Below are 72,089 nucleotides of genomic sequence, written 5' to 3'. Positions count from 1 at the left end.
AAAAGTTGACCATTCTTATGTGAGACACCAATAATTAATGCCTATATCAATGGACCATTATAGATACGATTTTTTCTTATGAGATACTTAAATCGAATATGTCTCATTAGATCAATAAGTAATTTATTACATTCAAATCTAGTGTCCTGAACTTTTATGAATATAATATTTTCATTCAATGCATTATTCTTCTGTATCATGTACCAAAAATAAAATGACACAAGTCAACAATGATACATAATGTCAACATTGACATGAAAAAAAAAACCAAAATAATAATTTTAAACTCAAATTATTTTATATAAATAATAAATTAATATTATCCAATAATCAAATAAAAATATCAATATGATATTAACAGTGCCAAATCATCATGGAGTTTAAACCCAACTTGTGTTTCAAAATAATACATGTTGCATTTAAATAGATAGCAAAAAATTAAATTTTACTAAATTTATTCAACTATGCTTATCAAATTTAGGTGGAGAGTACATAAATTTTAAATATCATATAAGAAAAGTACATACCACCAATAACTTTTCAGCATGTTAAAATATTTTATCATAAAATAAAATAATAGAATTCATGTGAATAAAATATAATAATTATTTAATCATGCATAAATATTATACAATAAATATTTTATGCCATTTAAAAATTCCATAAAATTACAAATAAATGTGGCATAAAATTTGGAACTAACGAAATAAAAGGCATAAAATGGATATTAAATGAGTCCAAACAGATCAATTTTTTTATACTAACACTGTTCACTAACTTGTACTATTCTAATTTAGTACTGTTCACTGAGTTAGGTACTGTTCACACTAGATACTGTAGACACCCAATTTGGTCCAGGCCGGATCAATTTGGCCTGGTCCAAATGGGTAAGCCTATATTTTTTTTTCTTTTTCTCTTCATTTTATTTTTATTTTTTTAATTTATTTTTATTTTGTATTTTACATTTTTATTATTATTATTTTATATATGTATATATATTTTTTCTTTTCTTTTCTTTTATTATTATTTTTTTATCTTAGATTTATGTATTTATTAATATGTATATATCTTTATTATTATTTTTTTCTTCTTTTTTTTTCCTGTTAATATTTATGTAATTATTTGTTATTTAATTTTAATTTATCTGTTAATTTTTTTGATTTAGCTGATTTATTTTCGTTTGATTTTTTCTTTTATTTTTTTTATTTACCTGGCTGGAAATTGGATTGGGATTCAATCAGAAGAGTCCATGTTGGATTCAATGATTGAATCTCGATCCAAAGAGAAATTAGGATTGATCAGAAACTCCTGATCAATCCCTATAAAAGGGACCATCTGGAACAGAACAAAAGACACAGAAAACCAGTAAGCAAAAAGCTACTGATTTGAGAGAAAAGAGGTATATAAAAGAGTATAGAAGGCTAAGAAAAGGTTTAGAAGTGTTATGGGAGTTAGCAAAAATTTTTTAAAGATTTTTGGTGATTTTTTTTTTGGGAATTTCTGAAAAATTCTAGATTTCGGTTGAATTTTTCGACGAAAGTTACATTTTTCGACGATGATTCCGGCCAACTTTGAAGTTTTCGACGAGTTGCCCAGTTTTCGATGAAGGATCCAAAAATCGACCAACTTTTCGACAAACTTTCGAAAACTTCCGACGAAAAACCCAGATTCTGGTGAAATTTTCCAGAATTCGGTGAACATTCATCTGGAGTTCTTCGGCCGTTTAGAGAGAAGCGAGAGGAAAAAGGAAGAAAAGAGAGAGAGGGGAGGAGCTTTCTGTCGAAAAACAGAGGGAAGAGCCTTATATACCCTCCCAAAACGACGTCGTTTTTGTCTTAAGTGACCTAGAGGATCCGTGCATTTTGTCGAGATCCGACCCGACCCGAGCGTTGATCCGCTTCCTGACCCGCACATGTCTTTCTCCCTCCGAGCAGATAGCCGAGCTGAGGTCCTAAACCGCTTCTCCGAGCCGTTTTCTCTTCCTTGAGTCGAGCAGAGCCGAGCCGAGCCATACTCCGAGTCGCGCCAGGTTTTTTTTTTTATTTGTTTATTTATTTGTTTATTTATTTTTATTTATTTTTCTATTTATTAGATTAGTTTTATTTAATATTCTTTTATCTTTATTTTATTTTTGTTTTACTTTTCTTTATTTATTTTTTTTCTTTTCACTTTTATTTTGCTTTATTATTCTATTTTCTTTAAATAAAAATAAAAAAAATATTTTTGGGGAAAAGTTGAAAGTATCAATTTTCCTTAAAAATAAAATTTAAAAAAAAAAAATTTTTTGGGGAAAAGTTGAAAGTATCAATTTTCCTTGAAAATCAAAGTTTCAAAAAAAATATTTTTCAAGAAAAGTTGAAAGTATCAATTTTCCTTAAAAAATAAAATTTCAAAAAAAAGGATTTTTGAGGAAAAGTTGAAAGTATCAATTTTCCTTGAAAATCAAAGTTTTCTAAAAAAAATATATTTGAGGAAAAGTTGAAAGTATCAATTTTCCTTAAAAATAAATTTTCAAAAAATATTTTTGAGAAAAAATTGAAAGTATCAATTTTCCTTAAAAATAAAATTTCAAAAAAAGGGTTTTTGAGGAAAAGCTGAAAGTATCAATTTTCCTTGAAAATCAGAGTTTCCAAAAAATATTTTTTGGAAAAAGTTGAAAGTATCAATTTTATCAATTTTCTTTAAAAATAAATTTCCAAAAAAATATTTTTGAGGAAAAGTTGAAAGTATCAATTTTCCTTGAAAATAAAAGTTTCCAAAAAATATTTTTGGGGAAAAGATGAAAGTATCAATTTTCCCTGCACAAGAACAATCATCATTTCTTTCCTTTTGATTTTGATTTTGATTTTGATTTTTTCTTTAAATAATCCGACGACGGAGCCTCTGCAAGTGAAACAGTAGTTTTTCTTGCATACTTTTGAGGTGAAGAAATTTTCTCAATTTTCTACTAAAAGTATTAGAGTCAATTGAGAATAATTTCCAACAATTAATTACTTGGTAAAATTTTAAGGCTCATTGGATAACATAAATTTAAACTGGTACCATCTTTTGATGGGCGTTGTGAGGGTGCTATAACCTTCCTCACACGTAACCGAACTCTCGAACCCTGTTTTGGTTAGTAGACCTGAGCCTATTCTTTTAGGAACCCTTAAACTTATGTGTTCCCTGAAAGGACAAATTCCTTAGGTGGCCAATCGCACCTAGATAAAAAAGATTAGTGGCGACTCCTTAAGTCAATGTCTAGCGATAGATCCCCGGATCTAGACGTTATGACAGCTTGGCGACTCCACTGGGGACACTGAGAGTCAGGCCAGCAAATAATTTGTGTTATCCAAAAGCCTAATAAAATTGAACCTTGTTGTATACATGTGTTACTGTTCATTCATGTTTATTTACCTTGTTAATTATGTCATTCATATGCATGTGCATAACATGAGCTCTATACCTGAGCTCCGTCCCTCTAAGAGGGAGTAAAGTACCTATTGCTTTCGTGAGGTCTAATGCCTCCGCAGTGGCTAGTGAAATACTCCCACTCAAATTGAACCTTTTTCGCTTGTAGCCTGTAATGGGTGAGGATTAGGGTGCCTTACTAGTCTGTGATGGACAAGGACGTAAGGAACAATTTGAGGACCTTTAGACTTTGACCTTAAAATCGCATATAGTGAACCTTAAGAATGCCTAAACCTAGGATAGAGCCCTTTCTACCCAATGATAGATATACCCTAAAATTAAGACACAAAAAGGGTGTTTATCTAATCATTTTGATTGTTTAACTTTGTATATCATTTTCATTATCATATGTAACATTATGCATCAGCATCACTTTCATTTCATCCATGGAACTAACTATGTTATTTGTCTGATTGTATGCATCTGCATTATTTTCATGATCATGTTTTAACGTTTGCATCCATTTCATACTAGATTTTATTCAGGAAAATATGCATTTCATTCGTGCATCAAAGCATCATACATAAAGCATAGCATAACATTTCTAATCATAAGTATGGTACTCAAAGTCCAAGGATAGCTCCATTTAGTGAGAACCCTGCCCATCAATACAACACAATATCCAGAGCAAGACAAATGGAGCAGGAAAATTCTCATAGATTTGAAAAGATAGAAAAAATACAGGAGAAGATTGAAAGTGAGCTAAGCAAGATTCTGAAGGCTCTTAATAACATGAATAAAGGAAAATAAGTTGAAAAAAATACAAGCCAGCAAGTTCCCTCATTACAAGAAGTGGCTGACCCTTTGTACCCCCCCAAGTTTTGGCCCACCTCAAGCTCCGTCTGCTCAAGAGGTCCCGCCACAACACTTCGCATATCCAACATATCCTGGAATGCCATCAACTTTCATCCCAGGGCAGTATAATAGCTATGTAAATCCTGTCTTCATTGAAAAGGCAGCAGAACCAATTCCTGATCTAGATGATTTAAAAGAGAAGGAGAAAGAAAGGATAAGAGTGAAAGTTCAGAAAAGCTCCAAGATTAGCATGCTAGAGCAAAGGCTATGGGCTGTGGAAGGATTTAGCTTTTATGGGTCAGTTGATGTTGCTGGGCTCTGCCTAGTTCCTGATGTGGTTATTCCCCATAAGTTTAAAGTACCAAAATTTGAAAAATATGACGGTACAAAATACCCCAAAACCCATATCACTATGTATTACAGGAAGATGGCAGCTCATGCTCATGATGAAAAACTCTTGATGTATGTTTTCTAGGACAGTCTTACTGGCTCTGCGACCAGATGGTACGTTCAACTGGATAGAACTTGCATTCATTCTTAAAGCGATATGGCACATGACTTTATCGATCAATATCGAAATATCATCGATTTGGCCCTTGATCGTTTGTCTTTACAGAATCTGGAGAAAAAGAAAACGAGTCTTTTAAAGAGTATGCCCAAAGGTGAAGGGATGTTGCTTCTCAAGTACAACCTCTTCTGACTGAGAAAAAAATTACAGTGCTATTTGTTAGCACTTTAAAATCTCTCTATTATGAAAAGATGATAAGGAATGCAATAAAAAATTTTACTGATATGGTAATCTCGGGAGAAATCATTGAGAGTGCCATCAAGAATGGCAAGCTAGAAGAAAATGAAGCATCTAGCAAAAGAGTCTCGAAAAAAAAAACTGAAGCTCAGGCTGTGAGCTTTGATAGATAGCAACTTAGAGGTTATTCACCCTACCCACCACCAGAATATCTGCCATATCACCCCGCTGTAAATAACACTTCCTTTCATCCATACCAATCATTTACACAATCACCATACCCCCAAACATATCAAACCCCTCAAAGACCCCAAAATATCATGTACAGTCCTAACATTCAACCTACCTCAAAACCCCAAAATCGCCCAACTAACCTCATTAGTGGCTCGCGGGAGCAACGAACCACTCATGAGAAACCTATTTTTGACTCAATTCCAATGACTTATACGAAATTATATAAGGAGCTCTACAACAGTCATTTGATTGTTGCAAGTAAATTGGAACCCCTCAAGCCACCTTACCCCAAGTGGTATGATCCCACCGCCCACTGTGACTACCATTATGGGATTGCTGGTCACTCTACCGAAAATTGCACTACCTTGAAACACAAGGTACAACGATTGATCAAGGATGGGATGATTTGCTTTGATATTGAAGGAATGACTGCGTCGAATGTTAGTGGCAATCCTTTGTCGAATCATAATGTGAATGCTATAGGTGAAGAATAGGAGTGCCATGTGAAAAAAGAAGTGGCGGATATTAAGACACCTCTCAGCCAACTATTCGATGTTTTATGAAAAGCAGACATGATACAACTAGTAAGTCCACACAGCTATCATGGAACATATATAGCTGGTACTAGTTGTAAGTATCATAATGGGGCAATGGGCCATTCCATTAAGACCTGTGAGCAGTTTCACCATGAGGTGCAAAAACTCTTGGATTCATATTAGATTGAGGTCTATGAAGAAAAAAAAGACTTGAAGAATGTTGAGGTGCACATGACTGATAGGCCTGTAAAGCTGTTTTCAAAACCAGTGACAATTTAGTATGGGAACAAACCCAAGTCAGTCATAGACAAACTCTTCCCCAGGTCGGTAACTTTTAAAGTCTCAACTCTTTTTTCATATAAAGATGATAAAGCTGTACCTTGGAGATATGGCTGTGACACTGTAGTTCAGGGATAGAAAGAAAAGGTCTCCAAAGTCGATGCTTCTAATATTACTGGTATAGGAGGTATTACTCGAAGTGAGAGATGTTACACTCCAAAAATGTTAGAAAAAGCTAGAAGGGAGAAGGCTAAAGAAGGAGAAAGATGAAATAATCTTGAAACAGAACCTGAAGAAGATCAATTAAAGCCAGTATCAGAAAGAGAGGTTTGTGAATTCCTGAAGCTAGTAAAACATAGTGAGTATTCAGTTGTGGAACAGTTGAATAAAATGCCAGCTCGAATCTCATTATTATCACTGCTGCTGAACTCAAAGCCATACCGAAATGCCCTGTTGAAAGTGTTGAATCAAGCATACGTGGCACATAACGTATCTGTTGAATATGTGAACCACCTGGCTGGAAATCTAGTCATGCCAAATCACATTTCATTCAGTGATGATGAGATTCCTTTGGAAGGAAAAAGAAATGCCAAGGCTCTGCATATCACAGTTAAGTACAAGAGCCATATCATAGCTAAGATCCTTATCGATAATAGCTCTGCCATCAATGTCATACCTATGTCAACTTTGGCAAGGCTACCCATTGATTACTCTTACATGAAGGACAGTCAAATGATTGTGAGAGCCTTTGATGGGACCAGAAGAGAAGTCTTGGGGGATATTGAGATGCCCTTACAAATTGGGCCATGCATCTTCAATGTAAAATTTCAAGTGATGGATATTTCTCCATCCTACAGCTATCTGTTAGGAAGGCCATGGATTCACATGGTAGGAGCTGTGCCCTCTACTTTGCATCAGAAGATCAAGTTCAATGTGAAAGGTCAATTAGTAGTGGTAGTTAGGGAAGAAGATATGCTAGTAACCCAACCATCGAACACTCCATATGTAAAGGCTGTCGAAGAAGCATTGGAATGCTCCTATCGATCTTTTGAATTGGTCAATTCTATAGGAGAAAGATTTCAAAATAAACCTTTTTCAAAGATAGTGGTGAGCCAAGTCATCAATAAGGGCTGATATCCAAGACTTGGGCTAGGCAAAAATTTACAGAGAATTAAAGAACCTCCGACAATAATAGACAATAGTGACAAGGTAAGCCTAGGCTATGAGATGGCAGAGTGGGAAGTCAAAAGAAAGCCATCAAGAAAGATAGCAAGACTGATGTTTATCCCACACTTGTATGAAACCTTCAGACTTTGAGGATTCATGTACCCAGATACAAGAAAAAGTATGAAATATGATTTTACCCAGTTAACCATTAATGCTGTTGAAGATGAAGTGGGGATTAATCAAGAGGAATGGGTTCGCCTTTGTCCACCAAATTTTGAGCTCAATAATTAGAGTGCCCTCGAGATGCCTTCGACTTTTGATTTTGATGCAATGTAATTGTAACATCTCAATAGCTATTGCCCAAGGCATTGGGGTGATCTTTTTGTTTGGGCCATTCATCATTTATTATTTTTAATAAAAATTAAGAAGGATGCATTTTCATTCATTTCTTCTTGTGTCTTCATTATTTCCATCTTTTCAAGCACATTTTGCCAACATATCCCATTTCATTCAATTACAGGTCTTTAAATGAACATGAAGATAATCATGATAACAATCAAGAGGTTAGCTTTGAGAATTCAATTAACACTGATGAACTTGACAATGAAGAAAATTTTGAAGAATATATTATACCTCCGGACCTAATGAGGATGATTGAACAAGAAAATAAGTCAATTGAGTTTCATCAAAAGGTAGTGGACTTAGTGAATCTGAGAGATGAAGAGAATAAGAAAGAGGTCAGAATGGGCACTTCACTTTCATTAAGAGATAGGCAATGATTGGCAGACCTTCTTCGAGAATTTGTAGATATATTTGCTTAGTCTTACCAGGATATGCCAGGGTTAAGCACAGAGATAGTGGAGCATAGATTGCCCCTAAAGCTAGAATGTAAGCCAGTTCAGTAGAAACTAAGACGGATGAAGCTCGAAATGTTACTAAAGATTAAAGAAGAGGTGAAGAAACAATTTGATACAGGTTTTTTACAAGTGGCTAAGTATCTAGAATGGGTAGCCAATATAGTCCCAGTTCTTAAGAAAGATGAAAAAGTATGAATGTGTGTAGACTATTGGGACTTGAATAAAGCTAGCCCAAAGGATAACTTTCTTTTACCTCATATTGACACACTGATAGATAACACGGCTAAGCATTCGATTTTTTCCTTTATGGATGGTTTCTCGGGGTATAACCAGATAAAAATGGCTGCAGATGATACAAAAAAGATTACTTTTATGACCATGTGGGGAACCTTCTGCTATAAAGTCATACTTTTTGGGTTAAAGAATGTTGGGGTAACATATCAAAGGGCCATGGTAACACTCTTCTATGACATGATGCGCAAAGAGATCGAGGTGTATGTAGATGATATGATTGCAAAGTCTTGTGAGGATGAAGATCATGTCACTAGCCTCAGAAAGTTATTTGAGAGGTTGGGAAAATTTTAGCTCAAATTAAACCCAGCCAAGTGCACCTTTGGGGTAAAGTCAGGGAAGTTGTTAGGCTTTGTGGTCAGTGAAAGAGGAATTAAAGTCCATCCCGATAAGATATGGGCTATTCAAAATCTGTCACCTCCTAGCACACCAAAAGAAATTTGAGGTTTTCTGGGGAGATTGAACTACATTTCTCGGTTTATCTCTTAGCTTACTTACAAATGTGATCCCATATTTAAGTTTTTTCGTAAAGATAATCCTGGAAAATGGAATGAAGAATGTCAAGAGGCGTTTGATAAAATTAAGCAATATTTATCGAACCCTCCAGTATTGGTGTCACCTGTTCCAAGGAAACCTTTAATCTTATACTTAACCGTATGTGAAAATTCAATGGGATGTGTGCTGGGGCAGTAAGATGAGGCCAACCGAAAGGAAAAAGCTATTTCTATCTGAGTAAAAAGTTCACAGAATATGAATCCAAGTATTCTTTATTGGAGAAAATGTGTTGTGCATTAGCGTAGACTGCCAAAAGACTCAGACAGTATATGATCTATCATACTACATGGCTCATAGCGAAACTGGATCCAATTAAGTATATCTTCGAGAAACCTTCTTTATCTAGAAGAATCACTAGATGGCAAGTAATGCTCTCAGAATATTATATTATATACGTGAGCCAAAAAGCAATAAAATGGGGCACTATAGCAAAATTTCTTACAAATCGTGCTACTATAGAGTATGAGCCGATGGAGTTAAAATTCCCTGATGAAGACTTGATGACTATTTCTCAACCGGAGGAAAGGGAGCATGGAGAAAAATGTTAGAGAATGTATTTTGATGGAGCTGCTAATGCCTTGGGGATGGAATTGGGGCAATTTTGATTTTTTCAGAAGAACAATACTGTCCTGTAACAGCAAGATTAAATTTCAATTACACAAATAACATCGCTGAATATAAGGCATGTGTCATGGGCTTACAAGCTGCTATAGATAAAAGAGTGAAGGTATTAAAAGTGTTTAGAGACTCAGCTCTAGTTATATATCAGTTGAAAGGAGAATGGGAGACTAAAAATTCAAAACTCATCTCGTATCATAAGTATATTCTAGAGTTGATAAAATAATTTGAAGATATCCAATTTGATCACTTATCTTGAGAAGAGAATTTGATTGCTGATGCATTGGTTACTCTGGCTGTAATGATTCGAATCAATGATAATACGGACATTCAGCCCATCAAGTTATATGTTAAAGATATACCAGCTTATTGCTCTAATGTAGAGGGAGAAAAATATGGAAAGCCTTGGTATTATGACATCTTACAGTATATTAAAGATCAGCAATACCTAGTTCAAGCAACAGAAAATGATAAAAGGGTCATCCAAAGATTGGCTATGAGCTTTTTCTTGGATAAGGATGTCCTATACAAAATAAACAAGGATCAAGTAGTATTGAGGTGCGTAAATAAGACTGAAGTGAAAAAAATCATTGAAGAGGTGCATGATGGAATATGTGGGGCACATACCAGTGGACATATGATGGCGAGACAGATCACAAGAGTAGGATATTACTGGTTGATGATGAAAAATGATTGCATTGATTATGCTTGTAAATGCCATAAATGCCAGATATATGCTGATAAGATCCATGCTCCGCCATCTGCTTTACATGTTATGGCACCACCATGGCCATTTTCAATGTGGGGCATGGATGTCATTGGTCCAATCACCCTAAAAGCTTTTAATGGGCATAGATTCATTTTTGTGATGATAGATTACTTTACAAAATGGGTAAAGGCAGCATCATATGCAAATGTGACACGCTCTGTGGTTTGTAAGTTCATAAAAAAAGAAATCATCTGTAGATATAGACTTTCGGAGAGAATTATTTCAGACAATGCCAAGAATCTAAATAGTAAGATGTGCTCAATACAATATCAGACATCATAACTCGGTACCATACCGTCCGAAGATGAATGGGACAGTTGAGGCAGCCAATAAGAACATAAAGAGGATTTTGGAGAAAATGACTGAGACTTACAAAAATTGGCATGAGAAGTTACCATTTGCATTACATGCATATCGAACATCAGTTCGTACCTCTACTGGGGCAACCTCATTTTCTTTGGTTTATGAGATGGAAGTTGTACTACCAGTAAAAGTAGAGATCTCTTCTTTGAGAGTTTTAAAAGAAGTTGAGTTAGAAGAAGCCGAATAGATTCGAGAACGTTATGAACAGTTAAATTTTATAAAAGAAAAGAGATTGACTGCACTGTGCCATGGTCAGCTGTATCAAAGAAGAATGATGAGGGCTCATGATAAGAAAATTCAGCCTCGTTGCTTTCGAGAAGGAGAATTGGTCTTGAAAAGAATTCTCCCAATCCAACATGATAGTAGAGAAAAATGAACTCCGAATTGGGAAGGACCGTATGTGGTGAGACGGGCTTTTTCGGGTGGAGTGCTAATACTGACTGAGATGGATGGAAATGATTTATCCCATCTTATAAATTTTGATGCTGTGAAAAAATATTATGCTTAAAAACAATGAAAAAATGAAAATAAAAAATAAAAAATAAAAAAAATGATGAAAAAAATGAAAAAATGAAAAAATAAAAAAAGAAAAGTGAAAAAGGAGGACTCAAAGCGAAAACACTAAAAGGGCGATTTGAGTCATAGGAGGTTTGTCTAAGTTGAAAACCTGAAAAGGCAGCTTAGATAAGGAGAATGCAGCATTGAATTTAAAAGTTTGCTGATATGGAGGTTAGCAAATTCGAAAGAGTTCCAAGTTGTTAAATACATCAGAGGGTTGAGTTTTCAGAAAAAACTTTGAGATGTGTTATCATGATTATCTGATTGTTCATTTTGGGCTTTGTCCCCACACCTATCCGTGTAATTTTTTCTTGGCCAAAGCTTACCAACATTTTGCTAATAAGAGACATTCCATTTCATTCTTTATGTCTTTTTCTTATGACTGTTTCTCAACATTCAGATTCTTTTCTTCTTAATATCCCACCATTGAAGAAATGTGCAAATGCATTCTTACTTTTTGAGTTTGAAATAATGATAAATGAATGAATAACAACATGAAAGATTTTTACATTACATTGAATAAGTCAAAAGTGAAAAAGGCAGAATCGAGATGTTCAGCTCCTGATTAAGACATTGAATCTGGGAAGAGATTTTTTACAAGAAAAATATGAGTGGAAGAGACAATTAAGAGCTACACTGGTTCGATCTTAGAAGAGCAGTGTAATTGGATCTCTGAAGAATCAAAAGGCTTGATGCTAAAAAAAAAAGCTTGAGAAACTTGAGTACCATACATTAAATAGGAATTAATTGGCCAACATTTGCATAGCATGCATTGAAATTCATATGCATTGCATAGCATACACTACTTTCAGAAAAGTATAGTGTATAAATTCAAGAAGCAGGGTGTTTCAACATCCCACATAGAGAAGACAGATATGAAGATATTTTACAAATTTGAGAAGAAACTTGTCAGGTAAGTTCCTAATCCTTGAAATAGAATGTTCTTTTGGTATCAAGGTTGATTTATAAGACCTTTGGGCATAATCTCTTGAAATTCTTTCAAACACAACTTTCAACTCCTTTGGACATGTTTGTCAAAGAGTAATTTACTTTTTCAAAGTCTTGGTACCTCTGTTTAGAGGAGCAATTTACTTTCCAAAGTCGTGGTGCCTCTGTTTAAAGGAGCAATTTACCTTCCAAAGTCGTGGTGCTTCTGTTTAGAGGAGCAATTTACTTTCCAAAGTCATGGTGCCTCTATTTAGAGGAGCAATTTATCTTCCAAAGTCGTGGTGCCTCTGTTTAGAGGAGCAATTTATTTTTCTAAAGTCGTTGAGCCTCTGATTAGAGAAGCCATTTATGTTTCTCAAAGTCATTGAGCCTCTGTTTAGAGGAGCTTTGATTAAAAATAAAAAAAGAACAAAAAACAAAAAAAAAGTAAAAAGGTCGAGTTCAGATTTGATTGGGTGTCTACGTTTTTGCGTAATTTTTGTTTCACAGAAAATGTGCAAAGAGGGGCAGCTGTAGACACCCAATTTGGTCCAGGCTTTGATCAATTGGGCCTGGTCCAAATGGGTAAGTCTGTATTTTTTTTCTTTTTCTCTTCATTTTTTTTTTATTTTTTTAATTTATTTTTATTTTGTATTTTACATTTTTATTATTATTATTATTTTATATATGTATATATATTTTTTCTTTTCTTTTATTATTATTTTTTTATCTTAGATTTATGTATTTATTAATATGTATATATCTTTATTATTATTATTTTTTCTTTTTTTCCTGTTAATATTTATGTAATTATCTGTTATTTAATTTTAATTTATCTGTTAATTTTTTTGATTTAGCTGATTTATTTTTGTTTGATTTTTTCTTTTATTTTTTTTATTTATTTAGCTGGAAATTGGATTGGGATTCAATCAGAAGAGTCCATGTTGGATTCAATGATTGAAACCCGATCCAAAGAGGAATTGGGATTGATCAGAAACTCCTGATCAATCCTTATAAAATGAATCCTCTGGAACAAAACAAAAGACACAGAAAACCAGTGAGCAAAAAGCTACTGATTTGAGAGAAAAGAGGCATATAGAAGAGTATAGAAGGCTAAGAAAAGGTTTAGAAGTGTTCTGGGAGTTAGCAGAAATTTTTTGAAGATTTTTGGTGATTTTTTTTCTGGGAATTTTTGGAAAATTTCAGATTCCGATTGAATTTTCTGACGAAAGTTACATTTTTCGACGACGATTTTAGCCAACTTTGAAGTTTTCGACGAGCTACCTAGTTTCTAGCGAAGGATCCAGAAACCGACCAACTTTTCGACGAACTTCTGGTGAACTTTCGACGAAAAGTCCAGATTTCGATAAAATTTCCCAGAATCTAGTGAACATTGAACTGAAGTTCTTCGGTCGTTTAGAGAGAAGCGAGAGGAAAAAGGAAGAAAAGAGAGAGAGGGGAGGAGCTTTCTGCTGAAAAACAGAGGGAAGAGCCTTATATACCTTCCTAAAACGACGTCGTTTTTTTCTTAAGTGACCCAGAGGATCCGCACGTTTTGCGGAGATCCGATCCGACCCGAGCATCAACCCGTTTCCTGACCCGCTCGTGTCTTCCCCCCTCCGAGCCGATACCAAGTCGAGCCGAGGTCCTAAGCCACTTCTCAGAGTCATTTTCTCTTCCTTGAGCCCAGCCGAGCCGAGTCGTACTCCGAGCCGCGCCAGGTTTTTTTTTTATTTGTTTATTTATTTTTTTCTATTTATTAGATTAGTATTATTTAATATTCTTTTATCTTTATTTTATTTTTTTTTACTTTTTTTTAGTTATTTTTTTTTCTTTTCACTTTTATTTTGCTTTATTATTCTATTTTCTTTAAATAAAAATAAAAAAAAATATTTTTGGGGAAAAGTTGAAAGTATCAATTTTTCTTAAAAAATAAAATTTCAAAAAAAAGGATTTTTGAGGAAAAGTTGAAAGTATCAATTTTCCTTGAAAATCAAAGTTTCCAAAAAATATTTTTGGGGAAAAGTTGAAAGTATCAATTTTCCTTAAAAATAAATTTCCAAAAAAATATTTTTGGGAAAAAGTTAAAAGTATCAATTTTCCTTAAAAATAAATTTCCAAAAAATATTTTTGGGGAAAAGTTGAAAGTATCAATTTTCCTTGAAAATAAAAGTTTCCAAAAAATATTTTTGGGGAAAAGTTGAAAGTATCAATTTTTCCTGTACAATAACAATCATTATTTCCTTCCTTTTTATTTTGATTTTGATTTTGATTTTTTCTTTAAATAATCCGACGACGGAGCCTCTGCAAGTGAAACAGTAGTTTTTCTTGCATACTCTTGAGGTGAGAGAATTTTCTCAATTTTTTGCTAAAAGTATTAGAGTCAATTGAGAATAATTTCCAACAATTAAGTACTTGGTAAAATTTTAAGGCTCATTGGATAACACAAATTTAAGCTGGTACCATCTTTTGATGGGCGTTGTGAGGGTGCTATAACCTTCCTCACACGTAACCGAACTCCCGAACCCTGTTCTGGTTAGTAGACCTAAACCTATTCTTTTAGGGACTCTTAAACTTAAGTGTTCCCTGAAAGGACAGATTCCTTAGGTGGCCAATCGCACCTAGATAAAAAAGATTGGTGATGACTCCTTAAGTCAATGTCTAGCGATAGATCCCCGGATCAGACGTTATGATAGATACTGTTCATCTTCATCCTTTAGCCAGCTTAACTTGATCCAACTTGATCAAATTTGACCCGATGTGGGTGTATTTTGGTTTTTAAACCACTTTTGATGATTTGTTTTGCAATTTTGATAAAATTGAAGTTTCTAAAACTCAATTAATCCATTGTTTTATCAAACCCATGTGAAAAACCACATTGACAACATATTCAAGATCTAATTTCGATTAAAACGGATAAAATATCAAGATTTTAATTAAATCTTGAATTTTGTTCAAATCTTGACCTTGAATTTTAAATCTTGATTTCTCTCTTTAAAAAACGAGATACCAAAAATTCTTATATGGTTTTAATGTTTGTTTCAAGAGGAACGCAAGACTTAATCTAATTTCTAGAAAAATATCGAAACATGAAAATTCAACAAGCACAATATGAAGCCCAAAACAAGCATTCATGCGAAAATATAATTCAAAAACATAATTTTGGTTCCTAATCTCACATAAAGAGGCTTTGATACAATATATAAATATTAAATCTAAGATGTTTATGTGATAATTGAAACATCACAGTGAGACAAATTAATTGATTTACTTGTTTAGATAGCAGTAGTTGATAAACAGAAGAAACAATAGGTTTTTGGATAGATTTGGTCTTTCTTTTCACTTTTCTCTTACTAGTAGCTCTTAATGGATAGAAATCATTAATTAGAAGTGAAAAAAAGACCGTAGCTAATTTTATTAGAACTCTAAAAACTTCTCCATCAAAAGCTTACTAAGTCAAAGACCTATGCAACCATTAAATCACACTTACACAATAAGATACGCAAAGCCTACACATAAGTGATCACCATTAAATTATTTGGGCTATTATGCATATCTCATTTTAAGACTAAACTTATAAGCCGATTTTATTAAATTATAAAATTACCAATTAATTGTAGCCCACTTACTGAAAATTCTAACAAGAACTACTTTTTCCTTTTATTCTTATTTTTCCTACATGTTGTAACGATTTTGGGATCGCCAGATGTAAAAGAGTTTTAAAATCGAGGAAAACAAAAGAGAGTCAACACCAATCTTTGTTAAGGTGTGATTGGCCACCCAAAAATTTATCTTTTTAATAAAATATAAAAACGGGCTTAAAGTTTATCAAAAAGATAAATTTTGGTCTACGAAAAATCAGGTTAGGCCTGGGAATTGGTTACGTGTAGGGAAGGATTGGCACCCCCACAACGCCCATAAATTGGTACCATTTAATTACACGCTATTTTCGATGTTGGATGAAAATGGTTTTAATTTGAAATTTAACAATAATTCCCTTCATTTGGAAAAATAAAATTTTGCTAAAATTTTTATTTAGAAATATTAAGAAAATTTTTAAGTTAAAGAATTATCTTAAAATTCTCCAACATCTAGGCAAAATTTAAAATAACTCTTTTTGCTTAAGATTTAACTCAATAATCCTTAAAATGAAATAACAATCTTTATAGAAGATAAATGTTAGTGACTCTCCAACATCTAGGCAGAGTACCAAAAATTATTTCCTTCGGAATGTTATTTTTATTTTATTTTATAATATCATAATTTTTTTTAAAAAGGTATTATTCTTTTTTCTATTATAAAATATTTTATCACAAAGTAGTAAATAAAAATTAAAAACAGAATAGTGCAAATAATTACTGATAATAACATGCTAACGTATGTATGCCAATGAATATTATGTAGGATGAAATGCAATTTAAAAGTTAGATTCTTAAGTATAATGAGACCACCCTGACTCTCCAACATCTAGGCAGAGCTTAAGTGCGACTGTTTATATTTAAGATCCCAATTTACTATTATTCCCTTTTTATTATTAAACAATTATTAATCCCATTGTTAAAGCAAAAAAAAAAAAAAGGACTCATGAGAAAAACTTAATGGAATAAGATTTCTTTAAATACCCCATCATCTAGGCGGCATTCGAGAACAAATTACTCCACTTGAGATTTTCGCACGTATCCTTAAAGTTTCGAAAAGGTTTTGATTATAGGTTTAGGATTTTGGATTTTAGGGTTAGGGTTTCAAGTTTGGGGTTTTGATATAAGGGTTTGGATTTTAGGGATCTTGGATTTTGGGGTTTAGATTTAAAGGATTTTGGATTTTAGGGGTTTTAAAAAGCGCGAACATCTCTAAAAATCCTCAACATCTAGGCGGACTTTCGAAGCAAGTTCGATTTTAATGATTTTTGAAAATTAAAATATTTCTTATATATTTCTTTTTATGAAAATTTATTAATAATAATTTTCCAACATCTAGGCGAAATTATTTCTTTAGGAAAATATTTTTTTATTCCCTCCAACATCTAGACAGTGAAAATAATAATAATTATTCTATTATTATTATTATTTAAGTATTTTTAATATATATTTTTTAATTATTACTTTACTTTGTTGTCATTTTATTATTATTAAAACAATTAAAAAAACTTATCCTAACAAATTTAAAACTTATCATGCATAAATATATAAAGAAAATACTTAAAATAACAAACATAATAACATATAAAAAAAATTAGAAAATTTAAAAAAAAATTTTTTTTTACCAGAACCAGACCGATCAACGGTGGTTCGATTGGATCGAAAAAAGTTCGGTTCAGCGGTGGTTCGGCTAAGTTGGTTGAGGCACGGTTCAAGCCGATCCAAGGAGTGGTTTGGTCCAGTCTAATCAAACCGGTTCAGAGTCACTGAGAAGCCAGGTTAGCGGCTCAGTTGCGCAGACCCCGGGTTGGGTCCTGGTCAACGCGCAGATCCTCCTTGGCCTAAACGACGTCGTTTTGGGCGTTTATTGAAACGACGTCGTTTTGGCTATTAACAGTTTATATAAAAGTTAAAAAAAATTTTTCATTCATTTCCTTCGTTTCTAAAAAAAAAAGTTTTTCTTTTCTCTCCTTTTTTTTCTTTCTCCGGCCAAACACAGATGGCCGACCGACCGTTCCTCTGCCGTCGTCGTCACCGTTGCCGATGGTCAAAAAATTCCCAAAAAATACCAAAATGTTTCCATCGACCTCGTGAGTTCAGATTTAAGGTTCCCTTCACCAAAAAGAGTCCCCACTTCCCTATATCTGCTGGTGAAGTTTTGATCAAATTCTTTTTTTTTGTATTCTGATTTTTTTTTGAAACTGACTTCGTTTTTTTCTTTGTACAGGGGCTCTCGACGCTGGGTTCTCCCTGAGGGGAGGATTATTTGATTTTTTTGGTTTTTTTTTTATTTTTGGCAGAATCTCTCCCTCCTTCTTCGTGTATCCTTTTTGGTTTGGCTAGGAGCTTTATTTATAGAGCTCCGATCATGTGTGTTTGAGGGAAGGACATGATGCTCAGCATGGGGTGTAAGCAAGAGCCCCATGCCTCTTTTATTCGTTTCTGTCTTATTTGATGGTTTGTCAAAGGGATGAGTAATTAGAGGGGTGGAAGGTAGGGTATAGTGATCAGAAAGGTGGGGTGTAGGGTTTGGTGGCAGTGGTGCCGGGGAAGGCACCACTACCATCCTTGATTTTTTTGTTTTTTATTCTTTTCTTTGGTATTTTTTTGTTTTGTATTTTGTATTATTTTTGGTATTTTTTTTCTGTATTTTTATTTTTTAATATTATTATTTTTATTTTTTGAGACAAAATTGATGTCCACAGCTGCTCTTCTTTGCACATTACTGATAATCAGTAATAGGACAAAGATAAAGACAACAATTTTGTCTAGAATCCAAACATATTTTTTTTTACAGGTCAGGTCAAGTGATAAAGAAAACAACATCGTGTGTTGAAAAATAAAGAAACGATTAAGGCAACATCGAAAGTCGAATAATAAAGAAAGTGATTGGGACGACACTACGAGTCAAGGAATAACAAGATCAGGATTGAACTTGCATTGAATCACAAGTCAAAAATGAGGAGACTGGGATTAAACCATGAGTAAGAGAAATACTAAGGATCATGATTAAACCGTGAATCAGAGAATAAAAAGATCGAGATTAAATCACGAATAAAAAAATAACGTTAACTTGGATTGAATCATAAGTTAAAAAAAATAAGAAGATCGAGAATAAATCACGAGTCAAAGGTTAACAACAACAATCGAGATTAAACTATTATTTTAAATTAAAAAGATCGAGATTAAACCGTAAATCAGAGAATAAAGAGACCGGGATGAAATTGCGAGTCAAAAAATGATGTTAACTTGGATTGAATCGCAAGTTAAAAAATAAGAAGACCGAGAATAAACCACGAGTCATGGGTTAACAACGACAATCGAGATTAAACTGCGGTTTTAAACTAAAGAGATCAGGATTGAACCGCGAATCAGAGAATAAAAAGATCGGGATTAAACCACAAGTCAGAAGATAACAACAACAATCAAGATTAAACTGTGATTTTAAATTAAAGAGATCGGGGTTGAACCGCGAATCGAAGAATTAAAAAGATCGAAATAAAACCACGAGTAAGAAGATAACAACAACAATCGAGATTAAACTGTGATTTTAAATTAAAGAGATCGGGGTTGAACCGCGAATCAAAAAATTAAAAAGATTAGGATTAAACCATGAATCAGAAGATAACAACAACAATCGACATTAAACTATGATTTTAAATTAAAGAGATCGGGATTGAACCGTGAATCAAAGAGTAAAAAGATCGGGATTAAACCATGAGTCAAAAAATAACAACAATCGAGATTAAACTACGATTTTAAATTAAAAAGATCAAGATTGAATCGTGAATTGAAGAATAAAAAAATCGGGATTAAACCATGAGTCAAAGATTAAAGATAACTGGGATTGAACTGCAAGTCAAAGAAATAAAGTGACTAGGATTAAACCGTAAGTCAAAAAGCTATAAGAATGATCAGGATTAAACCACGAATCAAATATTAACAATGACCGGGACTGAACCGTAAGTCAAAAAAATAAAAGCGACTAGGATTAAACTATAAGTCGAAAAGCTATAAGAATGATCAAGATTAGACCACGAGTCAAAGATTAAAGATAACTGGGACTGAACCGCAAATCAAAGAAATAAAATCGACTAGGATTAAATCGTAAGTCGGAAGGCTATAAGAATGATCGGGATTAAACCATGAATCAAATATTAATGATGACCGGGACTGAACTGCAAGTCAGGGAAATAAAAATAACCATAACTGAGTTATAATTTGAGAAATAGGAGGTTGGGTACTCTATAAACTGACAGTTTGGTTTTAAGAATTATCTTGGAGGTAACACATTACCTTCAAGGCCATCATATTTGTTTCAAAAAAGAGGATTTCTTCCTGATGTTTCATAAAGAAACCTTTTATGCAACTTACCAAGAGGTCTGCGATGCATGTAATAATTGTGATGATTGAAAAGATAAAGATGCAACCAATGAATTATATCATGCATTTTCATCCAAGTTAATTCAACTTTTGGTTCAATTCTTTCAATCTTTAAAAGCCGCTTCCAATAGTCCTGCCCTTTTAAATCTTTCAATTTTCGATCAGAAATCTCTATCTCATGACGGACCCATCTGGCTTTTAGTTGTTCAAAAATCTTTTTTTTTTATTCTTTATCCCTCATCTCTTCTTTGTCTTCAGTAATCAATCGATTTTGTTTCATTTTTTCTGCCTCTATATTACTATTTTTGTCATCCTTATATTGCATTCTCTTTTCGAGCAATACATTGGTCTATTAAGAACTTTATCAATCAATATCTTAATTTTAAATGATAAATGCAATGATTTCAAGTTCAAAAATTGGGTGAGAAACAAAGTCAATAATGGGGTATTTTAGATTTAGAAAGATATCAATTCTCTAAATATCAATTTACTCAAAAGTATTTCAAGAATCAAATATCAATTCTCTAAATAATGAACATTTAGATGACCTCGGCCTATTCAGACCAAGTCTTTTCTAAAAACTCGTTTCATTTGCGATCTTGTCGCCTGTGATTTCATATGACCAATCCTTGTCCCACATCTATAACTAATGAGAACTCGTCCCCTAAAAGTCATCTCTTTTAATTCTGGTGACAATTCATCCATCCGGTGCCATTCTTTCATTTTCTAAAAAACTCTCTCCAAGCTCCACCTTCATTCAAGTCGCTTTTTTAGGTTTTTAACTCAAATGACCCCCTTTTAATTCAAACCGCCCTTTTCGGGTTTTCAATCTAAATCACTTTTTTTTTTATTTTTTTTAAGCAAAATATTTGTTGATAGTGTCTGAATTTATAAGATTTGGTAATTCACCTCCATCCATTTCTGTAAAGATCAGAGCTCTATCAGAAAAAGCCTTTTTTACCATATATGGACCTTTCCAATTGGGGGTCCATTTTCCTCTATTGTCATGCTGACATGGCAAAATCCTTTTCAAAACCAATTTACCCTTACGAAAGTATCGAGGTTGTATCTTTTTGTCATGTGCTCGTATGACTTTTCTTTGATACATTTGTCCATAATTTAGTGCTAAGAGCCTTTTCTTTTTAATAAGATTAAGTTGCTCAAAATGATCATGAACCCATTCTGCCTCATCCAATTTTATCTCCATCAACACCTTTAGAGAAAGAATTTCTACCTCAATCGGTAGTACAGCTTCCATCCCATACACTAGTGAAAACGGGGTAGCCTCTGTGGAGGTTCAGATTAATGTTTTATAGGTAAGCAAAGCAAAAGGTAACTTTTCATGCCAATCCTTATATGTTTTAGTCATTTTCCCCAATATTCTCTTGATGTTCTTATTTGCAGCTTCCACTGCACCATTCATTTTTGGACGATATGGTGCTGAATGATGATGCTTGATGTTGAATTGTGCATACAATTCTTTCATCATTTTATTGTTTAAATTGCTAGCATTATCTGAGATAATCCTTTTCGGGAGACCATATCGGCATATTATCTCTCTTTTTATAAATTTACATACCACTGATCGCGTAATACTAGCATACGAAGCTACTTCCACCCATTTTATAAAATAATCGATTACCACAAAGATAAATCGATGCCCATTTAAAGCTTTTGGGGTTATGGGTTCGATCACATCCATTCTCCACATAGAGAAAGGCCACGGCGGTGCTAAGACGTGTAGCGGGACTGGAGGGGAATGAATTTTATTTGTATAAATTTGGCATTTGTGGCACTTTTTAGCATAACTGATGCAATCATTTTCCATTGTAGACCAGTAGTAACCAGCTCTCATGATCTGTTTAGCCATCATATGCCCATTAGTATGTGTTTCACAAATTCCTTCGTGTACTTCTTCAAGTATCATTCTTGCTTCCACAGCATCGATGCACCTTAGCAAATTTTGATCTCGACTCTTTTTTTACAAGATTTCTCCATCAAGCACAAAACCTATTGCTAATCTTCGAATGATCCTCTTATCATTTTTGTAAGCCTGTTTTGGGTAGTTTTGACACTTGATATATTGTACAATGTCATAGTACCATAGTTGTCGATCTATCTCTTCTTCCATATTTGAATAGTAGGCTAGTGAATTTTTCATTTGTACTATAATAGGTTGAATTCTCATACTATTATTTAACCTGAACATTACTGCCAAAGTAGCGAAGGCATTAGTAATCTGTTTTCTTCTTGAGGAGCATGCTGAAATTGAATCTCTTTAAAATGTTTCCTCAAGCCAGTTATGTGCCTTTGGTATAACACTAGTTTCGAGTCCTTGGTCTCCCATTCACCTTTTAGTTGATAAATTACCAAGGTTGAATCCCCATATATTTTTAGTGTTTTAATTTTCTTTTCAATGGCCATCTGTAACCCCATGACACATGCCTCATATTCAGCGACATTGATTGTGCAATTAAAATCTAACCTTGCGATACATGGGTAATAATTTCCTTCTGGGAATATTAGCACTGCTCCAATGCCATGCCCCATTATATTGGATGCTCTATCAAAAAATATTTTCCATACTTCTTTTATAGGCTCTTTATCTTCATCCTGTAATATCACCATCAAATCTTCATCTGAAAACTCAAACTTCATTGGTTCGTAATCTTTCATAGTTCGATCAATAAGAAAATCAGCAATTGCACTCCCTTTTATGGATTTTTGCATTACATACACAATATCATATTCTGAGAGCATGACTTGCCATCTCGCTATCCTGCCTGACAAAGATGGTTTTTTGAAAATATACTTGAGGGGATCCAATTTCGATATTAACTATGTCAAATGATAGAGCATGTATTGCCTGAGTCTACGAGTAGTCTAAGCCAGGGCATAACATATTTTTTCTATTTGGGGGTACTTGGTCTCGTATTCTATAAACTTTTTACTCAAATAGTATATAGCATGCTCTTTTTTGCCAGTTTTATCTCTTTGCCCCAATACACATCCCATCAATTTATCTTGAACCGTTAGATATAAAATCAACGGTCTTCCTACAACTGGTGGAACCAACACTGGTGGGCTTATCAAATACTTTTTAATCTTTTCAAATGCATTTTGGCATTCTTCATCCCATTCACCAGGATTATTTTTACGAAGCAACTTGAAGATTGGATCACATTTTGAGGTAAGTTGGGATATGAAGTGAGAAATATAATTCAATCACCCCAAAAAGCCTCTCACCTCCTTTTACGTGCGTGGTGCTGACAATTCTTGAATGGCTCAAATTTTATCAAGGTCTACTTTTATACCTCTTTCACTGACTATAAACCCTAATAATTTTTCAAATTAACACCAAAGGTGTATTTGGCTGATTCAGCTTGAGTTGGTATCTCCGTAATCTTTCAAAAAGCTTTTTGAGATTAACAACATGATCTTCCCCTTTCTGAGATTTAGCTATCATATCATCAACATATACCTCTATCTTCTTATGCATCATATCATGAAAGAGAGTGACCATCACCCTTTGATATATGGCACCAGCATTCTTTAGCCCAAAAGGTATAACTTTATGGCAAAATGTGCCCTATATTGTCACAAATGTAGTTTTCTCCATATCTTCACGAGCCATTTTGATCTGATTGTAGCCAGAGAACCCGTTCATGAATGAAAAAATGAAGTGCTTAGTAGTGTTATCCATAAGGATATCAATATGTGGCAATGGAAAATTATCCTTTGGGCTAGCCTTATTTAAATCTCAATAATCCATACACATTCTAACTTTTCCATCTTTCTTGAGGACTGGGACTATATTTACCACCCATTCAAGGTACTTGGCTACTTCTAAGAAACCAGCGTCAAATTGCTTTTTTACTTCTTTTTTTATCTTCAGTAACATTTTTTACTTCATGCGTCTCAACTTCTGCTGTACTAGTCGGCATTCTAGTTTTAAAGGCAACCTATGCTCAACCACCTCTATGCTAAGTCCTGGCATATCTTGGTAAGACCATGCAAATACATCCATGTACTTTTGCAACAGATTCATCAACTTTTGCTTCTCAATCGGTGATAGTGAAGTACCGATCCTAACTTCTTTCTTATTGTCACCATCTCTCAAATTTAATGGGTCAGTTAATTCTTGGTGGGGTTTTATAATTTTATTTTCTTGTTCCATCCATTTCAATAGATCATGAGGTAAATCATAGTCTTCTGAATCAACATTGTTATCAAGCTCGCTAATGTGAGTCAAATTTTCAAAATCAAACTCGGTGTTATTGCCTTGGTTATCCATAATGTTCATTAATAGAAAACCTAAAAATGGGTATAATCACAAAGAAATATATATTGATCTTGGCAAGGGCAAAGAGAATGGTAATGAAAAAGGAAAAAAAAATGAAAACAGAAAACATGGTATAAGTGAAATGTATTACATTCATCATTTTATTAAGACAATGAAAATAAGCCCATACACTTAACCTCTGTATGCTCTTGGGCAGAAGCAATTGGAATTTTTGAGTTAAAAGATTCAAGGATAATAAAAATGGTACACCATTCTTCAAGTCTCCTAAAAAGGAAAAAAGATCTCTTCATCTTGTATGACTCATTCATCTGCTTTCACTTGAAATCATGAGAAAGCTTCCTCTAATCCTATTACCAGTCCCCTTTGGTCAACTTCTGTCGACCCAGGATAGATATGCCTGGCTGAACGAAAGGTTTCATATAAATAAGGGAACACCATTTTCCCATCAATCAAATTTTGCCCTTTGAGGCGTGCTATTCTCTTTTCTTTCTTCTCCAGCATTAAATTCTTTTTATCAGCAGCCATAGGCTTAGAGCCTAACCCTTATTTTTTTTTTATTTTCAATCGATTATGGTGCTCTTACGATTCCTTGTAGAGCTTTCCCTAAGCCTTGCCTGACTCACCAACCCTTGCCAGCAGTCTGCTTGATCATTATATTCATAGCTTTTGACAATTGAAGGATCAGTATCTTTGAACCTTCTCTTACATAAGTAGCATTTGCTACTTCAAAAGCTCTGAAAGAACATTCAATCATTTTTTTTGCTGCCTTAACGTATAGAGTTATTAAGGTTTTTGTTACCAATAAATCCTCCTCACCATCCACACAGACTTGTTTTCCTTTAATGACAAATTTTACCTTCTGATGTAAAGATGAAGGTATAACTCCGATCGTGCCAAGGTCTTCTAAGTAGATAACTATATGCAGGAGTTATGTTCATTACTTGAAATATGACATTGAAAGTACAAGGACTTATCTATAATGAGATTTTTATATCACCAATTACCTCACTTCGTGCCCTATCAAATGCTCTTACAATCATATGGCTATTTCACATGTGAGAAGGGTCCATTGGAAGCTTTGAAAATGTCATCAGAGGTATAACATTAATAGATGATCTATTGTCGATCAATACTTTGGCCATAGTGTGGGACTTGCACTTGACAGTAACATGTAAAGCCTTAACACTACCATGTTTTTTCGAAGGTATTTCATTATCATTGAAGGTGATGAAATTCGAAGCTATAATATTCCTAACCATGTGATCTATCTTGTCAACAGAAATGTTATGCTCAACATAAGCTTGGTTGAGTACTTTCAGCAAAGCATTCCTATGCAGCTCAAAATTCAGTAGTAGTGATAGTAAGGAAATACGAGTTGGCAGTTTATTTAGCTGGTCAATCACACTGTACTCACTATGTTTAATGATCTTTTAAAACTCACAAGCTTCTTTTTCTGACACCGATTTGTTCACTTGCACTTCTGAGCTTACCAGCAGTTAAAAATCTTGGCTTTCCCTTGTGTCTTCTTCTTCTATCTTGCCTTTCCTTTTCCTGGCCCTTTTTGACATTTTAAGAGTATAAATGCGACCACTTCGAGTCATTTTTCCTATTCTCGCTATGTTAGTAGTATCTTTCGTACTTGGATTATTCGAGGTCATATTAGGCCATCGCATCACCACATCATAATCGTATCTCCATGGGATTACTTTGTTGGTCTGATAAGGGAATGGACTAAGGACATAAATGGTCATTGATGTCCTAGAAGAGGAGATAGTTTTCTCAGTTAGGGGTTATGATTTCTTATCATAGTAGACAGTGAAAGGTTTGGGGATAAAAGGCTTGTCAAGACGCTCATCACCTACTGTATTCACACTATTTTCATCATATTCATCATAAAACTCAATGATAACCTCATCCATCAAGCTCTGTAATATTCGTTTAAAGTCCTCACAATTTTGGATCGAATGTCTAATTATTTTCCCATGATATTTACAAAAATGGTTAGGGTCTTCATGACTTTCGTTATCCAAAAATAATGGTTGAATCATGTCCATCTCATACAAATAGTCGTACACCCGTTTAAAAGGGGTCTTCACTTCATCCATGCATCTTTTGATCTTCACATATTTTTCCTTATCCATCATATTGATTTTCCCTTCGGTATGATCCGGTAAAGGGTTTTCACTGACACTTGGCTTGAATTTGGTATCAAAAGAAAAAAGCCCATCATTTATCAAACTTGCACCTTGTGTTTAAATGTCATGTAATTTTCAGTAGAGTGTCTCGTAACTCCGTAATGATAATCGCACTTGGTGTTAGGGTCATACCAACTTGGGTAAGGTGGTTTTAATGGTTTTACATAAGTAGGAACGACAAGGTGGCCTCTCATTAATTGAGGGTACAAATCGATGTATGACATGAGAATTGGGTCAAAATGAGGTCTTTCTCGATTGTTATTATTCTGTGAGTTTCTTTGATTGCTGTTTAGGTAGGTTGGTTGGGTAAATGGTCGAGCTGGAGGTGCAGAGGTGTAATTGGATGGTTAAGGGCTAAAACTTGGTCTGGGTAATGGTTGTTGGGGTGCTCGATAATCGTATGGTTGTTGAGAGATTTGGTTTGTGGTAGGGTAGTAAGGGGGATATGGATTATATGATACAAAAGATGGTGTGATGGATTTCTGTGAGTGACAGCATGTGTCTCCTGCTCTTTCTTCTTTAAAGTTGTTGTCTTCTTTTCAGACCCTTCAATTTTATCACTTTTGACAGCGTTCTCAATCATCTCTCATGAGATTACCATGTCATAGAAATGTTTTGTGGCATTCCTCACCAATCTGTCATAATACAAGGCTTTCAGTGTATTGATAAATAGCTCAATTATCTCTTTTTCAATCAGTGGTGGTTGGACCTGGGCCGCTGTATCTCTCTACCGATATGCGTATTCTTTGAATATTTTCGTTGATTTTTTCTCCATATTTTGTAATGATAGCCTATCAGGGGCTGTATCCAAGATATGCTTATACTGAGCAAGAAAAATTTTGGCCAAGTCTTTCCATGAACGGATCTTGCTCTGATCTAACTGCACGTACCATTTAACTGTTGAACCAGTCAAACTATCTTGAAAATAGTGTATCAATAGTTTATCGTTATGGGTATGACCCGTCATCTTTTTACAAAACATGGTAATATGAGCAGAAAGACACTTTGTTCCATCGTATTTCTTGAAATTTAGGGTCTTGAATTTTGGTGGGATAAACAAGTGAGGCACTAGGCTGAGTTCATTGACGTCAATAGCCCCATAAATGTCACTACCTTTAACTGCTTTGAGCCTCTCTTCAAGTTGGTCATACTTGTTTTGAATTTCTGAATTTATAACAGGTTCTAACATTTCGTGAAACTTCTCTTGTTCAACAAGGTCATCAAGATTTGGTACCATGATGGGATCAACTGGGATGGATCTCGAATTAGTATTCAAGTGGGTCGGTTGTTGACTTGCAGAATGATTGACATAGGGGCATGGCTGTGCACTTGGTGGTTGTATGTGTATACCCCGAGGAACTTGAACCTAAACTTGAGGCGGAGTGAATCCTGGAGGGTATAATGGCTCTTCCATATTAACCTCATATCCTGTCCTTGACGCACCTTTTTCCTTTCATTGAACCAAGCAACAGTTGTCTTAATTCAGCAATTTGTGCTTCGATGTTTTGTTGTATTTCCATCACTCTTTTTCGTATCTCTTTCTGTACCCTTTTGACCCTTTCAAATATGGTTGTATTCTCTTCTTCCATGTCTTGGGCTTGAAAATAAGTATTATATCCATGCAAGATTGTCTGACTTAGATTCTTCGACTTTGCTATCCTTGAAGCTTAGTTTATTAACCGTGAATTAAAATGTATGATATAATATCATTGCTTATTTACCTTTATTAAAATGCATGTATAGAATGAATGATATGCAAATTGTGGGTATTATTTTAGATCAATCGAAACAAAAAAAAACTTTCATTAACCATAGGTGCCTTTATACATCATCCAATCATTTTTGCGTTAAAACCATAAAAACATTTGATTTGAGCATATTGTTCCCTAGCTTCACACAAGAAATTCAGTAATCTCTGACCATGGCTTTGAGTTAGTACAATCTCTCATTCCAGTGCTTTCGCCTTTTCAACCATGTTGCTTGTTTTTTGAACAGCCTTGTAGATTTGAGCAGTCAGATGTTCGATATATTGTTGTCTCCCTAAACTTTCTATTCTCCACATCTCTCGAGCATCCACTTCCATGTTACAAGTATGGGCCCAATAATCATCTTTTTTTTACTATTCATTTAAAATTTTGTCTATGTGGCTCTGATTGTTGGTCAATTGAAGCTCTAGACTCATTAACTCATGTTCTAAAGCTTTCTTCTCATTTTGCAAATCAGAACTCCTATCAAGTTCCTTTCTTAGTTCGGCCCTTAGCTTTTCATTTTCTTTTTGGCATATTGTTACCTTTCTAGAGGCTTCTGAAAATCTTTCTTTCCATTCATGTTGTTCTTTAGTGAATGCAGAGATCACTTCCTTATTTTCTCGAGTTTTGTTTTTCCAATACTCCATCATCTCTCTTAATTCTTCCACATCTTTCTTAGATCCCTATAAAGGTCTACTGTTCAACCTTAATTTCTTATTTTTTTAATGTAGATTTTACAGATCTTCTTTTCAATACCTTTCATTCTTTGGTCAATTTCTGTACTGCATCATCTCTCATGATCAAATCATATCTCAGTTGGTTAACCTGATCCATCATAGCCATCTTTTCTTTCTCTAACCTTTTCTTTTCAATCTCAAACTCTCATTGAGCGATCTCAAAAGTTGATAATATCGATACTGAAATAGGAGCTGGTAACTTTTCTGAAACATCGACTGGTAGAGGCCTAATTTTGTTAACCCTTTTCATCTTTCAAGCAAGGTAACCTTCTGTAACATTATCTGTAAATTTAGCTAGACTCATTTGATTGACTTATTTCCATGCTTTGATGATTTCATGAACTTTTTTCACGTAACCGGGTGTCCCATAATCGAATTCAAGTGAAATGAGTCCATGAGTCATAGGGATAAACTATCGTGAGTCATATTGTCTTTGAACCATAAGAGGTGCATAACTCACTGCCCCCCATATTCCTAACAAGGGTACCCATGACTCATCTCCACAACTATACAAGATGGCCATCGGAAGCATCCATAGTGCCCTTCATGTTACATCATCGCTAGTGAGCTTCAAAAAGAATGCCAACCACTGACATTTTGTCCAATCTTTTCTTTATTATTTAGCCACAAACTCTTTGATAGGACTAAAATGAACGGAGAATGACCAAAATGATGTCATTTTTTCCCCTAAAAATGGCTTCTGAGCCAGATAAAAAGTAATTGAGCATACCCTATAAATCGTCCTTCACCGTTTTTTCGACAAAAATTAAGTGATCTATTAGTCTCTGCCAAAATAGTTGGTGAAGGATTTATTCCTTTATCTAATTACTTAAAAAAGTTAATCATTGATGCTTCTATATGTCCTAACACCTTAGGAAATATCATCAATCCATACACAGCTAAAGCAAACACATCCAATACCTAATTAGTTTTAATATACTTCTTTATGTACTCAAGCAAAAAAGCTGATTGAATGGTCTCAACCCCATTCTTTTCCTTTTTATGCTTATCTATCTCTTCAGCCTCTATTTGCATGATCTTGGCTAACTTTTTTCTATATTTGATAGTCTTATGCTCTTTCCAATAGATCTTATCTTGATTGGTAGACTCTATCCGGAGTAAAGAAAAATATTCTTCGATCGTGGGGGCCAAGTCTTATTGGTTGAATACAAAACATCAGTAAGATGGATCTCAGAATTGTATTGCAACTCTCATCAGCTGTTTATCAACTTTCACTGACATAAACAATGCCACATCTCCGTATTTCTTGGAAAAAGATTTTTTTCTCTATTTTCCACTGTTTCCAAATAGCTTCCAATTCTAATATATTATTCTGACTAAGATCCATATGCACTGACTGTGGTAGCACCAATATGTGACCATCTACTAAGCAATCTCTTTCTTTCCCCTGAGTATTTTTTGAATGGCTCTTGACCTCTAAGTAGCTCTTACACATGAATGACATCTTTTAGGTTTTCTAAAAGTTGTTCTTGCTAAAGATTGGTCCAAAACAATACCCTCTAGAAATATGGTACCTATATGATGCATACAACAAAATTGAAGATAACAAAAGAATTAAGCAAATCAATAATGTAAATAAAAAAAAAATAAAAATGAGTAAATGAATGAACAAGTATAACATGCGTTATAACAGAATATACATAGTGTCCTAATTTAGGTAATTTTCTTGTAAAAGGGACAACATGGCTTTATTCTGAAGTTGGACCTTATGGCTCACTAGATGCCGGGTTAAAATTTACGTGTCTAAAGGTTTCCAGACTATTCCTCACATCATCGTCCGTTATAGACTAGTAAGGCTCCCCGATCCTCACCCATTACAGGCTACTAACGAAACGGGTTCAATCTGAGTGGAAGTGTTTTGCTAGCAAATGCGGAGGTTATCACCTCATGAGAGCATAGCTACTTCGGTTCCTCCTAAAATAGATAGAGCCCGGGTCTAGAGTTCATGCATGAATATGCAAAGTGTGTGCAAAATAATGTATTAATCAAAATACCATAAACACAAAATTAAAATAAAATAACAACTAACATACAATTTATCTTATTCATTAATGCATATTTTTTTTTGAAAAATCAAAATAAAAGAGATTAAATGAAATGTCAAATAAAACCTATTAAATCCAACAATTCTTAATAGCGCGTAATTAAAAGTTTTGGCTTGACTCTCAAAAAGTAGTCCCCAGTGGAGTCGCCAAGCTGTCGTAATGGTTTTGGGACCACCAGACGTAAAAGAGTTTTAAAATTGAGGAAAACAAAAGGGAGTCGCCACCAATCTTTGTTAGGGTGTGATTGGCCACCCAAAAGTTTATCTTTCTAATAAAACTATAAAAACGGGCTTAAAGTTTATCAAAAAGATAAATTTTGGTCTACAAAAAATCAGGTTAGGTCCGGGAGTCGGTTACGTGTGTGGAAGGATTAGCACCCCCATAACGCCCATAAATTGGTACCATTTAATTACGTGCTATTTTCGATGTTGGATAAAAGTGGATTTAATTTGAAATTTAACAATAATTCTCTTCATTTGAAAAAATAAAATTTTGCTAAAATTTTTATTTAGAAATATTGAGAAAATTTTAAGTTAAAGAATTATCTTAAAATTCTCTAACATCTAGGCAGAATTTAAAATAACTCTTTTTGCTTAAGATTTAACACAATAATCCTTAAAATGAAATAACAATCTTTATAGAAGATAAATATTAGTGACTCTCCAACATCTAGGCAGAGTACCAAAAATTATTTCCTTCGGAATGTTATTTTTTCAAATGAAATGCAATTTAAACACCCATCATCTAGGTGGCATTCGAGAACAAATTACTCCACTTGAGATTTTCGCACGTATCCTTAAAGTTTCGAAAAAGTTTTGATTATAGGTTTAAGATTTTGGATTTTAGGGTTAGGGTTTCAAGTTTGGGGTTTTGATATAAGGGTTTGGATTTTAGGGATCTTGGATTTTGGGGTTTGGATTTAAAGGATTTTCGATTTTAGGGATTTTAGAAAATGTGAACATCTCTGAAAATCCCAAACATCTAGGCGGACTTTTGAAGCAAGTTCGATTTTAATGATTTTTTAAAATTAAAAAATTTCTTATATATTTCTTTTTATGAAAATTTATTAATTATAATTCCCCAACATCTAGGCGAAATTATTTCTTTAGGAAAATATTTTTTTTATTCCCTCCAGCATCTAAATAGGAAAAATAATAATAATTATTCTATTATTATTATTATTTAAATATTTTTAATATATATTTTTTAATTATTATTTTACTTTGTTGTCATTTTATTATTATTAAAACAATTAAAAAAACTTATCCTAACAAATTTAAAACTTATCATGCATAAATATATAAAAAAAATACTTAAAATAACAAAAATAATAATATATAAAAAAATTAGAAAATTAAAAAAAAAAATTTTACCTGAACCGGTCTGGTCAACGACGATTCGGTTCGACCGAAAAAAGTTCGGTTCGACCGAAAAAAGTTCGGTTCAGTAGTGGTTCGATTGAGCCGACTGAGGCGCAGTTCAGGCCGGTCCAGGGAGCAGTTCGATCCGGTCTGATCAAATTGGTTCAGAGTCGTTGAGAAGTCAGGTTTACGGATCGGTTGCGTGGACCTCGGGCGGGTCCGGGTCAAAGCGCGGATCCTCTTTGGCCTAAACGACGTCGTTTTGGGCGTTTATTGAAACGACGTCATTTTGGCTATTGACAGTTTATATAAAAGTTAAAATTTTTTTTTCATTCATTTCCTTCGTTTCTCAAAAAAAAAAAAAGCTTTTCTTTTCTCTCTTTTTTTTTTTCTTTCTCCGGCCAAACACAGATGGTCGACCGGCCATTCCTTCGCCATCGTCGTTGCCGTTTGCCGATCACTGGTGGCCGTTGCCGGTGGTCAGAAAATTTCCAAAAAACATCAAAATATTTCCCTCGACCTCTTGAGTTCAGATCCGATGTCCTTTTCACCAAAAAGAGTCTCCACTTCCCTAGATCTACTGGTGAAGTTTCGATCAGATCTTTTTTTTTTGTATTCTAACTTTTTTTTTTGAAACTGACTTTGTTTTTTTCTTTGTGCAGGGGCCTCGGCGCTAGGTTCCTTCCTGCGATGAGGACTGTTTGATTTTTTTGATTTTTTTTTTGTTTTTGGCAAAATCTTTCCCTTTTTCGTGTCTCCTCTTTGGTTTGACTAGGAGCTCTATTTATAGAGCTCCGACCGTGTGTGTTTGAGGGAAGGGCATGGGTTTCGGCATGGGGTGTAAGCACGAGCCCCATGCGTCTTTTATTCGTTTTTGTCTTATTTGACGATTTGTCAACGGGATGAGTAATTAGAGGGGTGGAAGGTAGGGTACAGTGATCAGAAGGGTGGGGTGTAAGGTTTGGTGGCAGTGGTGTCGGGGAGGGCACCACTGTGATCCTCGATTTTTTTTTTTCTATTCTTTTTTTTTTGTATTTTTTTGTTTGTATTTGTTTTGTATTTTGTATTATTTTTTATATTTTTTTTGTATTTCGTATTTTGTAATATTATTATTTTTATTTTTTTGGGACAAAATTGATGTCCATACTACATAATCTGAAATCATATGAATTAAAAAAATTGTAAAATTAAAAATTGTTTTTTATAAAATTATTATAAAATAATTTTATGAGAAATTATAATCATATGCAAGGAATGTAATACTGATAAAAAAACCAATAAATTGAATCAAATAAATCAACTAATCAACAAATAAACTAACTTATAAAAGTACAATTAAATAAATCTAATAAAAAATTAGATCAAATGTACAGATATATATATATATATATTTATATATATAATAAAACTTAAACTTGAAACCTCAACGTTTCTTTTGACCAACCGTTTGCTCCACAAATGTCGTATTCAATGAAGAGCTTCGAAGATCCCCCTCGTCCCAAGATGTATTCTTTATCTTCTCAGCACCTTTAATTTTCCAAAAGATTCCAACGAAATAGAAACGTCCCACTCAACGAAGAGCTTTGAAGATTCTCCTCGTCCCAAGATCTATTCTTATCAGTACCAATAATTTGGCACAAGATTCTGATGAAAAATAAAAATACTCCATTCATTCGTGTAGGTGCATGTGTCCCGGGTGAAACTAAAGCTCCATCATACATGCACCGGTACCACTTCTAGCGAAAGAAAATTCCTAGTTTCTCTTTCCCCTGCTGCTGCTTCTTCAAATCATTCCACTTTTACTAGGTTCTGCCAACTTGTTAGCCAAACTCCATGTACTTTTTATGACAAGCAAAGGCATTGTGCCTCAGGGTAGGTTGCCCACACAAATTTAACGTCTCAGTTAAGAAGTCAAATTATTAATTTGGAGCATCTATATTTATGTTATATTTTCAGAGAAAAAAGGTCCTTAAGGTATCATTGCATGAAAACATGTCAATAGCGATGGAAAAATATTGATGAAAAAAATATGTTTGGTGTAAACATTATGATAGAATAAAATACAATGATATTATAAATTAAACCAGATAAGATGAATCATCTTATCTCATGTTCGATATATGTAATTATTCAAATATGATAATTTTATTTATTAGTCAAAATTATTATTCATCAATATTTATATAATTTAAATTTATTAATGTAATTTTTAATAATATAATAAAGCATATAAGCTTAATCCCATAAATTAAAACTAATTCACTTCATTTTGAAAACATTGAATCATCCTATACTTTTCGAGAGGATTGCATCATATAGAGGATAATTAATCCTCTTTACAATTTAATCTCTCTCTTTACAGGCAAATTAAATATTGGATAGGACAATTATCATCTTATTTTGTCCATCATGTTATGCACCAAATATAACCTAAATTATGTCTCACGTTTGAATTTCACATGTTATTGAATAAGCTTATTTGAACATGTTCTTTCTATAAGAATTTGGTTGGATGGAATGCAAGTGTTACTTTTTCAAAGTACGGGATATTTCCTTATTTCGAAAATATATTTACATATATAAAAAAAAGGTTTCCCAAGTTTAGTTCTGAGAATATTTACAAAGCCAGTATTACAGTATAGGTGAGAATCACCTTTGAGACAGCTACAGGCCACCACTCAATTTGATAATTGATAAAGAATCTAAAGTTGAATAGAAAAGGAAAAGCCAAAAACATCAAAAGGATCTAAAGGATCTAAAAGTTAAGTTCCTTGTATCTTTTGGTGGTCCGAGAATTGAATAAGATAAATATATAATATATTCCATAAACTATGCCATATAAACAAACCTTCTACTTAAGAAAGAATGAGAGAGAGAAAAGGAAGTTTTTCAATTTTGAATGTATCCATATGAACTCACACCATGTTTATTTTGGAGATTAAATCTAAAAGTTGTAATTTTTTAATTGTATTATTTTAATTAAAAATTATTTTATTTAATTAAAAAAATATATTTATGAATCATTAAAAAGCTGTTTGGTTGACTAAATCTAATTTTCTCTTTCGAAAATCTTATTCTTACATTTTATTTCATGATGTTCAAGAATATTAAATTATCAACAATATAAAAAAAAAATTAAGGGGAATCTGAAATCCTTCTCTCCTTGAGATTTTTTAACATTCAACTGAAAGGCAAATTTATCCCTCTTTTGTCACGAAGAAATGGTTTTTTAACCAAAAGATCTAGTTAGACACATAAAGAAGCATTTCAAGTCCCATAATTTGATACATGACAATGATTATATTTATTTTTTTTCAGAAAATATATATTGGTTAAATTTTTATTTATGGGTTATAGTTAAAATTTTGTTTTCAATTAATTAAAATTTTAATTTTCAAAATTCTATAGTTTTAAAATATAGAATTTTGAAAAAATTACTTTTTCCAAATTTATAGTTTTAACAAAGACAACATTTTTAAAATTTAAAATGTAAATTTTGTTGAAACTTTATCATAACAAATACTTTTCAAAACTATATAGTTTTAATAATGACAGCATTTTTAAATTTAAAAGCATGATTTTTATTGAAACTATATTTTCATAATTCTATAATTTCAACAAATACAACGTTTTTAAAATTAAAAACATTGTTTCTATTAAAACTATATTATGAAAAAAATATTTTCAGAATATTATAATTTCAACGAAAATTGTATTTTTAAGATAAAAGTTCCTATTCTCTTTCTCCTTCTGCTGCTTCTTCAAATCATTCCACTTTTACTAGGTTCTGCCAACTTGTTAGCCAAACTCCATGTACTTTTTTATGACAAGCAAAGGCATTGTGCCTCAGGGTAGGTTGCCCACACAAAATTCACGTCTTAATTAAGAAGTCAAATTATTAATTTGGAGCATCTATATTTATGTTATATTTTCAGAGAAATAAGGTCCTTAAGGTATCATTGCATGAAAACATGTCAATAGCGACGGAAAACTATTGATTAAAAAAATATATATATTTGTTACATAACATTATAATAGAATAAGATAAAATGATATTATAAATAGAATTAAATTAGATAAGATAAATAATCTTATCTCATATTTGATGTATGTAAGTATTAAAATATAATAATTTTATTTATTAGTCAAAATTATCTTTCTTTAATATTTATATAATTTAAATTTATTAATATAATTTTTAATAATACAATAAGACATATAAGTTTAATCCCATAGATTAAAACTAATTCACTTCATTTTGAAAACATTAAATCATCATATACTTTTCGAGAGGATTGAATCATATAGAGGGTAATTAATCTTCTTTGCAATCTAATCTCTCTCTTTACATGCAAATTAAATATGGGATAGGATGATTATCATCTTATTTTGTCCATCATCTTGTGCACCAAACATAACTTAAATTATGTCTCACATTTGAATTTCACATATTATTGAATAAGTTTATTTGAACATGTTCTTTCTATAAGAATCTGGTTGGATGGAATGCAAGTGTTGCTTTTTCAAAGTACAGGATATTTCCTTATTTCGAAATTATATTTACATATATTAAAAAAAAAAGTTTCCCAAATTTAGTTCTCGAGAATATTTACAAAACCAGTATGACAATATAGGTGAGAATCACCTTTGAGACAGCTACAGGTCACCACTCAATTTGATAATTGTTAAAGAATCTAAAGTTGAAAAGAAAAAGAAAACCAAAAACATCAAAAGGATCTAAAAGTTAAGTTCCTTGTTTCTTTTGGTGGTCCGAGAATTGAATAAGATAACTATATAATATATTTCATAAACAATGCCAAATAAACAAACCTTCTACTTAAGAAAGAATGAGAGAAAGAAAAGAAAGTTTTTCTATTTTGATTGTATCCAAATGAGCTCACACCATGTTTATTTTGGAGATTAAATCTAAAAGTTGTAACTTTTTAATTGTGTTGTTTGTCGTAACGGTTTTGGGACCGTTAGACGTAAAAATGAGTTTTTGTTTAAAAAAGAGGGAGTCGCCACCAATCTTTATTAGGGTGTGATTGGCCACTCAAAAGTTTATCTTTTTAATAAAACTATAAAAACGGGTTTAAAGTTTATCAAAAAGATATATTTCGGTCTATGAAAAATCAAGTTGGGTCCGTGAGTCGGTTACGCGTGAGAAAGGATTAGCATCCCCACAACGCCCATAAATTGGTACCATTCAACTATGCGCTATTTTCGGTGTCGGATAAAAATAGTTTTAATTTGAAATTTAACACTAATTCCCTTCACTAAAAAAAATTTGCTAAAATATTTATTTAGAAATATTGAGAAAATCTTTAAGTTAAAGAATTATCTTAAAATTCTCCACCGTCTAGGCAGAATTTAAAATAACTCTTTTCGCCTAAGATTTAACACAATAATCATTAAAATAAAATAACAATCTTTATAGAAAATAATTGTTAGTGACTCTCCAACATCTAGGCAGAGTACCAAGAATTATTTCTCTCGGAATGTTATTTTTTTATTTTATAATTTCACAAAAAGATTTTTTTTTAGTATTATTCTTTTTTATTAAAAAATATTTTATCAGTAAATTAAAGAGAGAGTAATGCAATCAATTATTGATGACAACATGCTAACGTATATCATGCTAATGAATGTCATGTAAAATGAAATTCAATTTAAGAGTTGGATTCTTAAATATAATGAGACCACCCCGACTCTCCAACATTTAGGCAGAGCTTAGGTGCGACTGTTTATATTTAAGATCCCAATCTTATTAATCTTATTATTAATACGAATTAAGAAATCGTGTGAAAAGACTTCACGAAGTAAAATTTCCTAAATACCCCATCATCTAGGCGGCATTCGGGAACAGATTGCTTCAAATAGAATTTCACACGTGTCCTTAGGATTTTTTTTTTAGGACTTTGGATTTCAAAGATTTTGGATTTCGGGGGGTTTTGGATTTAATGGATTTTGGATTTTTAGGGGTTTTAGAATCCTAGGATTAGGAAATAGTGCTTAAGATTTCGTTTTTTAAGAAAATACGAACATCTCTAAAAATCTCCAACATCTAGGCGGATTTTTTAAGCAAGTTCGATTTTAATAATTTTTGAAGATTAATTAAAAATTTCTTATGTTTATTTATGAAAAATAGTTAACAATAATTCCCCAACATCTAGGCGAAATTATTGTTTTAGAAAAATATTTTTATTCCCTCCAACATCTAGGCAGGGAAGATTATTATTATTATTTTTTTAAAGCATTTAATATATTTTTTATTATTATTTGTTCTTAATTTTATTATTATTAAAACGATTAAACATTTATTCTAATAAATTTATAAATTTATCATGCATAAATATAAAAATATATTTAAAATAACAAATAATAATAATAAATTAGAAAATTCAAAAAAAAAAAATTTTTTACCTGAACCGGACAGATCAACGGTCCGGTCAACGCTGGTCTGGGCGGTCTGATCAGTTCGGTGGTTGGATCAACGGTTCGGGCGATCAGACCGGTTCGACTGTCGGATCGACGGTTCGGGCAATTTGACCGGTTCAATCCGGTCCACTGGCGGTTCGTATGAACTGGTTCAAGCCTGGCTGGAACAGGTCGTTGGGTCGGGTTACGCGGATCTCGGGTCGGGTTCGGGTCAACACACGGATCCTTCTTTGGTTAAAACGGCATCGTTTTGGGTTTTATTGAAACGACGTCGTTTTGACTATTGATAATTTATATAAAAGTCAAAAAAAAAATTTTCGTCATTTTTTTTAATCTTTCAGAAAAAAACAGCTTTCTCTCTTTTTTTTTTTCGTTTCCTTTTTTCTCTCTCCGGCCAACACAGGTGGCCAGCCGATCCTCCGTCGCTGCTACCGCCGGTCGTCAGTCGACGGTCGCCGTTGACGGTGGTCGAAAAATTTTTCGAAAACACCAAAATGTTCCCTTCGACCTCATGAGTCCAGATCTGAGGTCCCTTTCACCAAAAACGACCTTGATTCGAGTAGATCAAGTTTTGAAGTTTTCGGTTTTTCTTTCCTATTTTTTTTTTGGTGAAACTAACGATTTCTTGGCTTTTACAGATGGCTCGGCGCTGAGGTTCCTCGCCGTAGGCGAGGACTGTGTATTTTTTTATTTTTGTTTCTGTTTTGGTTTTTTTTTTGTTTTGGTTTTTTTTTTTTTTGCGTCGAAAATGGGGTCTGTCTGAGGGTGTTGAAGGGGAAGAATGATTTTTTTTTTCGAGAGCTCAGATCCCTTGGATTTTCGAAAATGGCTGAGGATTTTAAAGGGTTTTGACTTAGGGGGATCTAGGGCTGTAGGGTTGTTAGTTGGTGGTTATAGGGTGGCTGGTCGGGTAGTTGGTAAGGTAATTGGTTGAAGAGTTGGTTGGGTAATTGGTCAGGGCAGTTCGGTGCCGTACCAACCTCTTGACTTCTGTCTTATTTTCGTTTTATTTTTTTGTTTGTTTTGTTAAATATTATTATTATTAAAAAAATAAAATAGTAGACCTGGACAAAATCGGTGTCTACAGCTGCCCCTCTTTGCACATTACTGAGAATCAGGAATAGGACAAAGACAAAGACAACGATTTTGTTCGAAAATAAATTGTGTTATTTTTTGGTTTTACAGAAAAGGGCTCCTCTTAACAGAGGTTCAATAACTTTAAAAATCTCATCTGGAAAAAGCTCCTCTCAACAGAGGCTCCATAACTTTAAAAATCTCTTGAAAAAAGCTCCTCTCAACAGAGGCTCCACAACTTTAAAAATCTCATCTGGAAAAGCTCCTCTCAGCAGAGGCTTAATAACTTTAAAAATCTCATCTGAAAAAAGCTCCTCTCAACAGAGGCTCCACAACTTTAAAATCTCATCTTGAAAAAATGCTCCTTTCAGCAGAGGCTCCACAACTTTAAAAATTCTCTCTTGAAAAAAGCTCCTCTTAGCAGAGGTTCCATAACTTTAAAAATCTCATCTAGAAAAGCTCCTCTCAATAGAGGCTCCACAACTTTAAAATCTCATCTTGAAAAAAAGTTCATTTCAGCAGAGGCTCTACAACTTTAAAAATTCTCTCTTGAAAAAAGCTCCTCTTAGCAAATGTTCCACAACTTTAAAAATCTCATATGGAAAAGCTCCTCTCAACAGAGGCTTGACAACTTTAAAATTCTCATCTTGGAAAAGCTCCTCTCAACAGAGGCTCAACAACTTTAAAAATTCTCATCTGAAAAAGCTTCTCTCAACAGAGGCTCCACAACTTTAAAATTTCTCATCTGTTTTCAAATTTGAGTTTTCATTTTTGAACAAGTAAATCTCTCTCTTTTGAATTCCTTTGTTTGATCATTGTCTTTACCAAAATCTTGTTTTTTCATTAAGAAAAGGAAAATTTCTATCTTTGTTACAACTTCTCATGGATGCATGTACTGAGTGCTCATGATGCAATGCATGTAATGCAATCAAAATCGTTCATTGTAGTAAAAGGGTTCTCAAAATCTCTCGCTTTCAGTTTTTTTTATCTGAATTTTTATATGGCCAATCTGTCTTCAACATCTGACCATAATATTTTTTTCTTCAAACGTCTACAACATCAATGACTTGTCATGCTTTTCTCGTCCTTTTTCATTTGCCTTTGTCAACTTTAAAAGTAATGCTGAGATCTTTCATGTTTGTTTTTCTTTTCATCATTTTAAGTTCAAGACAAATAAAATGCAATCACATTTCTCTGATGGACAAAAAATATCAGATAAGGATAAAGGAAAGGATAGGCATTATTTTCAAATGAAGGATAATGTATTTCCTATGGCTGATAACAAGTGTATGTCAAAGTGTTTGAGTTAAAATAAAGGTGTCAAAAGAATGATCACAAGATAATCATGAACAAAATATTCTCAGATTCTTTCTCTAAAACTAAATCAGATGACTTCCTTGATTATTCAAAGTTCGTCAAACTATACGTGCCCCTGCATTGTGGGATCTTTTCTTGATGATGCTTTTGCTTCACATCTAAGTCGCCTTTTCAGGTTTTCAACTTAGATAAGTCATCATTTTTTTCTCTTTTTTTTTAAGCAAAATATTTCTTCACAACATCTGAATTTATTGGGGTAGGTAAATCACCTCCGTCTATTTCTGTCAAAATCAATGTCCCACCAGAAAAAGCCTTTTTCACCACATACGGGCCTTCCCAATTTGGTGTCCATTTCCCTCGATTATCATGTTGATTTGGAAAGAATCTTTTTAACACTAAGTCTCCTTCCCTAAAGCAATGAGGACGAGTTTTCTTGTCATGTGCTCTCATCATCCTCTTTTGATATAATTGACCATGACAAAGTACTGACAGTTTTTTCTCTTTTATGAGGTTTAACTGCTCGTAGCGATTTCGAACCCATTCTGCTTCCTCTAACTCTACCTCCATCAGGAGTCTTAGTGAGGGAATTTCCACTTCGACTGGTAGCATAGCTTCCATACCATATACCAAAGAGAACGGTGTGGCTCCCGTAGACGTTCTGACTGATGTTCTATAAGCATGCAAGGCAAAAGGTAACTTCTCATGCCAATCTTTGTAAGTTTCAGTCATTTTCTCCAGGATTCTCTTGATATTCTTATTTGCAGCCTCCACTGTCCCATTCATTTTTGGACGATATGGTGCCAAATTACGATGACAGATCTTGAACTGAGTGCATATTTCATTCATCATTTTGTTGTTCAAGTTTTTGGCATTATCAGAAATAATTATCTTCGGAAGCCCATATCTGCATATTATCTCTCTTTTTATGAACTTACATACCACAGATCGGGTCACACTAGCATATGATGCAGCTTCTACCCATTTGGTGAAGTAATCAATCATCACAAAAATGAATCTATGCCCATTCGAAGCTTTTAGAGTAATGGGACCAATGACATCCATACCCCACATTGAGAATGGCCAGGGAGGAGTTAGAACGTGTAATGTTGATGGTGGAGCATGAATCTTGTCAGCATAAATCTAACATTTATGACATCTCCTAGCATAATCAATACAGTCACTCTCCATTGTCAACCAATAATAGCTAGCCCTCATAATTTGTCTAACCATCATATGAGCATTTATATGTGCCCCACAAACTCCATCATGTACTTCTTCAATAATCTTCTTTGCTTCAACTGTATTTACACATCTTAAGAGCACTTGATCTCAACCTCTTTTGTAAAAGATATCTCTATCAATGAAGAAACTCATAGCCAATCTTCTGATAGTCCTCTTATCATTTTCAATTACATGTTCTGGGTATTGCTGGCTTTTAATGTATTGCATGATATCATGATACCATGGCTTCCCATCAACTTCTTTTTCAACACCTGAGCAATGTGCTGGTACATCTTTCACATCTAACTTGATGGATTGGATTTCAGTACTTGCATCTATTTTGATCATTGCAGCTAGAGTAGCCAGTGCATTAGCAATTTGGTTTTTCTCTCTAGGTAGATGCTCAAACTGAACTTCTTTAAATTGCTTAACCAACTCAAAGATGTATTTATGGTACCGAATCAACTTAGAGTCTCTTGTTTCCCATTCACTTCGTAACTGATAGATTACTAAAGCTAAATCTCCAAACACATCTAACATTTTGATCTTCTTTTCAATTGTTGCTTGTAAACCCATAACACATGCCTCATATTCAGCCACATTGTTTGTGCAATTAAAATTTAATCTGGCTATGATGGGGTAATAATGTCCATCAAGAGATATCAAAATTGCCCCAATACCATGACCCAAAGCATTAGCAGCTTCATCAAAATACATCCTCCATGATTTTTCAACAGGTTCATTTTTTTCAATGGCTATCGCATCCTCATTAGGAAAATCTAATTTCATTGGCTTATAATCTTCAACTGCACGATCAGCAAGAAATTCAGCTATTGCACTCCCTTTAATAGCTTTTTGAGTCACGTAAATGATATCATATTCTGAAAGCATAACTTGCCACCGTGCTATTCTTCCTGTCAATGAGGGCTTTTCGAAGATATACTTAATAGGATCCAGCTTTGCTATGAGCCAAGTAGTGTGATAAAGCATGTATTGTCTAAGCCTTCGAGCTGTCCAGGTTAATGCACAACACATCTTCTCTAATGGTGAATACTTTGACTCATAATTAGTGAACTTCTTGCTCAAGTAGTAAATTGCTCGTTCTTTCTTATCAGTTTCATCTCTTTGCCCCATCACACATCCCATTGAATTTTCATGCACTGTTAAGTACAAAATCAAAAGTTTTCTTGGCATTGGTGGTACTAACACAGGTGGATTTGACAAGTATTCTTTGATCTTATCAAAAGCTTCTTGGCATTCATCATTCCATTCTTCAAGATCATGTTTTCTGAGAAGCTTGAAAATAGGATCACACTTATAAGTGAGTTGAGAGATGAAACGAGCAATATAATTTAATCTCTCTAAGAAGCTTCGCACTTCTTTTGAGGTATGAGGAGGAGATAAGTTTTAGATGGCTTGTATCTTATCTGGATCAACTTCAATTCCTTTTTTACTGACTACAAAGCCCAATAGTTTTCCTGATTTGGCTTCAAATGTACATTTGGCAAGATTCAACTTCAACTAAAATCTTTTCAACCTGTCGAACAACTTTTTGAGACTGACTATATGATCCTCTTCTTCACGCGATTTTACAATCATATCATCTACATACACTTCTATCTCTTTATGCATCATGCCATGAAAAAGAGTCACCATTGTTCTTTGATAAATGCACCAGTATTTTTCAACCCAAAAGGCATGACTTTGTAACAGAATGTTCCTCATATGGTCACAAATATAGTTTTCTCCATATCATCTCGAGCGATCTTGATCTGATTATAGCCTGAGAAACCATCCATAAAGGAAAATGTGGAGTGTCTAGCAGTATTATCCACTAGAGTATCAATGTGAGGTAAAGGAAAGTTATCCTTAGGGCTTACTCTATTCAAATCTCGATAATCGACACACATTCTCACTTTTCCATCCTTCTTAGGAACTGGCACTATGTTGGCTACCCATTCAGGATATTTTACCACTTCTAAAAATCCAGCATCGAATTGTTTCTTCACTTTCTCTTTAATTTTTAGCAGCATCTCTGGTTTCATACGCCTTAGCTTTTGCTACATCGGCTTACATCCTGGTTTTAAAGGTAACTTGTGCTCTACAATATCAGTGCTGAGTCCTGGCATATCCTAGTAAGTCCATGCGAACACATCTACATATTCTCGGAGCAGCTCTTCTAGCTTCTGTCTTTTAGTTGGTAAAAGAGATGTACCAACTTTGACCTCTCTTTTATTCTCACCATCTCTCAAATTTACTGATTCAGTAATTTTTTGATGGGGTTCAGTTGGCTTATCTTCATGTTCTATTAATTTTAACAAATCAAGAGGCAGTGTATAGTTATCTGAATCTTTCTCATTATCAAGTTCATCAACATGAATTAAGTTTTCAAAATCAAATATGAGATTAATGCCATAATTATCCTCATGTTCATTGTTTGAGACCCTGCAAAAGGTAATATGGAGGGAATATTGGCACACAAAAATGGAATGGCAAGAAAATGTAGGAAAGAAAAGAATGAAAGGTAAAATGAAGATAAAAACAACAGAAAAAATGTGGATGCATCTTTTAAGTCTTTTATTAAAATGACAAACATAAACACACCATAAAAGATCTCCTAATACTCGTAGAATGTAATTAGGGATTTAAAGTTTCACATTACTTTTCCAAAGTTTTAAAAACAACAGGCAGCTTTGTAACTTCCTAATTATCCAACTCAAAATCTGAAAGACAATGGTACACGAATAGATCTTCACTTCGACTCTTCTTTTCTCTATCATCCACCATTTGAATGGCCAGCTCTGAAAATTTTTCCACGAATCTTGCACTTGGGGCTCCCGGTAAATCTGGATAAATATATCCTCCCGAGTGAAAAGAATTATAGAGGTATGGAATGACTATCGGCTCTGACTCCAGCTCATATCCCTTAAGATTAGCTATCCTCTTATCTCTTTTCTCATTTACCATTCTTACTCTGTCCCCTCTTGTTGGCTTATATCTCAAGCCAAACCTGTCTCTCTTTTCATATATGGTCGATGGCTTCGTGATTCCTTGCAGGTTCTTCCCAAGTTCGACTTCAGGTCACCATCTTATCTTGGTAAGCTATCTGACTATCATTTTAATAGTCGTAGATAAATGTGACGAATACAATTTAGATCCTCTAGCTATATATGTTACATTGGCAATCTCAAAGGATCTATAAGAGCATTCTAAAGCTTTATCTGTCGATTCCACATAAGGAGTATTTATCGGTTGAGTTACCAATAAATCTTCTTCTCCTGCCACACATGTTAGCTTTCCTTCAACAATGAATTTGACTTTTTGATGTAATAAGGATGGGACAGCACCTGCCATTTGGATCCACGGTCTACCCAATAAACAACTATATGAAGGAGAGATGTTCATGACTTGAAATTTCATGTTAAAAGTACATGGGCCAATCTGTAATGGCACTTCTATATCTCTCAGCACTTTTCCTCTGGTTCTATCAAAGGCTCTCACTATCATATGACTAGGTTTCATATAAGATCCATCAACAGAGAGTTTTGTCAGAGTAGTTACAGGCATAACATTGATGGATGAGCATTATCAATCAAAACCTTAGCCATTATATGACTTTTACATTTCACAGTAATGTGAAGAGCCCTGGTACTTCCTTTACCCTCATGAGGAATTTCTTCATCATTAAAAAAAATATAGTTTGAAATCGTCTGATTGCCAACAAGCTATTCCACATATTCAACAGAAGCATTGTGAGACACATATGCTTGATTTAGCACCTTCAACAAAGCATTACGGTGTGACTCTGAATTGAGCAATAATGACAATAGCAAAATTCTAGCGGCATCTTGTTAAGTTGTTCTACCACGCTATACTCACTATATTTTATTAACTTTAAAAATTCACCTGCTTCACTCTCAGATACTGGCTTTTGACATTCTTTTTCTGATGTTGCATCAAGATCACTCTGACTTTTATTTTCTTCCCTTACCTTGGCTTTCTCCTTTTTAGCTTTTTCTAGAGCCTCTGGGGTATAGCACTTGCCACTTCGAGTTATGCCTCTTACACCCGTTATGTTAGCAGTATCTGGGTTGACTACGACATCATAATCATACTTTTAAGGTATTGTTTTATCATTCTGATATGAAAAAGGGCTAAAAACTTTAATTGTCACCACTGGTCGAGAGACGGGTTTTTCTAGCTTCAATGTTGGCTTCTCATCATAATAGATAGTTACTGGTCTACGCCCAAACTTATTCTTTGAATCAATGGTAGACACTTTCACCAACTATTCTATCTCTTGGTAAAACTCTATTCGACCTTCATTCATTAATTTTTGCACCTCTTGATGGAATTGGTGACAATTCTCGATAGAATACCCCAGAGCACCTCTGTGATAATGGCGGCTTTTAGTTGAGTTAACCACTTCAGAGTAATTTTGAGGTTCTATCGACTTCAGCATGTCAGCTTTGACCAAGGTTTTAAACACTTTAGCCATAGGAGTTTTGACCTCTTCTATTCTTTTTTTCACACAACTTGTTTGCCCATCAATCAAAGCATTTATTGATGGTCTGGTATGATTTGGTAGAGGGTTTCTATTGACATTTGGAGTCCCTTGTTGGCTGGTATCAAAATTTAATACTCCTTCATTGATTAACCCTTGCACTTTATGCTTCAAAGCAGTACAATGCTCAGTGAAATGACCTGGATTCCCATAATGATAATCACAATGTGCATTGGGGTCATACCATTTAAGAAATGGAGGTTTCAAAGGTTCAATAATAATAGGAGCAAGCAGATGTTTCTCAACAAGTCGAGGATACAAATCTGTGTATGTCATGGGAATTGGATCAAAATGAGGTCTTTCTCGATTGTTATTATTCTAAGTTTTTTTTATTGTTGTTTGGGTAGGTTGGTCGAGTAAATGGTCAAGATGGAGGTGTCGGAGTGTAATTAGATGGTTGAGGGCTAAAACTTGATCTGGGTAACGGTTGTTGGGGGGCCCGGTAATGGTATGGTTGTTGAGAGATTTGGTTTATGGTAGAGTAATAATGAGGGTGTGGGTTATATGAAACAAAAGAATGGTGTGAGGGATTTGTGTGAGTGACAACATGTATCTCCTACTTTTTCTTCCTTAAGGTAGCTATCTTCTTTTCAGACCCTTCAATTTTACCACTTTTGATAGCGTTTTCTATCATCTCCCTTGAAATTACCATGTCAGAGAAGTTTTTCGTGGCATTTCCCACCAATTTGTCATAATACGGGGACCTTCAGTGTATTGATGAATAGCACGGTTATCTCTTTTTCAGTTAGTGGTGGTTGTACTTGGGCTGCTGCATCTCTCCACCGATGTGTGTATTCTTTGAAGGTTTTCGTCGACTTTTTCTCCATATTTTGTAATGATAGTCTATCAGGGGCTGTATCCAAGACGTGCTTATACTGAGCAAGAAAAACTTTGGCCAAGTTTTTCCATGAACTGATCTTATTTCGATCTAATTGCATGTACCATTTAGCTGCTGAACCAGTCAAACTATCTTGAAAATAGTGTATCAATAGTTTGTCATTATGGGTATAACCCGTCATCTTTCTACAAAACATGGTGATATGAGTAGATGGACACTTTGTCCCATCGTATTTCTCGAAATCTGGGGTCTTAAATTTTGGTGGGATAACCAAGTCAGGCACTAGGCTAAGCTCGTTGGCGTCAATAACCCCATAAGTGTCATTACCTTTAACCGCTTTAAGCCTTTCTTCAAGCTGGTCATACTTGTCTTGAATTTTTGAATTTATAATAGGTTCTGATATTTCGTGAGATTTCTCTTGCTTAACAAGGTCGTCAAGATTTGGTACCATGATGGGATCAACTGGGATGGGTCCTGAATTGGCATTCAAGTGGGTCGGCTGCTGATTTGCAGAATGATTGACATAGGGGTATGGCTGCGCACTTGGTGGTTGTATGTGTATACTCCGAAAAACTTGAACCTGAACTTGAAGTGGAGTGAATCCAGGAGGGTATAATGGCTCTTCCACATTAACCTCATCTCTTGTCCTTGATACACCAGCGACTCATTTTCCTTTCATTGATCCAATCAATAGTTGTCTTAATTCAGCCATTTGTGCTTCAATTTTTTGTTGTATTTCCATCACTCTTTCTTGTATCTCCTCTTGTACCTTTTTGATCCTTTCAAACCTAGCTGTATTCTCCTCTTCCATAGCTCGAGTCTGGGAACGAGTATTATATCTATGCGAAATTGACGGGTTGTGGTTCTTTGGCTTTGCTATCCTTGAACCTTAGTTTATTAACCATGAATTAGATCGCATGATATAATGTCGTTGATATTATTGTTAGTATGAAAATGTATGCATGAAATGAATGAAATGCAAATTAGGGTATTGTTTTGGATTGATCGAAACAAAAAGAAACTTTCATTAACCATGAGAGTCTTTACACATCATCCAATCATTCTCGCATTAAAGCCATAAAAACATTTGATTTGAGCATATTGCTCCCTAGCTTCATGCAAAAAGTGCAATAATCTTTGACTGTGGCCTTGGGTTGGTACAATCTCTCGTTTCAGTGCTTTCGCCTTTTCAACCATGTTGCCTGTTTTTCGAATAGCCTTGTAGATTTGAGCAGTCAGGTGTTTGATGTATTGCTGCCTCCCTAAACTTTCTGCTCTCTACATCTCTCGAGCATCTACCTCCATATTACAAGTGCGAGCCCAATAATCTTCTCTATCTTGCCACTCAGTCAAAATCTCATTTATGTGCCTCTGATTACTTGTCAATTGAAGCTCCAAACTCATTAATTCATGCTCTAAGGCTTTTTTCTTGCTTTGCAAATCAGAGTTCTTGCTTTGTTCCCTCATTAGCTCAGCTTTTAGCTTTTCACTTTATCTTTGGTGCCTTGTTACTTTTTCAGAGGCTCCTGAAAGTTTTTCTTTCCATTCATGTTGTTTTTTGGTGAGCGTGGAGATCATTTCTTTGTTCTCTCGAGCTCTGTTCTTCCAATATTCCACCATGTCCCGTAGTTCTTCCACATCTTTCTTGGATCCCTTCAACCTTAATTTCTTTTTTTTTTATGCAAATCTTATAGATCCTCTTTCAATACTTTTCGTTCTTTAGTCAACTTCTGTACTGTATCATTTTCATCATCAAATCATATCTTACTTGGTTAACCTGATCCATCATAGCCACATTTTCTTTCTCTAACCTTTTCTTTTCAATCTCAAACTCTCATTGAGCGATCTCAAGAGTCGACAATACCGATACTGAAAAAAGAACCGACAACTTTTCTGAAACATCAGCTGGTAGAGGCCTAATTTCGTTAACTCTTTTCATCCTTCACGCAAGGTAACCTTCAGCAACATTATCTGTGAGTCTAGCTGGGTTCATTCAGTTGACCTGCTTCCATGCTTTGATGATTTCACGAACCCTTTTCATATAATCGGGTGTTCCATAATCAAACTCGAGTGAACCAAGCCTATGAGTCATAGGGATGAACTGTCATGAATCATATTGTCTTTGAACCATAAGAGGCGCGTAACTCACTGCCCCCCATATTCCTAATAGAGGTACCCATGACTCGTCTCCATAACTATATAAGATAGCCATCGAAAGCATCTATGGTGCCCTCCATGTTACATCTTCGCTAGTGAGCTTTAAAAAGAATGCAACCACTGACCTTTTATCCAATCTTTTCTCCATTCTTTAGTCATAAACTCCTTGATAGGACTGAAATGCACGGAGAATGGTCGAAATGATGTCTTCTCTTTTCCCTAAAAATGGCTTCTAAGCCAGACAAACAGTAACTGAGCACACCCCATAAATCGTCCTTCACCCTTTCTTCGACAAAAATTAAGTGATCTAATAGTTTCTACCAAAATAGTGGATGAAGGGTTTATACTTTTATCTAATTGCTCAAAAAAATCAACCACTGATGCTTTTATATGTCCTAAAACCTTAGGGAATATCATCAATCCATAGATGGCCAAAGCAAACACATCTAACCCCTGATCGGTATTATTATACTTTCTTATGTACTCGAGCAAAAAAGCTGATGGAATGATGTCAACCCTATTTTTTTCTTTTTTGTGCTTGTCTATCTCTTCAACCTCCACTTGCATGATCTTGGCTAATTTTTTTCTATATCCGGTGTCTTATGCTCTTTCAATAGATCTTGTCTTGATTGGTAGACTCTATCCGGAGTAAAGAAGAATATTCTTCGATCGTGGGAGCCAAGTCTTCTTGGTTGAATACAAAGCATCGATAAGATGGATCCCAAAACTGCATTGCGACTATCATTAGCTGTTCATCAACCTTCACAGACATAAGCAGTGCCACATCCCCGTATTTTTTGGAAAAAGATTCTTTTTTCTCTATTCTCCACTGTTTCCAAATGGCTTCCAATTCTGATATATTATTCTGACTTAGATCCATATGCACTGATTGTGGTCGCACCAATATATGACCATCTACTAAGCAATCTCCTTCTTTCCCCTGAGTACCTTCTGAATGGCTCTTGACCTCTAAGTAGCTCTTACACACAGACGACATCCTTTAGGTTTTTTGAAAGTTTTTTTTTTTTGTTGAAAATTGGTCTAAATAATACCCTCTAAAAATATGGTACCTATATGATGCATGCAACAAAATTGAAAACAATAAAACAAATCAAGAATGTAAATAAAACAAATAAATAAAACTGAGTAAATGAGTGAACAAGCATATCATAATATACGTAGTGTCCTAATTTAAATAATTTTCTCGTAAAAGGGACAGTATGGCTCTATCCTAAAGTTGGACTTCAGGGTTCACTATATGCCAGGTTAAGATTTACATGTCTAAAGGTTCCCAGACTATTCTTCACATCATCGTCCATTATAGACTAGTAAGGCTCCCTGATCCTCACCCATTACAGGCTACTAACAGAACGGGTTCAATATGAGTGGAAGTGTTTCGCTAGCAAATGCGGAGGTTATCACCTCACGAGAGCGTAGCTACTTCACTTCCTCCTAAAATGATGAAGCCCGGGTATAGAGCTCATGTATGCGAGTGAATATGCAAAATGTGTGCAAGGTAATGTATTAATCAAAATAACATGAATAAATCAAAAACAAAATCAAAATGAAGTAATAACTAGCACATAATTTATTTCATTTATTAACATGACTGTTTTCAGAAAAATAAAATAAAAAAAATTAAATTAAATATCAAATAAAATCAATTAAATCCAACCGTTGTCAATAGCGCATAATTAAAATTTTGGCCTGACTTTCAAATAAGTCCCTAGCGGAGTCGTCGAGCTGTCGTAACGGTTTTGGGACCGCCAAACGTAAAAATGAGTTTTTGTTTAAAAAAGAGGGAGTCGCTACCAATCTTTATTAGGGTGTGATTGGCCACCCAAAAGTTTATCTTTTTAATAAAACTATAAAAACGGGTTTAAAGTTTATCAAAAAGATATATTTCGATCTACGAAAAATCAGGTTGGGTCCGTGAGTCGGTTACGCGTGGGGAAGGATTAGCACCCCCATAACGCCCATAAATTGGTACCATTCAACTATGCGCTATTTTCGGTGTCGGATAAAAATGGTTTTAATTTGAAATTTAACACTAATTCCCTTCACTAAAAAAAATTTGCTAAAATATTTATTTAGAAATATTAAGAAAATCTTTAAGTTAAAGAATTATCTTAAAATTCTACATCGTCTAGGCATAATTTAAAATAACTCTTTTCGCCTAAGATTTAACACAATAATCATTAAAATAAAATAACAATCTTTATAGGAAATAATTGTTAGTGACTCTCCAACATCTAGGCAGCGTACCAAGAATTATTTCTCTCGAAATGTTATTTTTTTATTTTATAATATCACAAAAATATTTTTTTTATTATTATTTTTTTTATTAAAAAATATTTTATCAGTAAATTAAAGAGAAAGTAATGCAATCAATTATTGATGACAACATGCTAACGTATATCATGCTAATGAATGTCATGTAAAATGAAATGTAATTTAAGAGTTGGATTCTTAAATATAATGAGACCACCCGACTCTCCAACATCTAGGCAGAGCTTAGGTGCGATTGTTTATATTTAAGATCCCAATCTTATTAATCTTATTATTAATACGAATTAAGAAATCGTGTGAAAAGACTTCACGAAGTAAACTTTCCTAAATACCCCATCATCTAGGCGGCATTCGGGAACAGATTGCTTCAAATAGAATTTTCACACGTGTCCTTAGGATTTTTTTTTTAGGACTTTGGATTTCAAAGATTTTGGATTTCGGGGGGTTTTGGATTTAATGGATTTTGGATTTTTAGGGGTTTTAGAATCCTATGATTAGGAAATAGTGTTTAAAATTTCATTTTTTAAGAAAATACGAACATCTCTAAAAATCCCCAACATTTAGGCGGATTTTTTAAGCAAGTTCTATTTTAATAATTTTTGAAGATTAATTAAAATTTTCTTATGTTTATTTATGAAAAATAGTTAACAATAATTCTCCAACATCTAGGCGGAATTATTGTTTTAGAAAAATATTTTTATTCCCTCCAACATCTAGGCAGGGAAGATTATTATTATTATTTTTTAAAGCATTTTAATATATTTTTTATTATTATTTGGTCTTAATTTTATTATTATTAAAACGATTAAACATTTATTCTAACAAATTTATAAATTTATCATGCATAAATATAAAAATATATTTAAAATAACAAATAATAATAATAATAAATTAGAAAATTCAAAAAAAAAAAATTTTTTTTACCTGAACCGGACCGGTCAACGTTTCGGTCAATGCTGGTCCAGGCGGTCTGACCAGTTCGGCGGTTGGATCGGCAGTTCGGGCGATTTGATCGGTTCGGCGATCGGATCGACGGTCCGGGCAATATAACCGGTTCAATCCGGTCCACTGGCGGTTCGTATGAGCTGGTTCAAGGCTAGCTGGAAAGGATCGTTGGGTCCGGTTGCGTGGATCTCGGGTAGGGTTCGGGTCAATGCGCGGATCTTTCTTTGGTTAAAATGGCGTCGTTTTGGGTTTTATTGAAACGACGTCGTTTTGGCTATTGATAATTTATATAAAAGTCAAAATTTTTTTTTCATCATTTTTTTTAATCTTTCAGAAAAAAAACAGCTTTCTCTCTTTTTTTTTCCGTTTCCTTTTTTCTCTCTCCGGCCAACACAGGTGGCCGGCCGATCCTCCGCCGCTGCTGTTGCCGGTCGTCGGTCGACGGTCGCCGTTGACGGTGGTCGAAAAATTCTCCGAAAACACCAAAATGTTCCCCTCGACCTCCTGAGTCCAGATTTGAGGTGCCTTTCACCAAAAACGACCTTGATTCGATTAGATCAAGTTTTGAAGTTTTCGATTTTTCTTTCTTCTTTTTTTTTTTGGCGAAACTAACAATTTCTTAGCTTTTGCAGATGGCTCGACGTTGAGGTTCCTCGCCGTAGGCGAGGACTGTGTATTTTTTTATTTTTGTTTCTGTTTTGGTTTTTTTTTTGTTTTGATTTTTTTTTTTTGCATCGAAAATGAGGTCTGTCTGAGGGTGTTGAAGAGGAAGAGTGATTTTTTTTTTTCAAGAGCTCAGATCCCCCGAATTTTCGAAAATGGCTGGGGATTTTAAAGGGTTTCGACTTAGGGGGATCTAGGGCTGTAGGGTTGTTAGTTGGTGGTTATAGGGTGGCTGGTCGGGTAATTGGTAAGGTAATTGGTCGGAGAGTTGGTTGGGTAATTGATCGGGAAGTTGGTTGGGTAATTGGTCGGGGCAGTTCGGCGCCGTACCAACCCTTGACTTATGTCTTATTTCCGTTTTGTTTTTTTGTTTGTTTTATTAAATATTATTATTATTAAAAAAATAAAATAGTAGATCCGAACAAAATCGATGTCTACATTGTTCCAAACAAAAATTATTTCATTTAATTGGAAAAATGCCTTTATGAATCATTAAATGGCTGCTTGGTTGACTAAATCTAATTTTCTCTTTCAAAATTTTACTTTTCGTTATTTGATTCCTACATTCGATTTCGTGATGTCCAGAAATACTAAATTATCAACAATATCAAAAAAAGAAAAATAAGAGGAATTTGAAATCCTTCGCTCCTTGAGATTTTTTAACATTCAACCGAAAGGCAAATTTATCCCTTTTTTGTCACGAAAAAATGGTTTTTTTTTTAAACAAAAGACCCAATTTGACACATTAAAGAAGCATTTGAAGCCTCATGATTTGACATATGACAATGATTATATTTTTTTTTTTCAGAAAATATATATTAATTAAATTTTTATTTATGGGTTATAGTTAAAATTTTGTTTCCAATTAATTAAAATTTTAATTTTCAAAATTCTATAGTTTTAAAAAATACTAAGTTGTTAACTTGAAAAACAAAGTTTATGCTAAAAATATAGAATTTTGAAAAAATTATTTTTTCCAAATTTATAGTTTTAACAAAGACAACATTTTAAAAATCTAAAGCATAAATTTTGTTGAAACTTTATTATAAAAAAATATTTTTCAAAATTATATAGTTTCAATAAAGATAGCATTTTTAAATTTAAAAACGTGGTTTTTGTTGAAACTATATTTTCATAATTCTATAATTTCAACAAATACAACATTTTTAAATTAAAAACATTGTTTCTATTGAAACTATATTATGAAAAAAAAATTTTCAGAATTCTATAATTTTAACAAAAATTATATTTTTAAGATAAAAAATATTGTGTTGTTAAATATATATATTATGAAAATTTTTATTTTTCAGATTTTATAATTTTAACAAAAATTACGTTTTTAAGATAAAAAATGCAATCCTTGTTAAAAATATATTATAAAAAAAATTATTTTTTAGAATTATATACTTTCAACAAATATTACATTTTAAAAATAAATATGTATTCCTTGTTAAAAAAATATATTATGAAAATTTTTATTTTTTAAAATTCAATACTTTGAACAACGACAACGTGTCAAGATAAAAACGTAGTCCTTATTGCTTCAAAATTCTATAGTTTCAACAAAAATTATATTTTTAAAATAAAAAATGGAATCCTTATTGCTACTCATAACAAATACGCATGTTTGCTTTGTGCACTAGCAATCAATTTTAGCATAGTCATGCAACTTAACAATATATATATATATATATATATGCAAATATTTTGAAAATATTTATTTCCGTAAGTACTATTTGAAATATATATATATAGAAACAATTTTAGTAATCTCTTATTTTTATGAATTTAACAAAATATTTGATAAATCACTTACGCCTTAATTAAATAAATAATTTGACATGTTAAATAAATAAATAAATAATTTAAATATAACTGTATGTCATGTGTTATTTCTCTATTCTCATGTCTTTCATATGTTATTCACTTGTAATTAAGGATAATATAGTAAAAGACTTATTTTTTAGAAACTTGAAAGAAATTATTACTAGAAAAGGAAAGTTACAACGCTAAATCCAAGTTACTAAGTCAGTGTTTTATAGACACCAGACTTAATAAGAAAATCAACAAAGTGATCGGCTTCCTCAAGAACATGAACAAAAGAGATTTTCTTTACCTTGACATACAAGTTGTAAAGCTTCTTAAAGGGATCAATGTTTTTCCATTTTCCATGGTCTTCACATACTTTGTTTAATCACTAGATAACCACTTTGGAATCACTTTCGATAATTAAGAGTGAGAAAAAAATTAAAAATAAAAAACTAAATACTGACTCAAAATCGTAGTGTTCGAATCAAGAAATTACAAATAAAAAAAAATCGAACTTTATCAAATTATATATTTTATTAGTTTTTTTATATATTTTAAATTTTTATAAAATGAAAATAATTATTTTATATCTAAATCTATTTATATACTTTAAAAATCATGTTAAAATAATATATAAAAAATTTAAATTTAAAATCCAATTATTCGAATTGAATCAGTGGAATTTAGTTTGGATCTAATTGGATCATATGGAAACTCCAAATTTGGATTGGATTTTAAAAATTTATAATTTTATACATTATCTGAAAAAATCAAATTGAACTCAATTCAATCGAAACAGATATCACCTCTATTGATAATGATCTTCGACAAAAAGTTATGATTTGATTCGATAACAATTGAGAGAGCATTAAGAATAGCCAGAAGTTGTAGGAAGTTGGAATTTATGATACCAACATTCTTGGAGAAGATAAGCAACACATTTTCATTAGTATAAAGCAATATAGTAAAATACTTCATTAGATAATCTTACATTCACAGAGAAGCCTAAGGATGGCATTGGGATGGTAGATTTTGTTCTCATCCACGGAGAAGCAAACTCTTGATAGATTCTTCGGCAAAGAAGGGTGTTGCTGGTGGCACATTGTTTCATGCATAGTTGTAACTAGTGGAGTGCTTTATTGAAACGTTTCAAGTGTTAAGCTTCAATTAGTGCTTTAGTTAGACAGACTCTGCTTTTGAACAAAAATTAGCAAGTGTAATTCTATGCTTAATTTAATAAAAGGTCTATTTTGGCTGAACAAAAAAAAAAAAAAAAAGGTAATCTTACATTTGTCTAACCAAACACATAAATCTTACATTTTCACAATGTCAACAAAATGCAGGAATCACTCATTTCCCCAAATCTACATGTTTTCTTATAATCATTTTTCCTCTTGAAATCTTAGAATCTGATAAACAAACAACCCCTAAAGATGATATGGTTCATTTGAATAATCAATTTTTTCATTCCAAGAAAGACCATTTTCAAGTTTTTGAAGATTGCAACTTTTTAACTAGAAAAGTCAATTCCACCAAGAAGGTAGTTGATCGCCTCTTTGTAATTTTTGTTTCTAGAACGTTGCACGACATAAGGCAGTTGACTCCTTTTAAGAGCAATTGATTTCTGACTAATTCCAGAATGCTTCCAACACTAGGGCAATCAATTCCTCCTAAGAGCAGTCGATTGCCTTGGTCATTTTTATTATACAAAAGGCTCTCCTTAGCCATACTTGTTGATTGCCTCTAGGTTAAACAGTCGACTGATGCATTTCTAGCCATATCAGTCGACTGCCCTAGCTAGGGTTAGCAATTGTCTGGTCCTATATCATTTTAGTTCAAAATTGTACCTAGAGTTTGGTATCATTTTATGGTGTCTAGCAGTCGACTACTTTGCCAATGGTAGTTGACTACTGCTATGGTTAATATATAGCAATCGACTTTTCTAGCTAAGGTAGCTGATTGTTCCTATGGCAAGTCTTCGTACTTTGATTCTTTTGTATCCAGAATCATATTGTTTGACCATGAAACTATACTTTAAGCTTTTCAATAGCTTAACTTGGTTTCTCTTTGATTAAGTCTTTTACTTAATCATATAATTTTCATATTTTGAAAATATTTCTAAGGGCTAATCAACTTGGTTGATTTTACAAAAAAGACTATTAGGTAAAATATTTTATTCAATTTATCTAGCATTGATTGTAGTAAAAGTAAACCTTTTATTTTAGTACATATAAAAAAAATAAAGGTTTATTTGTGTTTAATAAACATTTATGAACTTATTTAAGAAATGTAAGAAAATTTAAGTATTTTCTAATATTCCATCCAATTTTTTACTTTTCTCTGCCTCTCTTTTTTTATTTTCTATCTTTTCATTTTTCATAGCCTTATTTGACATTATTGTTGTTGAAAAAATTTGATTGAAAAAAGTGTATTTAAAAGTATAGTTAAAAAACTATGACTAAATAGTTTAAGTACTTGATATTATAATAATAAATTAAAATATCTATAAAATATGCATAAAATAATAAAAAGTGTATGTAAAAGTACAATAAAAAAAACTATGACTAAATATTTTAAGTACTTGATATTATAGTAATAAATTAGAATATCTATAAAATATGTATAAATAATAAAGGCTAAAGGATAAAAAGTCCATGAAATATAATTCAAATATCATTCAAGCTTTTAACTTTTTATTACATGTAGACATCGGTTCTTTTCGGTATATTATATATATATATATATAGCAATAATGATTTTAATAATAATAATAATAATAAAATTAGTTTAATTAAAATTAAAAATAAATTAATTATTAAAAAAAAACAAAAAAAGAACAAAACAAAAAAAATAAAAAAAGGAGGGGATGGCAGTGATGCCTTCCCCGGCACCACTACCACCATACCCTACCACCTTACCCCTCCCCTCTAATCACCCATATCACTGTCCGTTTACCCTACTACCCATACCTTATTCACTATCCTCACTGTCAGATCAAATAAAAAATAATAAAAAGGGCATGGGGCTCATACTTACACCCCATGTCGAGTCCTATGCCATGCACGGCAGAAGCTCTATAAATACTGTTTCTGGTTGAACCGTAAAAGAGAGAAGGGGAGAGGGAGTGACACTGCAAAAAAAATACTGCCAAAAAAAAAAACAACACAGTCATCCCCGTAGGGAAGAACCTCAGTGCCCCTGTAAAAACAAAAAAATCATATTAGTCTTCATTTTACAAAAAAAAAAGAAACAAAAAACTCAGAAAAGTTCAAACCCTTATCTACGCCGATCAGGGCTTGTTCTCCCAAAAAGGACCTCAGATCTGAACTCAAGAGGCCAAAAAGAGCATTACGATGAATTTCAATAATTTTTTTATCATCGACGATGACCACCGCTGGTGGCCTAAGCGACGACCGACACGGCAGTCCGACGATCGGACGGCGAGAGCTCTGGAGCTCTCCCCTTTTTTTTCTGAAACAAAAAAATAATGAACAAATTTTTTTTTTCATTATATATAAGAGCCTAAAGCTCAAAACGACACCGTTTAAGCCAAGCAGGATCGGCCCGTGGACCCGGACCCGACCTAGGCTCCGCGTAACCAATTCACCAAACTAGCTCCTCAGTCGGACTGAACCGCTCCCTAGACCGGCCTGAACTGCACCTCAGCCAGCTCAACCGAACCACCCGCCAAACTGAACTTTTTTCGGTCCAATCGAACCATCATTGACCGGATCGTTGACCTGCCCGAATCAGGTAAACAAAATATTTTTTTTTGAATTTTCTAATTTTTGTATATATATATTATTATTTTTGTTATTTTAAGTATTTTTTTATATATTAATGCATGATAAGTTTTAAATTTGTTAGGATAAGTTTTTTAATTGTTTTAATAATAATAAAAATGAAAATAAGTAAGATAATAATTAAAAATATATATATTAAAAATGCTTTAAAAAAATAATAGAATAATTATTATTATTTTTCCTGCCTAGATGTTGGAGGGAATAAAAAAAATTTTCTAAAAAATAATTTCGCCTAGATGTTGGAAAATTATTATTAATAAATTTTCATAAAAAGAAATATATAAGAAATTTTTTAATTTTAAAAAATCATTAAAATTGAACTTGCTTCGAAAATTCGCCTAGATGTTGGAGATTTTTTAGAGATGTTCGTATTTTCTTAAAAACGAAACCTTAAACACTAATTCTTAATTTTCAAAATCCTAGGTTTCTAAAACCCTTAAAATCCAAAATCTTAAAATTCGAAACGCTAAAATCCGAAACACTAAAAATCCAAAATCTCTTAAATTCAAATCCCCTAAAATTCAAAACCTCTAAAATCCAAAACCTCCTAAAATCTGAAGTCCCAAACCTTTAAACTCTTAAATCCAAACCCCTAAAATCCAAACCCTTAAATCAAAACCCCAAACCTCAAATTTCAAAACCGAAACCCTAAAATCTTCAAACTCTAAAATCAAAATCTTAAACCTTCTAGACCTTAAAATCGAACCCTAAAACCCTCAAAACTTAAATCTAAACCCTTAAAATCTGAATCTTCAAAATCTTGAAACCTTAATCTTTAAAACCTCTACTCAAGCCCTTACTCAAAACATCTTAAAAATCTTAAGGACATGTGTGAAAATTCCATTTGAAGCAATTTATTCTCGAATGCCGCCTAGATGATGGCGTATTTAGGAAATTTTACTTTGTTGAGTCTTTTCACATGATTTCTTAATTCGCATTAATAATAAGATTAATAAATAAAAAGTACAACAGTAAATTAAGATCTTAAATATAAACAGTCGCACATAAGCTCTGCCTAGATGTTAGAGAATCGGGGTGGTCTCATTATACTTAAGAATCCAACTTTAAAATTGCATCTTATCCTACATAACATTCATTGGCATACATACGTTAGCATATTATTATTAGAGATTATTTGTATTATCCTGTTTTTAATTTTTATTTACTACTTGGTAATAAAATATTTTATAATAAAAAAGAATACATTTAAAATTTTTTTTTGATATTATAAAATAAAAAAAAAATATTCCGAAAGAAATAATTATTGGTACTCTGCCTAGATGTTGGAGAGTCACCAATAATTTTCTATAAAGAGTGTTATTTCATTTTAAGGATTGTTGTGTTAAATCTTAAGCGAAAAGAGTTATTTTAAATTCTACCTAGATGTTGGAGAATTTTAAGATAATTCTTTAACTTTAAAATTTTCTCAATATTTCTAAATAAAAACTTTAGCAAAAATATTTTTTAAAACGAAGGGAATTAGTATTAAATTTCAAGTCAAAACTATTTTTATCCAACACTGAGAATAGCGCATAATTAAATGGTACCAATTTATGAGCATTGTGGGGGAGCTAATTCTTCCCCACATGTAACCGACTCCTGGACCCAACTTGATTTTTTTGTAGACCAAAATTTATCTTTTTGATATACTTTAAACCCGTTTTTATAGTTTTATTAAAAAGGTAAACTTTTGGGTGGCCAATCACACCCTAACAAAAATTGGTGGCGACTCCTTTTTATTTTTTTCGATTTTAAAACCCATTACGTCTGGCGGTCCAAAAATTGTTATGATAGCTTGGCGACTCCGCTGGAGATCTTAATTTGAGAGTCAAGCTAAAACTTTTAATTATGCGTTATTAAAAATTTTTGGAGTTAATTGGTTTTATTTGAAATTTCATTTAATCTACTTTATTTTGATTTTTCAAAAAAATATGCGTTAATGAATAAGATAAATTGTATGTTAGTTATTATTTTATTTTAATTTTGTGTTTATGGTATTTTGATTGATACATTATTTTGCACACACTTTGCATATTCATGCATGAGCTCTAGACCCGGGCTTCATCCCTCTAAGGAGGAAGCAAAATAGCTACGTTCTCGTGAGGTGATAACCTTCGTATTTGCTAGCGAAACACTTCCAGTCAAATTGAACCCATTTCGTTACTAGCCTGTAATGGGTGAAGACCGGGGAGTCTTACTAGTCTATAACAGACGATGATGTGAGGAATAGTTTAAGAACCTTTAGACACATAAATCTTAACCCGGCATATAGTGAGCTGTAAGGTCCAACTTTAGGATAGAGCCATGCTGTCCCTTTTACAAGAAAATTACCTAAATTAAGACACTATGTATATTCTATTATGATGCATGTTATGCTTATTCATTCATTTAGTCATTTTTATTTATTTGTTTTATTTACATTATTGATTTGCTTAATTCTTTTGTTGACTTCAATTTTGTTGCATGCATCATATAGGTACCATATTTCTAGAAGGTATTGTTTTGGACCAATCTTTAACAAGAAAAATTTTTAAAAAACTTAAAAGATGTCATCAATGTGTAAGAGTTACTTAGAGGTCAAGAGCCATTCAAAAAATACTCAAGGGAAAGAAGGAGATTGCTTAGTAGATGGTCACATATCGATGCTACCATAGTCAGTGCATATGGATCTCAATCAGAATAATATATTAGAATTGGAAGCTATTTGGAAACAGTGGAGAACAGAAACAAAGGAATCTTTTTCCAAGAAATACGGGGATGTGGCACTGTTTATGTCAATGAAGGTTGATGAACAGTTGGTGAGAGCCACAATACAATTCTGAGATCCATCTTATCAATACTTTGTATTCAACCAAGAAGACTTGGCCCCCACGAACAAAGAATATTCATCCTTACTCTGGATAGAGTCTACAAATCAAGATAAGATCTATTGAAAAAAGCATAAAATTATCGGATATAGAAAAAAATTAGCCAAGATCATGAAAGTAGGGATTAAAGAGATAGACAAGCATAAGAAAGAAAAGAATGGGGTTGAAACTATTCCATCAACTTTTCTGCTTGAGTATATAAAAAAATATATTGATACTGATCAGGGGTTGGATGTGTTTGCTTTGGCCATGCATGGATTGATGATATTCCCTAAAGTGTTAGGACATATAGAAGCATCAATGGTTGACTTTTTTAAGCAATTGGATAAAGGTATAAATCTTTCACTGACTATTTTGGCAGAGGTTGTTAGATCACATAATTTTTGTAGAAAGAAGGGTGAAAGGCGATTTATAGGGTATGTTCAGCTACTTTTTGTTTAGCTCAAAAGTCATTTTTGGGGAAAAAAAGATATTATTTCGGTATTTTCTATTCATTTCATTCCCATCAAGGAGTTTGTTGCCAAATAATAGAGAAGGGATTGGACAAAAGGTCAGTGGATGTCATTCTTTCTGGAACTCACTAATAAGGATGTAACATGGAGGGCACCATGGATGATTCTTATAGCCATCTTGTATAGTTGTGGAGATGAGTCATGGGTACCTTTGTTAGAAATATGGGGGGCAGTGAGTTACGTGCCCCTTATGGTTCAAAGATAATATAACTCATGGCAGTTTATCCCTATGACTTATAAACTCAGTTCACTCGAGTTTAGTTATGGGACACCTAGTTACGTGAAAAGGGTTTGTGAAATCATCCAAGCATGGAAGCAAGTAAACCGAATGAGTCCAGCTAGATTTGTAAATAATGTTGTAAAAGGTTACCTTGCCTGAAGGATGAAAAAGGTTAACGAAATTAGGCCTCTACCAACTGATGTTTCAAAAAAATTATCAGCTCTTATTTCAGTACCGGTATTGTCGACTTTTGAGATCGTCCAACAAGAGTTTGAGATTGAAAAAAGAGGTTAGAAAAAAAGAAGATGGTTATGATGGATCAGGTTAACTAATTGAGATATGATTTAATGATGAAAGATGATGCAATACAGAAACTGACCAAAGAACAAAAAGTATTGAAAGAAGATCTGTAAAATCTGCATCAAGAAAATAAGAAACTAAAGTTAGATAGTAAACCTTTGAAGGGATCCAAGAAGGATATGAAAAAACTACGAGATATGGTAGAGTATTGGAAAAATAGAGCTTAAGAGAACAAAGAAATGATCTCTGTACTCACCAAAGAACAACATGAATGGAAAGAAAAACTTTCAGGAGCTTCTGAAAAGGTAGCAAGGCACTAAAGAAAAAGTGAGAAGCTAAAAGCTGAACTAAAGAGGGAACAAAACAAGAACTCTGATTTGCAAAGTGAGAAAAAAGCCTTAGAGCATGAATTAATGAGCTTGAAGCTTCAATTGAAAAGCAATCAGAGTTATATAGAAAAGATTTTGATTGAATGGTAAGAGAGAGAGGATTATTGGGCTCGTACTTGCAATATAGAGGTGGATGCTAGAGAGATATGGAGAGCAAAAAGTTTAGGGAGGCAACAATACATCGAACATCTGATTGCTCAAATCTATAAGGCTGTTCAAAAAGCAAGCAACATGGTTGAAAAGATGGAAGCAGTAGAATGGGAGATTGTACCAACCCAAAGCCACAGTCAAAGATTATTGCACTTTTTGTATGAAGCTAGGGAGCAATATGCTCAAATCAAATGTTTTTATGGCTTTAATGCAAGAATGATCGGATGATGCATAAAGACTCCCATGGTTAATGAAAGTTTCTTTTTGTTTGTTTTAATCGATCCAAGACAATGCCCTAATTTACATTTCATTCATTTCATCCATGCATTTTCATAAATATAAATACTAACAACAATATCAATGACACTATATCATGTGATCTAATTCATGGTTAATAAACTAAGGTTAAAGATAGCAAAGCCGAGGAATCAAAATTCATCAATTTCGCATAGATATAATACTCATTCTCAGACTCGAGCTATGGAAGAAGAGAATACAGCCAGATTTGAAAGGGTCAAAAAGGCACAGAAAGAGATACGAGAAAGAATGATGAAAATACAACAAAGCATCGAAGCATAAATGGTTGAATTAAGACAACTGTTGCTTGGTTTAATGAAAGGAAAAAGAGTCGCTGGTGTGTTAAAGACAGGAGATGAGGTTACTATAGAAAAGCCATTATACCTTTTGGGATTCACTCCATCTCAGGCTCAGGCTCAAGTCCCTTGAGGTATACACATACAGCCACTAAGTGCACAACCATACCCATATGTCAACCATTCTGTAAGTCAACAACCGACCCACTTAAATGTTAACTCGGGACCTATCCCAGTTGATCCTATCATGGTGCCAAATCTTGATGACCCTGTTGAATAGGAGAAGTCTTGTGAAATGTTGGAGCCTATTATAAACTTAGAAATACAAAACAAGTATGACCAACTTGAAGAGAGGCTTAAAGCAGTTGAAGGTAATGACATTTATGGGGTTGTTGACACCAATGAGCTAAGCCTAGTGCCTGACTTGGTTATCCCACCAAAATTTAAGACCTCAAATTTTGAGAAAAATGATGAAACAAAGTGTCTTTCCACTCATATTACCATATTTTGTAGAAAGATGATGGGTCATACCCATAATGATAAACTTTTGATACACTATTTCCAAGATAATTTGACTGGTTTAGCAACAAAATGGTACGTACAGTTAGATCAGAGCAAAATTTGCTTGTGGAAAGACTTGACCAAAGTTTTTCTTGCTCAGTATAAGCATGTCTTGGATACAACCCCTGATAGGTTGTCACTACAAAATATGGAAAAGAAATCAATGAAAACCTTCAGGGAATATGCACATTGATGGAGAGATACGGTAACTCAAGTCCAACCACCATTGACTGAAAAAAAAGATAACTGTGCTATTTATCAATACATTGAAAGCTTCATACTATGATAAGTTGGTAGGATATGCCACGAAAAACTTCTCTGACATAGTAATTTCAGGAGAAATGATAGAAAGTGCTATCAAAAGTGGCAAAATTGAAGGGCCCGAAAAGAAAACAAGAAGTTCAAAAAAGAAAGAGCAGGAGACATATGCTGTTACTCATAGAAATCTCTTGCATCATCCTTCTGTCCCATATAATATAAGCCCTCCATACCCTTCTTACTACCCTATCGTTAACCAAATTTCTCAATAGCCATATCATTACCGAGTACCCCGACAACCATTACCCAAACCAAGCTTTAGCCCTCAGCCATCCAATTACACCTCTGCACCTTCAACTAGACCATTTGCCTAACCAATCCATCTAAACAACAATCAAAGAACCCCATAAAATAATAACAATCGGGAAAGATCTCATTTTTATCTAATTTTTATGTCTTATATCGATTTGTACTCTCAGTTGGTAAGAGGTCATCTTATCACTCCTTCCTACATAAAATCATTAAAGCCACCTTACTCGAGTTGGTATAACCCTAACGCTAAGTACGATTATCATTATGGTGTTACAAGACACTCTACTAAAAATTGTACAACACTTAAACATAAGATGCAGAGTTTGATAAATGATGGCCTTTTAACTTTCGACACCAAATTCTTTTGGACACCAAATTCAAGCCAAGTGTTACTGAAAACTTTTTGCTAGATCACACCGAAGGAAAAATTAATATGGTGGATAAGGAAAAAGATGTGAAAATCAAAAGAGGTGTGGATGAAATAAAAACTCCTTTTGAATGGGTGTATGACTGTTTATGTGAGGTGAGTATGATTCAATTGTTGTTTTTGGATAACAATGGAAGTCATGGAGACCCCGACCATTCTTGCAAGTACCATGGAGGATCGGTTGGACATTCGATCCAAGGTTGTGAGGACTTTAAACGAATATTATAGAGCTTGATGGATAAGGCCATCATTGAGTTTTATGATGAATGTGATGGAAATAGTGTAAATGCAGTAGGTGATGATCGTCCTGGCAAACTTTTATCCTTAAACCTCTCACTGTCTACTATGATGAGAAACTAAAGCCCCTAACTAAGAAAACCATCTCCTTTTCTAGGACACCAATGACCATTTATGTCCCTAGTCCATTCTCTTACCAAATCAACAAAGCAGTCTCATGGAGATATGATTATTATATGGTGATGCGAGGGCCAAATATGACCTTGAATAATCTAAGTATGAAGAATACTGCCAACATAGCGAGAATAGGAGGAATGACCTGAAGTGATCGAATTTACACTCCTGAAATGTCAGAAAAAGCCAAAAAAAAGAAAGGCAAGATAGGAGAAGAAGACATAAGGGAAAGCCAAGATTTTCAACTTGTGGTAAGCTCGAAAATGCAAGTTAACAAATCGGTGTCAGAAAAAAAAGCTTGTGAGTTTTTAAAGATCATTAAACACAATGAGTACAGTGTGGTTGACCAACTAAATAAACTGTCAGCTCGTATTTTCTTACTGTCATTACTATTGAATTCTGATTCACATAGGAACGCTTTGCTAAAAGTGTTCAACCAAGCTTATGTCGAGCATAACATTTCTGTTGAAAAGGTAGATCACATGGTTGGGAATATTATAGCCTTGAATTTCATCATTTTTAATGATAATGAAATACCTTCGGAAGGACGTGGTAATGTTAAAGCTTTACATGTTACTGTCAAGTGCAAGTCTCACACTATGGCCAAAGTGCTGATTGATAATGGATCATTAATGTTATGCCTCTAACAACATTGTCAAAGCTTCCAGTGGATCCCTCTCACATGCGAAATAGCCATATGATTATAAGAGCATTTGGTGAGACATGAAGAAAGGTAATTGGTGATATAACGATCCCATTACAAATCGATCCTTGTACATTCAACATCATATTTCAAGTAATGGACATAACTTCTGCATATAGTTGTCTACTTGGAAGACCTTGGATCACATGACTGGAATTATACCTTTATCTCTACATCAGAAGGTAAAATTCATCATAGAAGGAAAACAAGTCTGTGTGGATGGTGATGAAGATTTATTAGTAATAAAGACCTTAACAATTCCCTACATTGAGGTAGCAGAAGAAACGATCGAATGTTCTTTCAGAGCTTTTGAAGTAGCAAACGTTACTTACATAAGAAAGGGTCAAGGATACCGATCCTTCAATTGTCGAAAGCTAAGAATATGGTGATCAAGTAGACTGTTGGCAAAGGTTGACGAGCCGGGCAAAGCTTAAAGAAAGCTCTACAAAGAATCATAAGAGCACTATGCTTGGTTGAAAATAAAGAAAGATGGGGCTTAGACTATAAGCCTACAGCTGCTGACAAAAAGAATGTAATGCCGAAGAAGAAAGAAAAGAGAATGGCACGCCTCAAAGGGCAAAATTTGATTGATGAAAAGTTAGTATTCCCTTATTTGTATGAAACATTTCATTCAGACGGATATGTCTATCCTAGATCAACAGAGGTCAAACAAAGGGAACCGATAGTAGGATTGGAGGAAGTCTTTTCTCGATTTCAAATTGGAGTAAAAAAGAGTCATGCAGAATGAAGAGATCTTTTTAGGTTAAGAGACCTAAGAATGGTGTACCATTTTGTTATCCTTGAACCTTTTAACTCGAAAATTCCAATTGCTTCTGCCCAAGAGCATGCAAAAGAAATGTATGGGCTTATTTTCATTGTCTTAATAAAATGATGAATGCAATGCATTTCCCTTATACCATGTTCTCTATTTTTCATTTTTCTTTTCTTTCATTACCATTCTCTTTGCCCTTGCCAAGATCAATATATATTTCTTTGTGATTACTCCCATTTTTAGGTTTTCTAATAATGAACATTATGGATGACCAAGGCAATAACACCGGGTTTGATTTTGAAAATTTGACTCACATTAACGAGCTTGATAACGATGTTAATTTAGAAGACTATGATTTACCTCATAATCTATTGAAATGGATGGAATAAGAGAAAAAAATTATAAAACCTCATCAGGAATCAACTGACCCATTAAATTTGGAAGATGGTGATAATAAGAAAGAAGTTAGGATCGTTACTTCACTATCACCGATTGAAAAGAAAAAGTTGGTGAATCTACTGTGAGAGTACATGGATGTATTTGCATGGTCTTACCAGGATGTGTCAGGACTTAGCATAGAGGTCGTTGAGCATAAGTTACCTTTAAAACTAGAATGCCAACCAGTACAGCAGAAGTTGAGACGCATGAAGCCAAAAATGTTACTGAAGATAAAAAAAGAAGTAAAAAAGTAATTTGACGTTGGTTTCTTAGAAGTAGCCAAGTACCCTGAGTGGGTAGCCAATATAATCCCAGTTTCCAAGAAAGATGGAAAAGTTAGAATGTGTGTGGACTATCAAGATTTAAATAGGGCTAGCCCAAAGGATAATTTTCCATTACCACATATTGATACCTTTGTGGATAACACTGCTAAGCACTCCACTTTTTCATTCATGGATGGGTTCTCTGGTTACAATCAGATCAAAATGGCTCATGAAGATATAGAAAAAACTACAGTTGTGACAATGTGGGGCACTTTTTGCTATAAAGTTATACCTTTTGGGCTAAAGAATGCTGATGCCACATATCAAAAGGGGATGGTCACTCTCTTTCATGATATGATGCATAAGGAGATAGAGGTATATGTTGATGATATGATAGCTAAGTCTCAAGAAGGGGAATATCATGTTGTTAATCTCAGAAAGCTTTTTGAAAGATTACGGAGACACCAACTCAAGCTGAATCCAGCCAAATGCACATTTGGTGTTAAATCTAGAAAATTGTTAGGGTTTATAGTTGGTGAAAGAGGTATAGAAGTAGACCCTGTTCAAATTCGAGCCATTCAAGAATTGTCAACACCATGCACGCAAAGGGAGGTGAGAGGCTTTTTAGGGTGATTGAATTATATTTCTCATTTAATATCCCAACTTACCTCGAAATGTGTTCTAATCTTCAGGTTACTTCACAATAATAATTCTAGTGAATGGAATGAATAATGCCAAAATGCATTTGAAAAGACTAGAGAGTATTTGATAAGCCCACCGATGTTGGTTGTACTAGTTACAAACGGTTCAAGAAAATTCAATGGGATGTTTATTGAGGCAAAGAGATGAAAATAGCAAGAAAGAGCATGCTATCTATTATTTGAGTAAAAAGTTTACGAAGTACGAGGCCAAGTACCCTCAAATAGAAAAAATATATTATGCTCTAGCTTAGACTACTCGTAGACTTAGACAATACATGCTCTACCATACAACTTGGCTAATATTGAAATTAGATCCCCTCAAGTACATTTTTAAAAAACCATTTTTATCAGACAGGCTAACGAAATGGCAGGTCATGCTCTCAGAATATGATATTGTGTATGTAACACAAATCCACAAAAAGGAGTGTAATTACTGATTTTCTTATCGATTGAACTATAAAAGATTATGAACCTATGAAGTTTGAGTTTTCAGATGAAGATTTGATGGCAATATTGCAAGATGAAGATAAAAAAACCTATAAGAGAAGTATGAAAAATATTTTTTGATGGGGCATCCAATATAATGGGGCATGGCATTGGAGCAGTGCTAATATCTCCAGAAGAGAATTACTACCCTTGTACTGTAAGGTTAGATTTCAACTACACAAATAATGTTACTGAATATGAAGCATACGTCATGGGGTTACAGATGGCCATTGAAAAAAAGATTAGAACACTAGAAGTATATGGGGATTCAACATTAGTAATTTATCAACTAAAAGGTGAATGGGAGACCAGGGACCCAAAATTAGTGTTATATCAAAAGCATATTACTAGCTTGATGAAACATTTTAAAGAGATCCAATTTCAACATGTTCCCCGAGAAAAAAATCAGATTGCTGATGCCTTGACTACTTTGGCAGCAATGTTCAGATTAAATAATAGTACGGGAATTCAGTCCATTAGAGTACAAATGAAAATTTCACCAACCCACTATTCAAACGTGAAAGAAGAGGTAGATCGATAACCATGGTACTATGACATTGTACAATATATCAAGTGTCAAAATTACCCAGAGCAGGCTTCAAAAAATGATAAGAGGATCATTTGAAGATTAGCAGTAGGTTTTTATGCTTGATGGAGAAATCCTGTATAAAAAGAGTCGAGATCAGATTTTGCTAAGGTGCGTCGATGCTGTGGAAGCAAGAATAATACTTGAAGAAGTACACGAAAAAATTTGTGGAACACATGCTAATGGGCATATGATGGCCAAACAGATCATGAGAGCTGGTTACTACTAGTTTACAATAGAAAATGATTGCATCAGTTATGCTAGGAAGTGTCACAAATGTCAAACTTGTGTAGATAAAATTCATTCCCCTTCAGTCTCGCTACACGTCTTGGCACCACCATGGCCTTTCTCCATGTGAGGAATGGATGTGATCGGACCCATAACCTCAAAAGCTTCAAATGGGCATCGATTTATCTTTGTGATAATCGATTACTTTACAAAATGAATAGAAGCAGCTTCGTATGCTAGTATTACGCGATCAGTGGTGTGTAGATTTATAAAAAAAGAGATAATATATTGGTATGAGATCCTGAAAAGGATCATTTCAGATAATGCTAACAATTTGAACAATAAAATGATAAAAAAAATTGTGTGCACAGTTTAAGATCAAGCATCATCATTCAGCACCATATCGTCCAAAAATGAATGGTGCAGTGGAAGCTGTGAATAAAAACATCAAGAGAATACTGGAAAAAATGACTGACACATATAAGGATTGGCATGAAAAGTTGCTTTTTGCTTTGCTTGCCTATAGAACATTAATCCGAACCTCTACAGGGGCCACCTCATTTTCACTAGTGTATGGGATGGAATATGTATTGTCGATTGAGGTGAAAATTCCTTCTCTGAGGGTGTTGATGGAAACAAAATTGGATGAGACGGAATGGGCTCAGGATCATTTCGGGGAACTGAATCTTATTGAAGAAAAAAGGCTCTCAGCATTTAGTTATGGACAAATGTATCAAAAAAGAATCATGCGAGCACATGCAAAAGGATACGACCCCGATGCTTTCGCGAGGGCGAATTGGTTTTGAAAAGGATTTTGCCATGTTAACATGACAATAGAGGAAAATGGATACCTAATTGAGAAGATCCATATATGGTAAAAAAGGCTTTTTTTGGTGGAGCTCTGATCCTTGCAGAAATGGACAGTGATGAATTACCAAATCCTATAAATTCGGACACTGTCAAGAAATATTTTACTTAAAAAAAAGAAAAAATACAAAAAAGAGAGAAAAAATAGACAAAAAAAGAAGGAAGCAATTCAGATTGAAAACCTGAAAAGGGCGGTTCGAATCAAAAGGTGTCATTTAAGCTGAAAACCTAAAAAGGTAACTCGAATGAAAATGAAGCTCGAGAAGGTCTTTCAACGAAGACAAAAAAAGAAGGAAGCAATTCAGATTGAAAACCTGAAAAGGGCGGTTTGAATCAAAAGGTGTCATTTAAG

General features: G+C 33.6%; 1 protein-coding gene across 1 annotated transcript; it reads left to right on the top strand.

Moving 5' to 3' along the window:
- The first annotated feature begins 71,283 nt into the window (after nt 1-71,283).
- Nucleotides 71,284-71,676, top strand: LOC149512933 (uncharacterized). Its single transcript, XM_089751117.1, has one exon. The coding sequence runs from the start codon at nt 71,284-71,286 to the stop codon at nt 71,674-71,676; it is 393 nt and encodes a 130-aa protein (XP_089607243.1).
- The last annotated feature ends 413 nt before the right edge of the window (nt 71,677-72,089 follow it).

The sequence above is a fragment of the Durio zibethinus genome, chromosome 21 (genome assembly GCF_047325235.1).
Source record: "Durio zibethinus cultivar Kanyao isolate XHJ-2024 chromosome 21, ASM4732523v1, whole genome shotgun sequence".
NCBI lineage: Eukaryota > Viridiplantae > Streptophyta > Magnoliopsida > Malvales > Malvaceae > Durio > Durio zibethinus.
The sequence above is the reverse complement of the archived record's forward strand: the minus strand, read 5'-3'. Positions and strand labels throughout refer to the sequence as shown.

Coding starts and splice junctions, on each gene's coding strand:
- LOC149512933 (XM_089751117.1), top strand. CDS start 71,284: ATGAATGGTGCAGTGGAAGCTGTGAATAAAAACATCAAGAGAATACTG.